Source organism: Alnus glutinosa, chromosome 4 (assembly GCF_958979055.1).
Source record: "Alnus glutinosa chromosome 4, dhAlnGlut1.1, whole genome shotgun sequence".
NCBI lineage: Eukaryota > Viridiplantae > Streptophyta > Magnoliopsida > Fagales > Betulaceae > Alnus > Alnus glutinosa.
The window spans coordinates 35,663,490-35,731,070 of record NC_084889.1 but is presented as its reverse complement, the minus strand read 5'-3'; the positions used below and the strand labels follow the sequence as shown (position 1 = coordinate 35,731,070).

General features: G+C 37.3%; 2 protein-coding genes and 1 long non-coding RNA gene across 5 annotated transcripts; all 3 read right to left on the bottom strand.

The window, feature by feature from the left end:
- Window positions 1-1,918: 1,918 nt before the first annotated feature.
- Window positions 1,919-4,354, bottom strand: LOC133866938 (uncharacterized). Its single transcript, XR_009899948.1, has 3 exons — window positions 4,159-4,354; window positions 4,018-4,082; window positions 1,919-2,238 (listed from the first exon to the last, which is right to left on the bottom strand). It is a non-coding gene; the product is annotated as an uncharacterized LOC133866938 (long non-coding RNA).
- Window positions 4,355-8,991: 4,637 nt separating this feature from the next.
- Window positions 8,992-18,907, bottom strand: LOC133866916 (chaperone protein ClpD, chloroplastic). The gene is made up of 12 exons (XM_062303574.1): window positions 18,138-18,907; window positions 17,436-17,599; window positions 17,112-17,341; window positions 16,879-16,987; window positions 16,665-16,795; window positions 14,216-14,317; window positions 13,848-14,129; window positions 13,667-13,764; window positions 13,263-13,557; window positions 10,089-10,322; window positions 9,624-9,857; window positions 8,992-9,438 (listed from the first exon to the last, which is right to left on the bottom strand). Exons 1-12 carry the CDS (start codon window positions 18,845-18,847, stop codon window positions 9,127-9,129), a joined length of 2,901 nt encoding a protein of 966 aa, XP_062159558.1. The 5' UTR covers window positions 18,848-18,907; the 3' UTR covers window positions 8,992-9,126.
- A 20,000-nt stretch (window positions 18,908-38,907) lies between these two features.
- Window positions 38,908-66,496, bottom strand: LOC133865629 (uncharacterized). Of its 3 annotated transcripts, none has more exons than XM_062302048.1 (12): window positions 65,027-66,487; window positions 64,587-64,721; window positions 64,313-64,457; window positions 62,989-63,291; window positions 62,256-62,517; window positions 56,603-56,769; window positions 56,368-56,478; window positions 48,679-48,730; window positions 47,719-47,825; window positions 47,496-47,624; window positions 46,447-46,524; window positions 38,908-39,706 (listed from the first exon to the last, which is right to left on the bottom strand). In XM_062302048.1, the coding sequence occupies exons 1-12, from the start codon at window positions 66,199-66,201 to the stop codon at window positions 39,173-39,175; spliced, it is 3,198 nt and encodes a 1,065-aa protein (XP_062158032.1). In that variant the 5' UTR covers window positions 66,202-66,487; the 3' UTR covers window positions 38,908-39,172. The 3 variants fall into 3 exon arrangements, with proteins under 3 accessions (XP_062158032.1, XP_062158031.1, XP_062158033.1); XM_062302047.1 differs by having other exon boundaries at window positions 46,447-46,536; window positions 65,027-66,483; XM_062302049.1 differs by lacking the exon at window positions 38,908-39,706 and adding an exon at window positions 40,099-40,665 and having other exon boundaries at window positions 46,447-46,536; window positions 65,027-66,496.
- Window positions 66,497-67,581: the final 1,085 nt, after the last annotated feature.

Sequence of the window (67,581 nt, the reverse complement as noted above, 5' to 3'; positions counted from 1 at the left end):
AGTTTATTTTAGTAATGGTCCTGTAAATCCAACCACTGAATCTACATAAGAAGCATCCTATGGTCTAAATCAAACCACCAGATCGATTAATCATAACCATTCAAAATTGAAAGGTCATGATTAGATCGCTCTGATACTTCATGCTAAGTGCCAAGTACGACATCAAAGCGCCCACTGCCACACGCACGTTCGGTGCTCTGCACCTTAATAGAGTATACATGTAAGTGCATACACTCAAGCATTACTTTAAATGCTTAAAATGTGTTTGACCTTATAAATGCCAACTAAACTTTCTCTTTTCCCCGTATGGGCAGAGGCAATCCTACAACTAGGGGTGGGGGGACGAATGTCCCCCCAAAATGTTTAAATTGTCCTTAAATTATACCTATTTTATAAATTTGTCCTCCCAAAATAATACTTTTGTCCCCCCAAAATAATATTTGCGTCCCCTTTTAATTTATTTTTGTTAGTTTTTCCCCCCAAAATAATATTTTTGTCCCCTTTTAGTTTTGCCCCCTCTTCCAACACAAAAAACCTCAAATACCCCATTCATTTAGTTTCCTTCCATATTGTAGTTGGCTTCTAACTAACAACTCAATTTGGTTTAGGACTCTGAAGATGTGAAAGAAAAATGTAAATGGTTTGGGTTCTTTGAGTGGTTATTCTTTGAGTGACTTCTAATTAACAATCAATTTTTTGAGGAGTTATTCTGTTGTCATTTGGGTTCACAATATTTGTTTTGGCATCACAAGTTAAATGGTTTAATCATTTATGATTGCACCATTGTTTGGCTCAACTCTTAGCATTGTTATTTGGGGGCTTTAAGGTATTGTAAGGAGAAAAAGGCCACACTCATAGGTATCGTTTCTATTGGACTCTATAAATTGTCTTTAGTTTTTTTTTTTCTAAGCTATTTTGCTAGTTGTTTATACTACTGTGTGTTTATGATGCCATGAGATTAAATATAAGACTCCATGCTTTTATTTTATATCAACTAGCTCATAACCCGCGCTATGCGCAGAATTCTTCATTATAATTTAATTTCAGAATTTAAACACATCTTCATCGTACTTTTTATTATAGGTTAAAAAAATGCTTGTAAAAAAAAAATATCACACCCAAAAAAAGTAAAGCTTTTTAAAATATTTGATCACATAGGTGTAGTTTATAACAAAAAGAACTATTAAAATATATATATAGCAAAAAGAAAATCTAAATTCCAAATATTACAGCATAAGTGCTGTAGTTTTTTCAATAGTTAATATGGTGATGTAATTTTTTTTACAGCACCTAAGCCAAATCCTACAAAATAAAACAAAAATTTTTACTCTACATTTAACGCAATCAAATAAATCCTCTCACATCACATTCAATGCTTAATCAAATAATTTTTTGCCTTATTTTGCTTTCAAAAAAAAAAAAAAAAATCATTAAACATTCAAATATATTCAAAAATGACCCTTAATTTTATTTTAATCATATAAATTAAAACATGTTAAAATCTTTGTTCACATATCAGTAGTTTAAAATGAAAACAAGTATAAAGAAAGATAAAATTATAAAATTATAAAATTATAAAATTATAAAATTATAAAATTATAAAAAAATAAAAATAAAAATAAAAATTAGCAGGAGTCTCTAAAATTATTGGTGTGATACATATTACATTTCAATACAAATAAAACTCATATAATTCTGAACATTCTAAAAAATTTATATATAGACTGAAAATCGAGTAAATCATACAAACGAAAAACAAAAATATTCCATAAATGTGACGACCCGTTTTTTTTTTTTTTTTTTTTGAAAACATACAAACGGATCTTCACAGTGGCACGACTATGTGTCGCTCAGCCAACATAACGTACACGTTCCATACATGTACCTGATAATCAGAGTTACATTTAACAGCAGAACATAGTAATCAATGTGCAGCGAAACACATATCATAAGCGGAAGTACATCTAATACACAACTGTTAATTACAACAAGAGCCATTTACAAATCTATCTATTTAAGGCTTATATAACATATTACACTAATTACATTCTAAAATATAGGCTCCACAAATACATGTGCCACGTAGGACACGAGCCATAGATAAAATACCCAAAATGTGGACTACCCATGCGTCCGTGTCTTATGACTGTTGCGTTGTGCTCCAATCATAGTATCCCATACGTTAGGTGGACGAGTCAATATCTATATCCGCAGAGCCTGCAACCAAAGCATCAATGTCTGCACGGTTGCGGGGGTTTGCCGCATCCGTACAGGTGGAATTATGAGCCCACCGCCTTAGCATACATAGATACACTAAGACCTCAGAGGTATACTATTCACTGAGTTTTCGCAAAGAACCAACTTTTCATTTTTAGTCGTGCGAACACTATAACAGCTACCAATTTTATAAACTTTTGTTTGAAAACCCCCATAGCTGATATAGCAAACACCGACTAATAGAAAACATTTAAATACTGTGGGTAGCTAGTATCATACGAAAAAGATTCGTTATAGAACACAATGACATTTAATCATGCAACCATCCGATACCAATATAAATAAATTCTTTTTCTATCAAGACTTTTATGCATACTAATACGTCTAGCAAAACTACATTTAAATCATGCATCCATCCGATACCAATATACATAAATTCTTTTTCTATCAAGACTTTTATGCATACTAATACGTCTAGCAAAACTACGTTTAAATCATGCAACCATCCGATACCAATATACATAAATTCTTTTTCTATCAAGACTTTTATGCATACTAATACGTCTAGCAAAACTACAATATACTTATCATGAAAACATCACACAATTTAAACAATGCTATGCATGCTCATGATAGTCTTTTTGTTCATTATGAGCCTCACGCTCTCTTCATTATTATGAGCCTCACGCTCTCTTCATTATTATGAGCCTCACGCTCTCTTCATTATTATGAGCCTCACGCTCTCTTCTTTATTATGAGCCTCACGCTCTCTTCTTTATTATGAGCCTCACGCTCTCTTCTTTATTATGGGCCTCATGCTTTATGCTTTACAATTCTAACTCTATACTCCTATTCTTTGCAAATCATGCTTTCTTCAAATACCATGAACCAATCAACATGAAATTTTCATTATTCTTCTTTGCATAATTAAATCCCAACTACAATACACTTTCAAATACTTCAATCAATTCAAAACCTTTCATTCATGCATCATTTCATAACATCATTGATATTTCAACATAATTGAAACTACTTGCAACATCCAAAACATACATGTTAACATATCGTTGGTTCAGTAGAAAATTATCTATCATTTGCATTTCTATAAAATACGAAAATATATCTTCTCTCAGTGAGTAGAATACTCACCTTGGCTGTGCGAATATTAACATGTATTACAATGCATTACTGTAAAAACAATACATTGCACATTATTGACAACTTCTAATATTAGACTCACATATAGCTCTTAAATTGCTCAAGAGCTAACCCATGGAAAACCCATAATATTTTAAGGGTTCCAAACGCTTACCCATAAATCCTAGACACTAAAACTCAAACAATATTAACTCAAAGTATTTACTAAGAGTTAGATATTAAAATAACTATTTAATTATTTACCTATAATTTCAATGTCTAACCCATAATTAATTCCACTAACTCATACATTATTTTCACAACCACTTTTATAATAATATTAGCCTTAAAATTATATTCATTAATTTCTAGATTATTTCTCACTAACATTTTCTCAATATTATTAACCCTAATATTATTTTCATAAATCTTTTTACATCAATTACTAACATATTAATACGATTTAATCATCTAGATTTTTAATCACTTAAAAGCCCCAAATTAGTTTAACCTATCAAATTAGGGTCTATAAACTTTAAATCATAATTTATAAACACTACCTCAAACACAATATTATTAACCCAATAGCTTTTACTAAGGGTTAATCACAATAAATAGCATTTTAACAAAATACCCGAAAACTAATGTCTATAGAAAACTTACCAAAAATTCGTCAAGCAAAGACCAAATGCTCGGGAAGCTCCTAGCAACTCCAAACTACCCAAAATCTAGAGAAAACGCCAAGTTAAACTCATCTCTATAAGATTTATAAAAATCTCCAAAAATGCTAGTTTAGCGATTTACCTCAAAACGATCGGTAGAAACGTAGATCGAGCTTCGTAGATCACGTTACCGAAGTCGGATCGAAGATCGGACCGTTGGATCTTCGTAGATCAAGGATTTTCTATAAAAATCCATAAGAGAAAAATAAGGAGGAGAGGCACTGCCTCTCCGAAAAAATAGAAAAGGCCATTTGGCCTTTTCTTCAGAAAAACAAGGCGCAGTGCGCCTTGTTGTTCATTTATTTTTATTTTTTTATTATTTTTTTTTTCTTTTTGTCTGGAAGGGCCAAGTGGCCCTTCCTTTAAGTGAAGGTGGGGCGCAGGTGGCGCCCCACACTTCATTTATATATATATATATATATATATATATATATATATATATATATATATATATATATATATATATATTTTAATTTTACTTTTAACTTTTCCTTTTTTTTTTCTTTTCTTATTTAATTTTATTAATTAATTTCTTTTATGTTTATTTTTCATTTCTAATTTATTTTCGATTATTTCAATTTTCTATTTTATTTGGACTTTAAAAATATTACTTTTTACATTTTAATAATACTAAAATTATTCTAACTATTCATTTACTCAAATTTTATACTCTAATTATTAAATAATGTCCCGGACATTACAATAAAGCATTCAAATGAACCAAAAAATAAGATAATTAATTTTAGTTTAATCCATATAAATTAAGACATGTTAAAATCTTTGTGCTCATATCAATAATTTATAACAAAAAAGAAGTATAAAGAAAAAAAAAATAGCAAGAATTAAACATTGTTTAATCTAATTACCAAAGCATTAATAAAAAATTAACATGAATCTATGATATTGTTAGTGTGATATCTATTATATTTAATACAAATAAAACTCAAGTACTTATAAACATTTAAAAAAATACTGAACAAACTAAACAAAATATTTTTTTACAAATACAAGATAAAACAAAATCTTTCATTAAACATTTAACGCAACCAAATAAATCATCACATCATGTTCAATGCTTAATATCTCTTTGATGTTTCAAAAATATTTTTATTCCTTTTATGCACAATAATCAATTAAATTTTTGCCTTGTTTTGCTTTCAGAAGCATAAAAATGTCTAAAAATAGAGTAAATCACATAAACGAATGAAATAATAATAATAATATTTCCGGAAAACGTAAGTCTTTATCTTAGTTTAATTTATATACATTAAAACATGTTTAAATCTTTATTCCCATAGGTATACATAGTTTAAAATGAAAAGCATATATAAAGAAACAAAAAATATTAAGAAGAACACATAGTTTAATCTAAATGTCAAAGCATTAATACAAAATTAATAGGAATCTTTGTGTGATACCTACTATATTTCAATACTAATAAAACGCAAATAATTTTGAACATTAGGAAAAACAAAAATACAAAGAAAAATAAACATTTTTTATGAAAACTTATTCTCATAGGTAGACATGGTTGAAAACGGAAAGTATAAAGAAAAAAAAAATTAACAGAAGAATATCTAGATTCTAATTATAAAAATGCATAAAAAAAAAAAAAAAAAAAAAAAAAAAAAAAAAAGTCCTTCAACCTCCACAAAACCAAAAATAAAAAAATAAAAATAAAAACAAAAATAAGAAGAAAGAAAGAAAGAAAGAAAACAAAGTCCTTCAAAATAAAAATAAAAAATAAAAAATTAATTATGTACTTCAACACTCTGTTCGATCTTCTCTTAAATGTCGCAATTGTATACTAATGATTTCACAATTCAAGATGTTTCAAACCCTATAGAGAAAAGTATAAATAACCAATCTAAGAGAGCAATATGACTTTTCAGCTCACTTGTACGGTTTCTTTAGAATTAATGCATACAATACCTATAAGGTCAATTATAAGTAGTTAATGTAGTACGTTCTTAATTTTAAATTTTGTCTCTTATAATTTTGGAGAGTCGTAAATTCTGAAACCATAATATTGTACATTAAAATTTTAAACTTAATGAAATCTCATATAAGAAAACTTTTTGAAATAAAATTTTGGAAAAAAAAAATTGACCACTTAGAATTAATGCATGTTTTTAATTTTACTTTTTTAAAAAAAATGTTACAGCTTAATGCGCCTATAATGACACTTAATGATATATTGTAAAAAATTCCTTATTTTGGTCTCATGAAGATTAACACCCATGATCTTTTTCATTAAAGCACAATAAATTTATTAAAATCATGACAAAACTAGTTCAACCTTTAAAATTCACTGGTTTTTTTTACTTAAAAAACTGGTTCAGTGTTTAAAAATTATGGGTTCACGCCACGTGTCATAATTCTCCATTGCATAAAAGAACATTGCATGAATACATAAATCACATAAAACTTTACTATTAAAATAACTATATTTTTAGTTTTAATCTATATAAATTAAAACATTTAAAATATTCTCATATGTGTAGTTTAAAATAGAAAGAAGTGTAGAGAAAAAAAAAATAGCAAGAGAAAAACTTGAATTTGATTAACAAAGCATTAATAATAGGATTAATAGTAGGAATCTATGATATTGTTAGTGTGATATGTACCTATTATGTTTCAATAAAAATAAAATCCATATAATTTTGAACATTAAAAAAAAAAAAAAAAAAAAAAAAAAAAAAAGCATCTTAAATTTAATGCTTAATTAACTCTTTAGTGTTTTAAAAGCATTTATATTCCTTTTGTGCACAATATTCAAATAAAATTTTGCCTTTTTTGGCTTTCAAAAGCATAATAACACTTCTAGAAAATAAGTAAAAATCATGAGAATCACATAAAAGAAAAACGAATATCCCATAAAATATTCAAATGAATTAAAACATAATAGCCTTATTTTTAGTTTAATTCATATAAATTAAAACATGTTAAAATCTTTGTTCCCATAGGTGTAGTTTAGAATGAAAATAAATATGAAGAAGAAAAATAGAAAAAAGAAAACCACGATTTTAATTATTAAAACATAAAATAGAAAATTAGCAGGAATTTTTTTTATTGTCAATGTGATACCTATTATATTTCAAACCGATATAATTCTGAACATTCGAAAAAGCAAATGAACAAAAAAAAAAAATCTCATAAACATTCAAATGAAGAATTGTTCAACCACAAATTTCACAAACAAAATGGAAACATATTTAGATTTCAACCAAAAATATAAAAATACTAAAGAGTCCTACTCATATCATTAATTGAGAGAGAGACTACTTGTATCATTAATAGAGAGAGAGATTAAATAGACCGGTTTAATTTTATTTAAAAGACCGGTTCAGTACTTAAAGGACCGGTTTAATCACTAAAAAGTATAGGTTTATGTCACGTGTCACTATTCTATATCATTCTAAGGAAGAACTCAGCTTTTATATATATATATATGAACATTTGAAAAAGCAAATGAAAAAAAAAAAAAAAAAAAAAAAAAAATCTCATAAACATTCAAATGAAGAATTGCTCAACCATAAATTTCACAAACAAAATGAAAACATATTTAGATTTCAATCAAAAATATAAAAATACTAAAGAGTCCTACTTATATCATTAATTGAGAGAGAGATGTTACTTGTATCATTAATAGAGAGAGAAAGAGAGAGAGAGATTAAATAGACCGGTTCAATTTTATTTAAAAGACTAGTTCAGTACTTAAAAGACCGGTTTAGTCACTAAAAAATATAAGTTTATGCCACGTGTCACTATTCTATGTCATTATAAGAAAGAACTCGGCTTTTATATATATATATATATGATATGCACAAACACAAATATAGAAAGATTTTATATATCTATATGCTTTCGTATTTATGTAAGTCCGTCTCCCCAATAAAAGAAAAAAAAAAAAAAAAAATCCATCCCCCCACACCCAAAATCCTGGTTCTACCCCTGCATGTAAAACTATCTTCATTAAATGCTCTTTAATACTTTCCTTTTAAAACATTCTCAAAATACAAAATAAATATATATATGTATTAATTTTGAAAATGCTTTTACTGGACCGATGCAACTGATATTGGTTGGAAGATATGATAGATTGTGGGGACAAGACTTGTTTGATCATAATACAGAAAAGGAATAAAATTGTAGTAAATAAAGTTTTCCTTTTGGGAAGAAATAAAAATGGCCGTTCTTAAAAGAAGAGTGTTTGAATAAGGATTTTAGCTACGCGAGCAAATGAGAAAAAGAAGTATTAGTAGGAGGATATTATTATATTTTGGAAAAACATGTAGTTCTGAGTTATGTATTAATATGTAATTCTATAATTTGATTTGTCCTGGGTTATACGAATTTGCGACATCATCATTTCCATTCACAGTCAACTCTGCCTGGCTTCCATTTTCATTCATGTAGCTCAATAAATTAATTACACCACCCATTTGTTGTTGATCCTGTGATGGTTCGCTATTAAATACTTTGAAATCAGATTGATTATTTGGCTCAACTGCTTTCAAGCTACACTTCCTAAAAATTCTCTCACATCAAAGTGTCACAATCCTATGCAATTTATTATTTAAAAAAATATGTCACCATTTCATATGTAGAGAAAGTTTAAGACGGATTCCAGTAAATGTTGGGTCATTCAATATGATGACAAAATAGGAAGAATAATTAATAAAATCACATGTAATGTTCATGTCATGCGTGGACCGTCTTATTTAACGAAGTTGACTGACGGAATAGGCGTTTTGGTAATAGTTTGATGCGGTCGAGTGGTGAGGATGTCAGCTCATATAGGGATATATTGACAATGGCCGGTAATTCATTGAAAAAAAAAAAAGCTAAGTAATTATTCTAATTTTTTACCTATAACGAACTCATTAAACATTTTCTTGAATATTACATCAAGTAACAGCAACAAAGTCAAATCATTATCTTTCTTAGCCAATAATTAATCATTTTATTGATTTACACCTGCATCAATATCACCAAAACTACAAACAACGCTTACACCTGTATGCCTATAGAATTACATCATGAATAATTACGAGATGGATGCTGAATCAGACAGTTGGGGACTCCTATCTGATAGATTTAATACAAATGGATTTCCAGAAGTATCCAAATCAATGACTGCAGTATCACCAGGCTTGCAATCTCCAGAAAGGATGGCTTCACTCAAGACATCCTCAATTATTAAATTAACAGCTCTCCTCAGAGACCGGGCACCATACATCTTGTCATAGCCTGGCTGGCACGCGAGATTCTTAACTGATTCAGATACCTCTAAACAAATTCCAAGAGACACGAGCCTTTGCTTCACCTCTTGCAGCATCAGATTAAAAATTTCGAGCATCTGGAATAAATGGACGACATGAACTTTTAACACTTGGAAGTTTAGTATCAATCAAACCAATCCAACAGCTTATCCAGATCATAGTCCTGATTTTCAAAAAATTGAACCTACAGACATAATGGACAAAAGACAACCCTCCAAGCACGAACAGCGCTGGAGCTAACAAACAATGAAAGGCCACAAACCTGAGCCTTTTCAAGGGGACGAAACACAACTACTTCATCTATCCTGTTGAGCAACTCCGGACAAAAATATGCCTTGAGTTCTTCCATTATCATTGCTTTCATTCCAACATATGAAGTTGACTTATCATCAGCAGTCAAGAAACCAAGGGAGCTCTGTCTACCTTTAGCAATGGCAATAGAACCTACATTCGAAGTCATCACCACCAATGCATTCTTAAATGATACTCTTCGTCCCTGTGAAACCAAGTTTTAAGAAAATAAGAGTCTGAATACTCAAAAGACTATCCAATCAGGAAAACCCTTGCACAAAACTTGATTAAAAAAATATTCCATTTTTTTTTCTTTTAATTTCATTGTGCAACCATAGTTATCTTTTTTCCTTCTATCAATCAGAGTCCACTGTCCAATCTTTCATTTCCACCATTTTCTTATAGTGTGTACTAGTGCATACCAGTAGGCACAAACCTGAGAATCAGTAAGGTGGCCATCTTCAAGCAATTGGAGGAGAATGTTTAGTATATCTGGATGGGCTTTCTCTATTTCATCAAGCAATACCACTGTGAAAGGTCGTCTTCTAATAGCTTCTGTAAGAGTGCCTCCCTCTCCATAGCCAACATAACCTGGGGGTGAGCCTATTAATTTGCTCACTGAATGCCGCTCCATATATTCACTCATATCCAATCTTATCATGGCTGCTTCCTGCAATAATGATGCCAGGGTTCGCAGAAATTAGACTAGGCATTTCAATGAGAGGTAGATTGGAATGCAAAACCACAATGGCATCATTTGAAAATCCCTAGATGGTTAAATTCTTAATCTAATTTAATGGTTGCTTCAGACCCCTTGTGAGATTGACATCACAGCACTACATTAAGTTTTGACCACGAAATCAACTCTGATCTCAAATATTTCCATTGTCAATTCCTCAATCTATTGCAGTCCCTCATCCCTTTCATCCATATTCCCATTGCTTCATTGTATGCAGTATTTAAATTAAATCAGAATCCTAGATGCTCTAGAAAAAGCAAGCTTAATACCCCCCCCCCCCCCCCCCCCCCCCCCCCCCCCCCCCCAAGGCTACTTTAGCTGTTATTGAGTCTAAATTTTAATATTTTTATTTGAGGAAGCTCTTGGTTTAGCGTTATTTGTAATTTTGCTATCGTATTTCTGTAATTTCTATATCCAAGTCAATCAATAATATGATTATAAGAAATTTATACTCTTTATGTTTGTTAGAGTGATAAGGGATTATTAGGTTCAATATCTAGGATAGAAACCGTAAACAACTCATCCGACCTTCAAAACATATCTTGCCTTTGAATCTCACCATCAACCCTTAAAATCCCTAGGACACAAATCCTAAACAGCACCTTTGACTAGTTTCCAAATCAATCAAACCCAGAACAGCTACAGTTCTCGGTTTACTAACAACAGCAACAAACCAAAGTGTAACAGGTCTACGGATAGGGTAGTTCAGAATTCCTAAATATTTACAGGTGTGTTACACAAAGCTAATATTCTTCCCTTCCTCACCTGTTTGAACCCCAAATCATACCCCCATCTAATTATACCACCTAAACCCCAAACCGTACATATTTCCTAGCCCCTTTTCCACCCACCAGCCTTTGTGAATCCCAAAAAAGTTAGTCCCATATTAGGAAGATGAATTGCCCACATTGAGTAGGTAGATTATAAAAGTGTTCATGAGCTAAGTCTCACATTAGTTCATTAATAAGACTCGGCCTTATAAATAATTAAATGATTCTAGAGAGCTTCAATTGCAACTTGATTAATCCTTTTGAAGTGATATCGTAAATGTGGCTAACTTCATGTGGAGCTGAGGCAATGCAAGCCAGGAGATTATGTGTAGCAACCCACCCCCAATGACACAATACTGCCCGCTTTTGGCTCTCCATATCAGACTTCCCAGGAGGTCACCCATCCTGGGATTGCTCTCGCAGCGGCTCGCTTAACTGCGGAGTTCTGATAGGTTCATTGTCATCACGGCTTTAAAACGCGTTATGTCATAAAGGGTGCATTTATACATATAAGCACATCCTCATTCCCAGGCGATGTGGGACGTCACATTATGCCACCCCAAAAATTTAGTCTCACATTGGGAAGACGAATTACCACATTGAAATGGTGTATTATAAAGATGTTCATGAGTGATAAGTCCCGAATTAGTTCTTTACTATTTGAAACTAGGCTATATAAGTGATTCTAGAGAGCTTCAATTGCAGTTTGACTAGTCATTTTGAAGTAATAGCGCAGACGTAGCTAGCACTTTTGCTGGGTCATTACTGTGACGTCCCACATCGCCTAGGAATGAGGATGTACTTATATGTATAAATGCACCATTTATGACACAACGCGTTTTAAAGCCGTGATGGTTATGAACTTATCATAACTCCGCAATTAAACGTGCTTCTGCGAGAGCAATCCCAAGATGGGTGACCTCCTGGGAAGTCTGGTATGGGGAGCCAAAAGCGGACAATATTGTGTCATTGAAGGTGGGTCGTTACAAATGGTATCAGAGTCATTACTCAGCCTGAGATGATGGGAGCGTGCACAAGCCCAATGAGGGACGCCAGCGGGGACGCTGGGTCCAAAGAGGGGGTGATTGTGACGTCCCACATCGCCTGGGAATGAGGATGTGCTTATATGTATAAATGCATCATTTATAACACAATGCGTTTTAAAGCCGTGATGATTATAAACTTATCAGAACTCCGCAGCTAAGCGTGCTTCTACGAGAGCAATCCCAGGATGGGTGACCTCCTGGGAAGTCTGGTATGGGGAGCCAAAAGCGGACAATATTGTATAATTGAGGGTGGGTCGTTACAATTACAGCCTTGATGCTCAAAATACCTGCTGCCAAAAGAAATCCTGTAGTTGTTTCTGATTCCAGCCCCTTAAAACCCTTCAAAATTCGATCTTTCCTAGCTTGATCTGAACCATAAATCGGATACTTCCTCTCCTCATCCTTTAGAACTTCAAATCCACAATGTTCTCCCTAAGATTTACCCTGATTAGACAAGCTAGGCAAAATTTCATTTGCTGCCGTACCACAACAGATTTGATGCTAAAGCCCTTTGTCCTGTAATATAAGTTTTTTAATTCAAAAAAAAAAAATGAAGAAGAAGAAGAAGATGATAATATGCAAATGAAGTAATGATAATAGCTAGTGTGGATCTTGTGTGCAATGCTCAATCTAAAATTGGAATAGGTAAAATAAAGATCTGTAGCTTTCTTTTTATACCGACTGCATTAAACTTTCAATTTAGAAGGGCATCTTTAGTTGCATTTTAAGGAAAAATATTGGAGTTGGTATGTGACTGTAAACTCCCACATCATATAAATGGTGAAAAAATAGGTGATTGATATACATGGTTGTCCCAAACCTCATGGCTTAAGCTCCTAGAATGAAATAGTGCCCAACTACATTAAAGTGAAAGTCATTCATTTCCTCTTTTTTCTTTTAGGCTTGGTGTTGGAATGAGAGGAGGATACACAATTCAAAGAAATCCGTTCACCTAGAGAGAGTGGAGTGATCTCAAAGAGATCTCTATATTAATATCAATCTCCTGAACAGAATATGTACGTGTGGGTGTAGATAGAGAGAGTTTGATGCCTTACTGATCCAAAATAGCATGTTGCCAAAGCTTTTGTTAATCCAGTTTTGCCAACCCCAGTTGGGCCACAAAAGAGCAACACTGCCATTGGTCTGTTGGGATCTTTCAGGCCAACTTGGAATCTCTTAAGAGCTCGAGAAATAGCGGCAACAGCCTCATCTTGACCAACAACTTGTCTCCTAAGTTTCTCATCAAGACCAACCAAAAGCATTCTTTCGTCAGCAGTAAGCTGCAGAACTTGAATCCCGGACCACAGTGAAACAACTGCTGCTATATCATCCGGTCCTACCACCATAGGTCTGAGACAAATCAAAGCAGGAAAGTTAGTTAAGTATCAAACTGATCCCTAGGGGAATGCAGCCTACTGTTTTCATACTTTATACATATTTTGGGGGCCAAATGTCATACTCATCGTCATCTAATGTGGAAGGCAAAGTGAATTTGGTAATGAGTTCAATAGTATCATCCATGCTAGAACCACCATCATCTTCCTTACTTGCCAGGACCTGCTTGCATTAGAGACAAAACTTGCGTTATCAGCACATCATCAGAATTTTTAAGCAATCTATTTGGTGGACACTGTCATTACCACTTCATGCATAGCCTTAACAGTTCTAATTTCTTGCCAGTAATCATCTGGGGACTTCGAAAGTATACGTGTTTGCTGTTCTTTCTTCCTCTTGAAGGCTTCAATACAAGCTCTACTTCCAGCCTCATCAATGAGATCAATAGCTTTATCAGGAAGATACCTATCAGATATATATTTGGCTGACAGATGCACAGCTGCATTTATGGCTTCCAGTGTAAATCTGCAGTTGTGATAAGCCTCATATTTTTCACGCAGACCCAACAATATTCTCACTGCATCATCCTAAAAGTATTTACAAATTTTATCGAGTTAGGTACCAACTGGCCCCTTAAATATCGTAAGATAAAAATACAAATATTGAAAACAACCTGGCTAGGCTCACCAATCCACACAGGCTGGAATCTTCTCGCTAATGCTTTATCCTTCTCAAAGTGCATCCTGTATTCATCTATAGTTGTGGATGCAATGCACTGCAGGCAATGGGATGTTAGTGCACCTTCAATATGACAGAACCAACAACATTTATTAAAAAAAAAAAAAAAAAAAAAATCCCTTGAACTTCTTTACACATTTTTTTTTGGATGAATCAAAGAATTTTATAAAAGCTCAACAATCTACACTCGCTAGTAAACACTAGCCCAGAATCACCTCAAGCAGAGGACACTACCCAGAACGACTTATACAGCCATTAGTACAGAAAAACAATAAACCTATAACAACTTTTGTAAATTCCAACTAATTACAAGCTTTATACATTTATCAAGTTTCTTAAATGGTCCCTTAGCAAAGTTTCAAATACGAACTTCCCACATAATCTGTTTAACAATAACCTCCTCAGTTTTCGAATTGCTGTTGTGCACCTAAGCATTTCTCTTTACACATTGTTCACGCTCATGACAACTTTAGAAGATATTATAAAGTTTTCCCAGTGTTCATTTGGAGTAATTAAAGAGGAGATATCTATCTCTCTGGCAGTGAAGGTATACTGGGAAAGGCAAGGATAACTAAATTACAATCTCAAGAGGAGAAGGAACTTGAGTTGAATGTTACCATTTTATCGAGTAATAACGAGTATTGTCAAGAAGAAAAATATGTTCGATGGGGTCATTTCACAATTTCGCTAGAGTCAATTATATTCAACAATCCTAAAAACCAGCAACTAGGGGTCAGCTATATATTAATCTTGATTTTTTTTTTAAAACTCTTGCTCTTTCATCCTGGGCAATATAATGTCTTTGATCAACACCTCTGCCTACGTCACTTTGACCTTCGTATTCTCCTTCAAGTGCATTTAAATTACACCTTCATGTTGGTACATTCAATAGACCTTCGCTGCACCTACTCAGACCATCATAACAATTATCCATCATATACATGCAACAAATTCTAACGGCCATCTTTTTAACAAACCTTCATCAAACAGAGCCTTCTTGAGTGACATCAGTTCTATTCATTTGAACCCTATGGGGATGCTGGTTAGACAATTGGTACAAAGGAAAATATTAAATTTATCTGATGAATTAAGCTCTTTATACGAAGGATTCCCTGGGTTAAGCTGCAACCCTAACTCCAGAGGCCAATTAAGGATACAGTGGCATCCCGATTGTCCGTGAGGAGCACTTATTAGTGACCGATCCCACCAATGGAATCTGGTGACCGATTATTGATCCTAACTTGACTATCTATAACTCTGGGGAAAAATATAAAAATGTCCCTCAACTAAAAGTTAATTTTAAAATAACTTCATAAATTTTTAAGTATGCTAAAATGACTCATCAAACTATCGAGGTGTGCCAAAAAATCACTTTTTCCGATAATACATTTATTCTCTTAAAAACTAAAATAAAAAATTAATAAAAAAAAAACTGTTTTTTTAAACTAAAAATAAAAAATAAAAAATAAAAAATAAAAAAGAAAGAAAGAAAGAAAAAACCAACGGGGCCACTTTTTAATTTGTTTAACTTTTTAGTTTTACATATTTTACATTTTTATTTACAGTGACACGTGTCATCATTTTATTGGTGATGATGTGGCAGACTAACGGAATCCATCAAGTATCTTGACGAAATTTAACTGGAGTGAGTGATTTTCATTTTTAGTATATCACAGGGACATTTGCATTCATTTTGATGCCACAGAAAATTAATTGTAAATCAGATAAACCACATGAACTATTTTTGCATTTCTCTTTTTTCTTTTACTAAAAGTGACACACGTCATCATTTTATTGGTGCTGACATGGACACTAATGGAATATATCTAGTTTTTTTACTGCAATGACTAAATTGTTATTTTAGCCTACCCGAATGACTTCTAAATTATTTTAATATTGCAGGAAGTGATTTGTAATTTAGGTCAATTACAGGGACTGATTTTGCATTAATCTAAAAAAATAGTTTTTTTTTTTTTGTATTAATCCACCCCCATAATTTTTTCTTTTAAAAAAAATAGTTTTTTTCATTAATTTTTGTATTTTAGTTTTTAAGAGAATAAGGGTATTATCGAAAAAAAAAAAAAAAAAAAAAAGTGGCCTTTTTAGCATACTTTGATAGTTTGATGGGTCACTTTAGCACACTTGAAAATTCATTAAACTATTTTAAAATCGGTTGTTAGTTAATGGGACTTTTTTTATATTTTTCTCTCTTCCAATAAGTGGCAACTTTCACAGCTATTTAACAAAAAATAATATAAATTCAATTTTAGAAGTCATGCTTCAATAATCATTTACAGATGGCATGCCTATATGTTAGACCTTCAGGGGCCACTAAAACATGACTAGATATGAGAAGAGCAAGATTATACGAGAAACAATCACACCTGTAATTGACCCTTCCCCAGTGACGGTTTCAATAGATTAGCAATGTCAAGACCAGACCCCTTATTTCCTCGTCCAACTGTTCCATACTCAACAAGTATGTGAACTTCATCAATAAAAAGAATGACATCACCTGCAAATGATAGCAAATCAAGACTGAGCAACAGTAAAAGCAGTTCTATTTCTAAATGGAACTCTAAGAATGTACGTGTCCACCTGCTTTCAGTACTTCGTTGATTAATGTAGTAACACGAGCCTCTAATTCTCCCCTCTCCTTGGCACCAGCCATTAATAGTGCTATATCCAAGGACATTAAGCGTTTTGTCTATGGAAACAACAATTAATAAACTCGATCATCAAATTAGTAACATAAAACATACATATATATATAAATGAAATGTAAGCAGATGCATCTGGATTAGTATGGAAGTAGAAGAATCATAGCACACCAAGAGAAAAAAGGGAACATCTGCATGTGCAATGCTAATTGCCAGTCCTTCAGCAATGGCTGTTTTTCCAACACCACTTTCACCAAGAAGAATGGGGTTATTTTTGGTTCTGCGGCAAAGTATCTGAATAACTCTTTGAAATTCAGTTTCTCTGCCAATAACAGGATCAATGAGCCCTCCACTAGCACGGGCAGTAAGATCCACACAGAACTTTTCTAAAGCACTTCTCTCTGAAAATTCAGTTGAGACACAAAATATTACTCCATCTCCCGCTATTGTAATCGAGAAACCAAAGAAACTGAGGACACTGACTTATATAATTACCTTTATGCTTTTCAGAGGATCTCGTAGCCGCAGTGGATTTTCTAGAAAATGATTTTTTACGTATTCCTTTAAATGCCAAAGAGGAGTCTCTAGCATCTTTGGCAAGCTCCCCCTGAAGTCTGGAGAGTGCCACAGCTGCCAACTGATTGACATTTGCCCCCAATCTGAAATTACATTTGATATAGCAGAATTAATATGAATGGAAAATTGGCACTACATTTTTTCCAAATTCTAGACCTTTGTATGTGCAAATAAAAATTCACTAATCACGACCATGCAACGAACTATCAACAAATTAATAAGGTTGCATGATCGTGATTAATAATAAGCAGTCGAGATACATTCGCTCTGAGTATTAACAAATGTCATTAAGTAGAAAAATGGTGAAAAAAAGACAGACCCACAAAAAAATACTAGTCACATATGCGCTATCACCTTAAAATTAAAGACTAATCAATTTGAAACTTCTCTAAAATCGCTTATAAAGTACAATTTCACCTAATAACTAAATATATAATGTGAAAATTAGCACCCATAACTATCTATATAAACCAATCAATCTACGTAAACTACTCTTCATCTCCAGGGGTGTTAGACATTAGAAGAGGCTTGCCACTAAATACAAAATATCGTACTACGTACGTAATGGGCCTTTGAGACCTAGCTTGCTCTCTGCAAAAGAGAAAGGGGGTGCGTACGTACCTCATGAGGACTCGAGCGGCACTGCCTTCATCAAGGGTGAAAAGTGCTATGGAGATGTGCTCTGGGGCAATGAAATGATGAGACATGGTCCTGGAGTAGTGGAGCGCAGCCTCAAAGACGCGCTTTGTGCTAATGGAAAAGGGGACAGCAGCACTATTACTACTACTGGTGGTATTAGTAGGAACATTTACATGATGGTGATGACGCCAAATGGTGAGAACAGTATCACGTGCCTTGTGGAGGCTGATGCCCGATCCGAGAAAGCCTTCGTGAAGAGAATGGTAGTGATGCTCCTCATCCTCGGCGATTAAACCCAGCAAGAGATGCTGGGGAAATACCATATCCTTGCCAAGTGCTTTTGCTTCTCTTTGGGAATAGATTACGGCCTTAATTGCTCGTTCCGTGAATCGCTCCAAGCCCCCAGCACCCGCTGAGACCACGGAAAAACGCCTTCTTCCCCTCCGAGTACTAGTATTAGCACTAGTAATATTACTAAGAGCAGAGGAAGGCAGAGAGCGAAATGAGAAGCAGACCGGAAGGACCTTGAGGTGCCCATGGGCATGAGACTCGAGAACACCACTAATACTGACTCTATTTACATTGGAAGAAGAATAATGATGATGATGATGAGAAAATTGAAGCGGGAGGGAGAAATGATGACGGGTACGGGTGAAGGATCTCAGTGGCGAGCATATTGAAGACACTTGCATTCTTCTTCTTCTTAGGATCACAGATGTTCAGAAGAATAGAGGAGACAAAAGCAAGAGCAATGAGGGGGTTACGGTTCATGTATATTAATCTTTCTTGTTATTTATTTTGTCTACTTGGAGTTTGGACTCGAGAGAAAGGAAGCACAGAGGTACAAGAAAGGTATGGAGTAGAGTAGGACGACACGTCAATCAAAGGGACCCCCAAAAAGCCAACTGCCAAAGCCACTTTATTTCTCTTCCTTGTGGGGAAGGGCTCGGTTATGCGTTTTCAAGGAGTAAAATAGAGGAAATTGTATATGCTTGGCCGAAAATAGTTCTGAAGTAAGAAAATAACCTAGGACTCGGCACTAGGGTTGGTAAAACAAGTTACCGTGTCAGGTTCTGGTCGAACCGGTTGACCCTCCAACCCATTTAAGCCAACCCGACAAGATTAGCTAAACAGGTTGAGGCACGAAATTCGAACACGACACGTTTATAAGCTGGATTACATGACACGATTAACTCGTTTAATTAATGGGTCATGACGGGTTGACACAACCCAACATTCTAAGAAATCAGTCAGAGAAGAGAAAAAAGTAAATACATGCCGAGGACTTTGGCTAGGGTTTCAATATAGCAGTCGATCATCTGCTGCTTGGTGGCGCTCTTGCCGTTGGGCTTGTAAATGACAATGAGCCAGTACTCATAGTCGCAACCGAGGAAGAATGGGTCCATCTCAGTGGGGGGCTAGTCACTGAAGTTGGACCTAGAGTTGAGGGGCGAGTAGGCCGAGCCACTGGACCTCATCTCATTCCGGCTAGGGTTGGAAAGGAGAAATGGAATGAGATGAGCGTATGACGACTAGGGTTTCACTTTCCCTGTTTCCCACTTTCCGATTTTTCTTTTGTTCTTTCGATTCTTTTTTTTTTTAGAGTTAAATACTCCTCTGGTACCTGAGTTTTGAAAACTTTATTTTTTAGTCCCTGAGTTTCAATTTGTATCACAGATAATACCTCAGTTTTGGAAAATGACCGAATTAGTACCTCGATTAACTTCTCCATCCAAAAACTAATGACCCGCCATGTTACTGACATTTAGCACCATTAGAAAGTTGACACATGTCCAATCAGATACGTCAGCATCCACTTAATTTTCAAATCACCCAAACACCTCCACATCACACACCCACATCATTTGTTTATTTTGGGGGGAAAATATTTTCTGCAATTGAAAAAACTTAAAAATGAAACTGAAATATTCAAATATTTCAAACAAAAAATTGAAAGTAGAAGAGAATCATCGTTCTTTTCAAAAAGAAATCAAAAAGAAGTTGCCGAAGAGAAGAGGACAGAAGAACTCTAATCCCTAAACTCCCTCCCGAACTCACTCCCATCGAATCCACAGAACCGATCGACTCACTCCTGAACTCTCTCTTGATTTCTCTCCCAGACTCTCTCCCAAACATGATCAGACGAAGCCGGCCAGTGTTTTTAAGTTGTAGACTTGTCGATTTCCTCCATAAGTTTCCCGGAGGTGAACGAAAGTTGGATGACTTGCCTAGCTCAGACATAACCATCTCCAGAGATGGCTTCTTGTCGTACACGAGATTTCAAAGGGAATGAAGTTTCTCGTGGTGTAGAGAAGGTCAGTTCTTAGACCCAAAAAATTTCTAAAATTTGTAATTTTTTAATTTTTCTAAACTTCTTTTGGTTTAAAAAAAAAATGATTTGTTTGAAGATTTAGACAATTTTTTGTTTGTTATGTGTTTTGTATTGTTCGTTCCTTGAAGTCATCATCCGGATCATCCTCAGTGAGCCGTGTTGACATATCCTATTTCTGTTTCTACGATTTATCCGCACCATTGAAGACCTCGTGGACTACGGAAAACCTTGGAAGAAGATTTTAGGGTTGTACCACTTACAACTCAAGAGTAAGCATTTTGTTATAATTATAGATAGTTTGAGTGAGTTTTTGTTGACTGAATGCTATACTTCAGCATTCAGATAAAAGCTACATGCAAATTTTTCAAATGGCTAGACAAGCCAACTTGTGCAAGGGGTGTGGAGGTCTTAAATGAGATTACCAAGAAGCTTAAAGAAGTGGAGGATGCAAATGGTACTTTGGTAGCAAGGATTAAAGATTTAGAGAATGAAAATGTCAGTTGCATGGAAAGGGTTAGGCAATCACAGAAGGGAATGATAAACAAATGAAAATCATTAGGTGTCTAGAGATGGAAAATGACAACTATAGGGCAAGAGAGAAATTTTTTATGTATGCTTTGTTCTTGTCATGGTTTACCATTTTGTTGATTGCTTGTGTTGCACTTATGAAATGAAATGTAGTTTGAAATGAAATGTAGTTTGAGATATGAATTGTAGATTATGTAGTTTTGATATGTATTTTGTATATGTATGGGAAGTATGTAAGTTTTATGGATGGAGCTGCTGATTTGAATGGATTCCCGTGTATCACATTTGATACCTAACTTTTGTCAAATTATCACAATAGTTACTTAGTGTTTTGAAACGTATCACAAATGGTACCTCAATATGTTTTAGTATTCCATTATTTCCTAAATGCAATAATTTGTCAACAAATGTACATTCGTGCTCAAATTTTGGTCACTTCATACATGTCCCAATAGGGTACCTTAATATATTTTTAATATGTTATGTCAAAAAAATATCACTTCATGCACAAATTTGTCAACCTTGGCCCCTTCATCTTCTGATTTTTGGTTACCCCAATTTGTTCCATTAATTTCTAAATGGTATCGTAGTCGGTACCTCGGTTTTTAATTTATATCATAGGTAGTACCTCAGTTTTGCATATATATCACATATAGGATCTTAATATGTTTTTAATATGGTATGTCAAAAAATATCCCTTCATGCACAAATTTGTCAACCTTTGCCCCTTTATTCACTGATTTTCAATTACCCCAATTTGTTCCATTACTTTCTAAATGGTATCACAGCTGGTAACTCAGTTTTTAATTTATATCATAGGCAGTAACTCAGTTTTCCATATATATTACAGATGGTATCTTAGTATGTTTTTTAATATGGTATGTCAAAAAATATCCCCCCATGCACAAATTTGTCAACCCTTGTCAACCTTTCATTCACTAATTTCGGTTACCTCAGTTTGTTCCATTATTTCCTAAATGGTATCACATGTAGTACCTCAGTTTTTGATATGTATCACAAATGATACTTAAGTTTTGGTAGTTGTATCATAAGTAGTACCCCCCGCCTGTATTTTGGGTATGACCTGCCTGTATTTTGGGTGTAACCTGCTTGTACATCCAATAATCAAACATGTTTAAATATGTACATCAACAACCGGTACACACAAATTTGTCAACCCTTGTCAACCTTTCATTCACTGATTTTCGGTTACCTCAATTTGTTCCATTATTTCCTAAATGGTATCACATGTGGTACCTCAATTTTTGATATGTATCACAAATGATACTTAAGTTTTGGTAGTTGCATCATAAGTAGTACCCCCCGCCTATATTTTGGGTATGACTTGCCTGTATTTTGGGTGTGACCTGCCTGTACATCCAATAATCAAACAAAATGTGCACATCAACAAATAGTGCACATGTGCACATCACATGATCATCAACCTGTGCCTTGATTTCAAATAACCTGCTTCACAAATAGGTGCAAATAGGTACATCAACAACCAGTACACACGCAGCAACACAACATACATTCACAAAATGTGCATCGACCAAAATGTGCACATCAACAAAATGTGCACATGTATACATCAACACAACAAGTATGTACATCAACAACCCAAATACACTCATCAACACAAAATGTGACTTGTCTTTGTTTTGTACATCAATCTATTTCAATTGGTTGTGATCCACCTTGCTACAACCCAACCAAGAGATAGGTCAATCAACATGTATTCAAATAACTATTAACCAGCCCACTTAAGGTAACAAAAAAAAATAGTAAGTGGCTAACCTTTGGTTGCCTCTTGTATACGGAAGACATTCTCATTTCTCTTAATCTTCGATGTATGCTTGTTCCTTGAGGTATTCTTCGTCTTCAAGGTGTCCTTGTCGGTTGACGTGATGAACCTGATGGGGCAAATGGGCCTGCACCTGATGGACCTGATGAGGCAGATGGGCCTACACCTGATGGACCTGCAGGGGCAGATGGGCCTGCATCTGGTGTGCCTGCATCTGATGGCCCTACATCAAATGTGCTTCCCTGCCGCATATTCGCCAAACACATCAGTTACAGAAATATAGTCATTCAACCACTATACAGAAATATAGTCATTCAACTAGAAATATCTACCTTCGGTTTCTTAGACTGTTTGGGATACTTCTTCTTATTCGGGTTGTCGGGTTTGCGGCAACTCCTAGCATTGTGCCCTTTTTCACCACAATTTCCACACCGCACATCGTAGCCCTTGCGACTCACTTTAATGCTCTCATTTGGCTGCTCATCAACTTCTCTTTTCCTCTGTTTTTTGGGCCTCCAGCGCTGTTTCCTTGGATGCGGTGGTTCTGTAGGTTCCACACCCTCATCAACAAGGCACTCATCCGAGCTAGGCATAGGATTAATCCCGGAGGCATAGGACTTTCTGTATGTATCCATCATGTACCAATGGCTGACATAAGTCTTGGGTTTTCCTTTATCAAGGTATATCGCACAAACTGCATGTGGACAAGGAATACCATTAAGTTGCCACCTCCCACAGCCACATGTTCTTCGTTGAAGATCCACCACCCGTCGAGCCTCATGGGCACTATCAACCTCAAACTGCATCTGATTGCTCCAGCGGCAAATATAGTTTTTCGCCTCTAACTTGTTTCTCTCCAACTTCTTCACAATCTTCGAACAAATTACGTTCGGTGTCATTACTGCCCCAGCATTTTTCTGACTGAACTGATTCATAATTTGCCGCCGTATAGTCTCGAAACAAGTTAGTATCGGCTGGCCTCTTGCTTCCAACACCTAAGCATTGAAGCTCTCGACGATGTTATTTAGCAAGATGTCACTCCAGCTGGTGGTTCGGAATGTGTGCCTTGACCACATTTTTGGGTCAACCCCCTCAAGGTACTTGACAGCTTTTTTGTACATACCTCCAATGACAAAGAGGTAGTACTTAAATTGAACTTCATTGGGTGCCCTAGCTGCACCCCACAACACGTCCTTGAACTCCTTCCCCTTCCATCCCTTCCTCTTCATGTTTGCATACAAGTGCCTGACACAATAACGATGCTCGAGACCGGGCATTAGATCCTCTAGAGCATCAATTAGCCCCTGTGTAAGCAAAAAATAAATGTCAAACAAATGTTATTAAAATAAAAATGACCATATGATAATTGAATTAGATATTACCTTCTGTCGGTCCGACATGAATGACCACATATGCTCCCACGGATAACCAATATCCTCCAATAGTTGGACCAAGAACCATGTCCATGTATCCCTGTTTTTAGTCTCGCATACCGCATATGCAATAGGGTATATGTCATAATTACCGTCACGACCGATGGCGGCATGCAACTACCCACCCCATTTGGTTTTAATGAAACAGGCATCAACACATATCATCAACCTGCATCCTGCCAAGAATCCTTCTTTACACACCGCCAAAGAAACATACATCCTCTGGAAGAACACTCTATCCCTTTGGATGTAAGCCGAGCTACCAAGATTCCACTTCTGCGGTGCACTGCAATACTCTCGAGTGTGACAATATTGTGAACCATCTCTTCCGTCGAGGATATTAATTGTCATCTTCTGTGCATGATGGCAACTCAACAATGTCATCTGCACATTGTAATCTCGGTGTCTCATTTCCCTCAACGCCTTAGTCTTAAAGTTTCTTTGGTCTCAAAAAATCTCTACATATTGATTTGCAGCCCGCCTTATAGTTGCCTTCTTATTGTAGTAATCGCTGCCACAGTTATACTCATCATAGAGAGTCTTGATCTGAAAATACTTTCTACACGGAGTCCAGGAAGCATGTATTTTTTAGTGATATAACGATTTGCAGTGGGCGGTTACCCGTTTTTTGTCGTTGTGCACATACTTGTAATCGAAGTTATTTTGCACTGCGAATAATTGCAATGCTTCCTTAAATTCTTTCAGGTTCGTAAACCTCAACCCTACACTCAACTTCACTTTCTGACTCCAGTCTTGCCTTTTCTTCCACTCGAGATATCTTTTCTTACGCTTTACAGTTGACCCTTCACTGTCTTCTTCGCCACTGTCTAGACTGTCGAAGTACTCACTGTCATATGAATCCATGTCCAGGTCATTTGCTACATCGACTCCTGTCCGCTTTGGAATCTCTATCCCAAGTCTGAAACCATGTATTTATATCATCCTTGGGCTCACGTAGGACATCATTTTCTTCTCTACAAACATGTCCTCCTCCTCGCCGTCTATCAACTCAATGTCCTACTCCTCCTCCGCATCCCTCTGTTTCCTTGACGGCTCATCCCTCTGTTTCCTTGGCCTCTCGGGTTGCTGTTTCCTTGGTTGCTGGTGTGGCTGCTTCACTGCTTGCTGTTAAGGTTCTGGGGTGGCTCCTATGACAAATTCTCCTCCGTATAGTTTATCTCAACTTCTGTTGGAGACTGGGTCAAAAGCAAAACAGAATCTACCACTTCAATAGGAACAGGTTCTTCATAATCCATAAAAACGTGCAGCTTCTTCCTACCACTATTCAATAGCCCTTTTTTCAGAGTAATGAAATCACCATCTTTGGTAAGATCATGTATCTGCTCATTGGTCTCATCATCAAACTTGTAATACATTTTGGGTATGTTGTTGTATTCATATTCCAGGTAGCACTCCAAAATGTTGGTCAAATCTCCCAAGTTGAATTGGGATGTATCTATACCGGCAATTGTCAAAATGTCTCCACCAAGATAGGCCATCCTGTGTCCAGATAGTGACCCATGATGGTAAACAAGTAGCTCAAATGTTGGATCTGACATATTCTGCACCCTGTGAATTAAACAAAAAAGAATATCAAACTCTAGCAATAACAACTATAAAATTAACTACCAAAGAGATGGGCAAAGAAAGTATGTAAAATTAAATTGGAAGACTACATCTGCATATAAAATATTAACAGTTTAAAACCATCCCCCCAATTGTAATGACAAGGGACACCAATACCATCTGATGTATGCAAATTGTTGCAGTAGTTATATGTAGCATTTTTTTGGGTATCATTAGCTATGTGAATAGATAAAGCAAGTTGTCTGACATACTATGTAATGCGCCTCCCTTAATCTCTACAACTTTCAAAATTATATTTTAATTTCAGAATATAGTAACTAGAACTATGTAAAGGATTATGCTCATTTATACTTTTGGCTTTTTAAGGATGGTTCGTTGTTAATAACAAGTTCATTGAGAACTGCCTAGCATCAGTCAACAAGCAGAGACAACCATGGCTAATCTTTCTTGCACACAGGGTACAGGGTTATGACTCTAACAATCTCACAAAATTTTAGGGACATCTTGACTTGTATTGATGATAGTTCTACTGCTCTAATATTCCCCATAAATTATGCTTAAGTGTTTCATGTGTTGGCAAATCTGTGGACCAAAATATGTGCAATAATGTAATTATTACAGGTTGTGTAATCTTTTCCGGTTTAATGTTCTATTAATGTGTATCTCTAGTTTTTACCAAGTTGAGCATGTTTTGATGTGCACAGTTGATGAACATTTTATGGATTAGATCATTTATCATGTCTTGACACTTAGTTGCAGGGTGAAACTAATCCAATAATAGTGCTTTTTGTACTTTATTGTTCCATTTTGCCCAGTTGGGACCCTCTCTCTGGATGTGCAACCACAAACACAGTAAACAGATAAAGACAAAGACATGCAATAAAGTAATACATTTCAAAATGCAATGTGCTGGACAACAGCCCAACCAAACTAGTTGTTGGTTTTCTTTACCCAACAAAAGACAAAAACGAGCGATGATGGTCAGGCCCTACCCAACCTTTTTCCACCCACAACAACCGAAAGTTTCGAATTTTATAACCTCATCACTTTGCCCAACAATCGACAAGCATTTGTTCCAAAAACCAAAACAAAGATTCAACCGACAATCACAATACACAACCCATATATATAGCACAAAACAAACTTCTAACAAGTCCTCTAAAATACAAAAATGGGCAAAATACCTCGAAATGAGCCGCTTTTGATGAGCGAAATCCCCTTTCTTCTACGTCCGGGTGTGAAATCAACGAGAAGACCGCAAGCTACGGAGCACCAGCCGACCAATTCTATGGAGTCGATGGGAGAGAGTTCGGGAGGGAGTTGGCCAATTCTGTGGAGTCAATGGGAGCGAGTTCGGGAGGGAGTTTAGGGATTAGGATTCTTCTTCTCTTCAGCAATTTCTTTTTTATTCCTTTTTGAAATGAACGATGATTCTCTTCTACTTTCAATTTTTTGTTTGAAATATTTGAATATTTCAGTTTCAGTTTTAAGTTTCTTAAATTGCAGAAAATATTTTCCCTCAAAATAAATAAATGACGTGGGTGTGTAATGTGGAGGTATTTGGATGATTTGGAAATTAAGTGGATGCTGACGTGTCTGACTGGACAAGTGTCAACTTTCTAGTGGTGCTAAGTGTCATTGACGTGGTGGGCCATTAGTTTTTGAATGGAAAAGTTAACCGAGGTACTAATTCAGTCATTTTCCAAAACTGAGGTATCATCTGTGATGCAAATTGAAACTCAGGGACTAAAAAATAAAGTTTTCAAAACTCAGGGACTAAAAAGGTGTTTAACCCTTTTTTTTTAATATAAATAAACGAGTTGACCAGACATGACTCGTTTATAAACATGTCATAAATGTGTGACCCGTTTATGACACGAACCCGTTTAACCTAAACCCAAACTCTATAACTTTGTGTCGTGTTCGTGTCAGATTCGTTAGTCGTGTCAAAAATTGCCAACCCTACTCAGCACTGAATGTGAATAACATATCCACCAATATCAAACTAACCTTATGAGGCTTCACAACTCTACTCCCACCATCTCCGCCCACGTCCCTGTCGACCTCTTCTCTACCTTATCTCCTTTTTCTCCGCATGCATTGCCCAAAGTGGTAGATATATGCAAGGACAGAACCAGTATCTCTTATCAGGAGAGTTCAAAGTATGAATGAGTGGTCAAGTCTAATTTTGAAAAATGAAAATTGACTTCTAATAAAAAGCAAGTGTGTGTGTGTGCACAATGTGTTAACAAAATAATGCAGAAATAAAATAACACAAGATTTTTGTTAACGAAGTGGAAACTCAAGATGAGAAAAACCACTTCGGGGCAGCCAAACCCAGGATATCCACTATTCAGAAGACAAGACTTGATACAAAGTAGTAACACTCACATACCCCTGATGCAGTGGTCGTACCTTGCTCTCTAACGTGTAACCCAACACAAACGCCTCCCAACCAAGTCTCCTACCTGAAGGGGTCTTCAATGGAATCATTTACCTTAGGGCCAACCCCTAAGATAGACTTCAGATTAAGCGCAGCAACGACTTCAGAGAGATCAACTCAGCTCAATAAACTCACAATATAGCTCTCTAAGTACTAATGGAATTCAATACCGAATTCTTGCAGTTCAAATGAGCGTCTGGCTTGATAAAACTGGGGGCCATCCGGATGGTAGTCATGGGCCGCCCGGACGGACAACTGTGCGGTCAATTGTCCGAGAATTTCGCTGAAATTCCTTCCTGTTTGAGAGCCGCATCCGAACGGTGTTGCCCTGTCGTCCGGACGGTCCAACGTTCGCTGCAAGTAACTTTCATGAAGAGGCTTCGCGCGTCCGGACCGGGAGGATGGTCGTCCGAACTGCTGATCTGATGCACGCAATTTCCATATCTGATGCTCGCGCGTCCGGACGTTTGGATTTGAATTGCGATACTTGCCTTATGGATGAGCGCGTCCGAACGGGAATCCATGTCGTCTGGACAGTTGCAACGATCTTCTCATATCTGTGTTTTGGAAAGAAATTCTGAAGCTTTGTCGAGCACTGAGTGTCTTCCGGACGGGCTGCTGAATCGTCCGGACGGATGCAAGCTGGAATAGTTCGAAGCTTCTCGACACAAGGGAAGGTCCGGACGAGAATCCACGTCGTCCAGACGGATGATGCTTTAGTCTAATGTGCGTCCAGACGGTATGACACGTTGTCTGGACGGCTCGCAGGAAACCGAATTTTCTGACTTGCAAACTGTGCAGAATCTTCTGGAAGCACTTCTGAATAGCGGAATCTCTGTTAAAAAGCATCTTTACAAAAAAGTGATTTTGTCCAACAGAATGTGGCCAATTACAAACTAACAAATTTTGATAGGAACCAAGCCTAATTTTTAGACCGAAAAAATATATATTTGACTATAAATAAATATTTTTAAAAAATTATAACTATAAACATAGAAATATTTTTAACTATATATAAATACTTGACTATAAATATATAAATATTTTAACTATATATTCAAAATGACGAGGGAGAGAAAGGTCATGGCCCTCCTACTCTAATTTCACCTCCTCCATCTCTGTGTCGCTCACATCCATTTCCCATTGCACATGGATCTCACGCCACACCATATTCTTCGCACATCTCCCAACCAAACGGTAGATATAGTAGTAAAAAGTGATTGACATGATATAAAGTAATAAGGAAAAATTACACTTTACCCCCCTCATATATCCACCATATGGCGATTTGGCGCCCAATGTACAAAAGTTGGTAGATGACCCCCCCAAACTAGCCAACTTGTGGCAATACATACCATCCATCCACTTACCCATCAATTTGGATGGAAAGTTGGTCACGTTCATTGACGCGACCATTTTAAACAAAAATCGTTCCAAAATTGCCCCTGTAAAATTAAACGTGTGTGCCAAGGAGATTAGACCAACAAAGCCGAGTCAACCCCTCCGCCTCCACGTATTGCAGCCTCATCCTCTCTCGCTCCAAGTCCCAACCGCATTTCCTTCACCGTCGTGCCCAACCACACAGTCCACAACACCTTCTCAGGCTATGCACTCTCCTAGACGCACCACGTCGAGACAGTCCAAGATTCTTTGGAAGAGAAGCGAAGCTTCACTCTCAAGCTCCCCAAGCGCCACCGCCAGGCACTACTCTTGCCTTATCTCCCCAAGCGTATGTGGTCGGAAACACATTATCTTCTATTCCTTACTTGCTTATCATCTCCTTAGTTCCTGGAGCAATAGCTTATTACCTTGTTCAAAAGAATTTCCAACACTTTGCCTACTTCGCACAGCTACTCTTTGCATGCATTATCTTGGTCGAAAGCCTAATGATGATCGTCGCGAGTATAGCGCCAGATTTTCTCATGGGTATCATCACCGGTGCCAGAATACAAGGTGTGATGATACTGGGTGGAGATTTCTTCCGGCTACCGGACGATCTTCCTAAGACTTTTTGGAGATACCCATTGCATTATGTGATGTCCCAAATATTATCTACCATTTTAAGAATAAAATTTAATGGATAAATGACAAAAATTAATTTGACGACTGGAAAATACAATAGGACACGCAAAGAATAATTTATGGTCCAAAGAAATAAGTTATTTAAGAGGAAAATATGAGAAAAGGAATTGGAAATGGAATAAATGAGAAAATAATGCAAAAATGTATAAACATACATGGCGCGTCCGGACACTATATTGTGGGCGTCCAGACGGCCCTTCATGGGCGCACGTCCGCAAGTGGACGGGCGTCCGGACGGGAGACAATGCCCGTCCAGACGGTGCCTGTCATGCGTGAGGCCGTCGCCTCCTTTTTCGCGTGTCCAGATGGCTTGTAATGCCCGTCCGGACGGGGTCCGTTTTAAAGAGGGCAAAACGCCCTTTTGTTCTCCGCAACTCCGAATTTCTCTCTTATTTCTATACGGTTTTTCACCTAAAAACCGTGATATCTTGAAATCCAGCCGTCCAATCTTAGATCCGACTTTGATAACGTAATCCTCGAAACCCGATCTATGTTTTGACCGAACTTTTTGAGGTAAATTGCCAAACTCTCATTTTTGGAGATTTTTTATAAATCTTTTATAAATGAGTTTAACTTGGTATTTTCTCTAGACTTTGTGTGGTTTGGAGTTGCTAGGAGCTTCCTGAGCATTTGGTCTTGGCGTGACGAATTTTTGGTAAGTTTTTCATAGACCCTAGTTTTTGGGTATTTTGTTAAAGTGTTATTTTATTGTGATTAACCCTAAGTAATGCTTATAGGTTAGCAATATTGTAGTTATTAAAGTGATTAGAAATTATGGATACATATTTAGGAATTTTAGGGTTTTACGGGTAAATTAGCAATGTGACTTTTGAGCGATTCAAAATGCTACCTAGTGTGATTATTTGGTTAGAATACTAAATAATGCAATGTATTATATTTTTAGCGGCACTTTATGGTTGAGCTTAGAGTTGTTTGGAATTGGGAGTACCAGCAATCTGAGGTGAGTATTCTACTCACTGAGAAAATATATTTTTATATATATTATAAATTTGTAAAATGTATATTGTTTTATGAATCCGAACCGACCATATGATGAAATATATGTTTTGGATAATTTGAAGAGTTTGATTATGTTCAATTATATCTATGATGTTTAAGAACTGATGCATGAGTGAAGTGTGTTGAATTGATTTAAAGTGCTTGAGTGTGCGTTGCGGTTGGGATTTAAATTATGCAAATTGTTTGAGAACATGTCATGTTGAAACTGTTTATGTTTTATGAAGAAACTATGATTTTAATGATTTCAAAGTGTTTGATGAAATGTTGGATTTGTTTAGTTTTAAGAGAACATAATTTAGCAACTGCATGATTTTATAGCATGATACAGTAGTGAAACATATACTGGTCAAGCACAGAGCATAGAGCATGTAGTATAGAGCATACATACAGCAGCAATACAACAGTAACAGAACACAATAAACAGCAGTAAACACAGTTAAACCGCAGTTATCAGCATCGTGGGGGACCTAAGCCCCAGTAGACCCAGTTTCATGCATAGCATATATAGCATTGTTTTATGAGTGTGATATTTTTATGCTATGAGTAGTTTTACTAGACGTATTGGTATGCATAAGTGTCTTAAATGAAAAGAGCTTATGTATATTTCTATCAGATGATTGCATGTGTTTAAGAAACATTGAACTTGAATGTACAAGGACTCATGATTGCCCAGGTGCGAGTAATGGCGTGTTTATGAGTAAAAAAGTTGACTGTTACTGTTCTTCAGGAAAGATGTGTTAGCATAATAGAGTTTTACTCTAGTGCTCACATGATCTATTGACATTCAAGGCATGGAACTGAAATACGATTAGAGATGGTGTTGCGAGTATTATGTTGATGGATGATAACCTAGTATGGAAGAGTAAGATGCCATGTTTTATTGCTTAAGACTTATGTGTAGAGTGATATCTGTGATGAAGTGATCTTGTGCACATATGTCTGAGCCACCATTCAAAAGTATTATTATAAAGGGGTCCATATGTAGAAACTTCCAAGAAGGGATGACTAGAACTTCTACATATGTTCATAGCTATATAGTATGTTTTGAATGTTTTCTGGATTGTCAGTGTTTACTGTATTAGCTATTGGTAAATTGTGATTGATATAGTGCTCACATGACTAAAAATAAAATAAAGGTTGGTTCTTTGTGAAAACTCAATTAGTTTAATATCACTGAGGTCTTAGTATGTTTTATACTGAGACGGTGGACTCATTCATTCACCTATGCGGATGTGGATACCACTACAACCGTGTAGATGATATCCCTATAATTGTAGTTACTCCTGATGCGGATGATGATTCGGTAGCGTTTTATTTGGGTTACTACGATTGAAGCCCGTAGCGACAGTCGAAGTGGGATGGACTATGGTGTCCTTATTTTGAGTACTTTTGTATATAGCTTGTCACGTATGTATCATGTATTCTTTTGTAGAAGTCATTCTTTTGTAATAGTTATATGTTGTTAAGCCTTAAACAGTTAGACTTGTGTTATGGCTCACTTTTATATGGACAACATATTTATTTATAGTTATGTTTTTCCGCTATGTTTGATGGTATTATGATGTATTTCGCTGTAGATGTAACTCTGTATATCATATGCATGTTATAGGGCATGTGCCATATTGTTGGTTGAATAACACGTAGTCGTGCCACTACGATGACTCATTTTACATTTATATTTAAAAATAAATAAAAAAGGGTCGTCACACACTATATTCCATTCCATGAGTATGCAAACCAAGGATTATACAGCCGCCCAACGGCTACTACAACACAACAGACGACTTACCACATGTCCACCTCATGCAAACACGTCCATGACCACCTACACTCACAGAAAGGACTGCTCCGCCTACATCTACAGCCGCGCCGCTCAATACTATACAGACTTAGACTTCTCTCAGGTTATGAACTATGACAAAAAGCCCGTCATTGCTGACCTCCCTCCCTATCTAGCTAATGACACAAAAGTTAGGAAATTACCATATTGCTGCAAAAACGGCACCATCTTGCCAAAAGTAATGGATGAGAGCAAAGCAAGGTCAATTTTCCAATTACAAGTGTATAAGCTTTCACCTGACACGAACCGAACTGCTCTCAATCCACCACAGAAATGGAGTATCAATGGTGTTCTTAATCCAGTGTCATTCCCTGCAACCCGTGCGCCTGCAGTTGTGAAGAGTCAGATACCTGCAATCAGAATGCTCGCGCAATGCTTCTCCCTCCGGAAGCGCTTCTCATGCCTTTTGTAAACAGAACACAGAAAGCAAAAGCCTAGGCAAAACTCAAACACTTTCCTATACCAAACCCATTGCCTTGTCCGGATAACTGTGGGGTTAGCATCAATTGGCATATTGATAGCCAATAAGTTTTTGTTGCTCAGAAGTCTGGTGCTCTGATATCAGTGCTTGGAGCAAGTTGAAAGCCATTAAGTTTTCTTAGAGATGACCTTTCTCAATGGTATGAAGGCTGGCTCACCAGTAATGTTGCTTTTCTCTACCTATTAATAGTCCTCTGTTCAACCCTGTTCTACGCAACCGAAACATAGACCCCTTGCTTCATGTTTTCTTCATGGCATTGAATTCCACGTTGGCCCAAAAATTCCAAAACATAGTCGCAGAGGTTCCATTCGCCGGAGAAGAGGTTGGTGGAGCATTGCTTGACAACATTGATCCACAAGATGATTTGATGATGCAGACTGCAATTTAGTGTGAAAGGATGAGCCGCCGCTGAGCTTTGTAGCAACACATGCATAGAGGTGCCAAAAAGCAAGCGGCGGCCTCCCAAACAATTCTCTCTCTATATTTTAGTTTGTTTCAGTGTTCAGAGTTTTAGGTTAGAAGAGGGAAGAAGACGACTTCTCAAAACGATACATTTCCATCCAAACTATATGCATGTGAACGACTACTGAAACAATGCGTTTAATAGGTGGGCAATTTTGGAATGATCTTTGTTTAAATGGTCACGTGCAACTTTCCTTCCAAACTGACCGGTAAGAGCATTCTTAGCAGCTTCCCTTCCTTTCCCATCTATTTTCCCTACATGTAGGGAACAAAATTACTTTTTGCTTCCCTATGAAAAAATACTCCACAGCAGCTTCTCTTTACCATTCCCTATATCATTAAAATATTAATTGTTACTTTTTTATTTTGTTTTTTTATTCATTTCTTTTTCTTCTCTCTCGTTCTCTCGTCTTCTCCATCACACACAATGCCGCCATCCCTTCCGTCACGCAAGCTGCAGAATGGAGAGCGAGGAGGACACCGAGACGGAGGAGACGGAGATCGTCACGTGGCCGGTGTGGGTGAACCCGAATTTCTCGAAAAGGATCATGGGGCGGGTGTCGGAGGTGATGGCCAGGTTTTTGATCTCAGTGGAGTTATGGGAGAGGAGGAGGAAGCAGAAGGGCAGTTTCGTCATTTTGGTGGTTGGTGTGGAGAGACTGGAGAGGAAATTGGCGTGGTGAAGGGGGCGAAGGGGGAAGATCGAGTGGGAGCGAAGGATGCGAGGCAATGATAAATTGATGATGAGGGTCAAGGGGAAAAGATCGGACTGGATACGATGGATACAATGGGAGATTCGGACGAACGCTGGAATCGGCGCAGGGGATATCGTTTGGTGGGTCAGTGTCACACTCGGCGGTGGTGATTGCGACGACGTCGTTGGCTGTGGTTATCGGGCTGTTGGTCGTATTGGTGTGGAGGAGATCGTGGGATCGAAGTGGTGACAAGGAGGTGAAGCCGGTGGTGGTGCCCAAGCTGTCGGAATGGATAGAGGCACAAGATAAAGAGGAGCAGAGATGGCGATCGAAGAGAGAGGAGCGGTGATGTGCAGAGAGAGAGAGAGGAAGAACAGATGCTTGGGATTTGCAGAGAGAGAGGAAGAACAGATCGTGGGCAAGAGGAGAGAGGTTTTTTTTTTTATGAATAAACAAATGCTTGGGATTGCTACAGTGCTTCCCAATGCATTGGGAAGTACTGTAGCAATCCCAGGGAACATATAAGGGAAGGGAAGCTGCTGTAGGATTGTTTTTTTGACTTTTTTAAAATTTTTCCTAAAATGTAGGGAAGGGAACCCATGTAGGGAAGCTGCTAGTAATGCTCTAAGTGAACGGATGGTATGTATTGCCACAAGTTGACTAGTTGAGGGGGTCATCTATCAACTTTTGTTCATTGGGCACCAAATCACCATATGGTGGATATATTAGGGAGAAATTACAAAAAAGTTTTGAAATTCTTTTACAGAAAAGTAAAAAAAATTTGTTTTGTAGTAAATTTTTTTATTTGAATAAGTAGTAAAAAAAAAAATGATTGATGTATTATAAAAAGTGAAAAAAAAAAAAAAAAAAAAAAAAAAAAAAAAGAAGGGGGGGGGTGTGGTGGGGCGGGGAGAGCAAATGGTTGCCAAACTCAGCCATAAGTTTTAGGCTTGATTTCCTCTCTTACAAGCCTCTCCATAAGTGCTGTGGAGCCGCCACTTGTTTTTTTCTTCTTTTTTTTTAATTAAAAATTTAAGGAAATTAAAAACTTCTTCTTTAAATTTTTAGATTTCTTTTTGAAAAAAAAAATATTTTTTATTAATTTTTTTATTTTAGTTTTTAAGAGAATAATAGTATTATCGGAAGAAGAGAATAATAGTGCTTCTGGTTCTTGATTCTCTGATTAGCCGAAATCAGTCAGCCTTTATCCCTGGCCGAAATATTTCAGAGAATGTTCTTTTGGCTCAAGAAATTGTTAGAGACTATCATAAGAAGGGCGGTAAACCTAGATGCACAATGAAAATAGACTTGATGAAAGCCTATGATTCAGTGAATTGGGATTTCATAATCCATTGCCTTGCATGTTTTGGATTTCCAGAGAGATTTATTAACTGGATCAAAGTTTGTATTTCTTCTCCCAGATTTTCAATTTCTCTTAATGGTTCTCTTACTGGCTATTTTAAGGGTGCTAAAGGTTTGAGACAAGGGGATCCTATTTCCCCTTATTTGTTTGTCATTGCCATGGAGGTGTTTACTAGGATTTTGGGTGAATACACTAAAGAAGGGACTGGGTTTAAGTATCATTTTCGTTGTTCAAAGTTGAAACTTACCCACCTTTGCTTTGCCGATGATCTTCTTATTTTTTCTGATGCAAATTTGCCTTCTATCTCTATCATTCAAGAAGCTCTTGTGGAGTTTGAGAAGTTGTCTGGGCTTAGAGCCAACCCGTCTAAAAGTTCTTTTTTTTGTTCGGGTTTATCCTCTAGAATGAAAATCTCCTTGCTGGACAGATTACAGATGCAAGAAGGGCATTTACCTGTCAGATATTTAGGGGTCCCTTTGATTTCTACTAAGCTTTCTGCTGCAGATTGTAAGCTGTTGATAGATAAAATTACTAATCGCATAGGTTCTTGGACTTCAAAGAACCTTTCTTTTGCAGGAAGGTTGCAATTGTTATCTTCTATTCTGTACAGTATTCAAGTCTTTTGGACTGGGATTTTCATTCTCCCAAAGCAAGTAATCAAGGAAATAAACCAGAAATTTAATAGATTTCTGTGGAATGGAAAGGATAGTACTTCTGCAAAGGCCAAAGTTGCATGGAGTGAAGTTTGTTATCCGAAGAAAAAGGGTGGGTTAGGTCTGAAGAATTTGGAAGTTTGGAACATATCCTCCATGTTGAGACATGTCTGGACGTTATTTGCTTGTGCAGGATCTATTTGGGTTGCTTGGATTCAAGCTTATATGCTGAAAGGGAGGAGTTTTTGGAGTGTGAGCATTCCCCAAAGTTGCTCTTGGTGTTGGAGAAAGATTCTTAAACTTAGGGGTATTGCTAAGAATTTTATTAAATTTGAAGTAGGTGATGGAAAGATGATTCATCTTTGGCAGGACAACTAGTATCCTCTTGGAGTGTTGTATGAGAGGTTTGGCTCCCGTGTTATCTATGATGCTCATAGTCGGTTGGATTCTAGACTTGATTCTGTTTTAAGTAATGGCATTTGGTGTTGGAAGCCTGCTCGGTCAGAGGAGCTTGTTGATATACAGAGTCGTCTTCCTGAAGTTCAGCTTGGTTCTGTTGATAAACCGATATGGACGATTGCTCGTAAGGGTTCCTATGTAAGTGCTGACACTTGGGATTTTTTGAGGGATAAGAAATATGAGGTTGATTGGTGGCATGTTGTTTGGTTCCCTTTTGCAATTCCAAAACATGCTTTTATCATGTGGCTGGCTGTACAGAATAGATTAAGTACGGGTGATCGGCTGTTGGCTTGGGGTTTTCAAGGTGATGCACAATGTGTGTTCTGCAGGAATGGTGTTGAGACCCGAGATCATATTTTTTTCATGTGTAGCTTCAGTGCTCGTATATGGAAAATTGTATGCAAAGGTGTAATGACTTGGCTCCTTCTCTTGATTGGCAGAGGGTGTTGAATGACGGTTGTAGAACTTGGAAGAAGAAGACGATGGCAGGAGTTCTTTGTCGTTTGGTATTGAGCTCTGTTGTCTATAATATCTAGAAAGCCAGGAATGCTATTAAGTATCAAAATGCTCCTAAATCTGAAGAGCAAATACTCAAGCAGATTTTTTGGGAAGTTAGATCAAGAATTTCTGAAAGAGAAAAGTTTAAGAAAAATAGAGAGAATGTTAAATTTTGTCATTTCTGGAATGTAGATGTCTCTATTCTTGTATAATCCTAGTTGTAAGACTTTTGGTTGTTTTGGTTCTGCAGTAGTTTTCTGCTGTGTTTGTTGTTCTGTTTGTTTCTTGTTGGTTTGTTGTTTGTAACTCTGGTTCTTAGTTGTTAATAATATTGATTACTTATTCATAAATAAATAAATAAATAAAAAATGACATTTTTAGCACACCTTGGTAGTTTGATAGGTCATTTTCACAAACTTGAATTAATTCATGTGACTATTTTAAAATCGATTATAAGTTGAGGAGGCTTTTTTATATTTTTTCCTTAATAAAATCCATAATATATATATATATATATATATATATATATATATATATATATATATATATATATATATATATATATATATATATATATATATATATATAACATCTGGGTAAAAGAGAAGTTTAACTTTTTTTTCTTAGCGTAAAACTCCTCTTTACCCAGATGTTGGCTTTATTTTCTAACAGAAAAGTAATTTTATCTAAAAGATGAGATTTTTGAAAATCGTTATCTAAAAAGTAATTATGCTAAAAATATATTCTCTTAGAGAATGCAAACATGCTATAGAAAAGAAATCTTTTTTCTACAATTAAATAAATAAAAAGGCTAAAAACTATAATCTAAACGGAAGTGTAGGATTCATTGTTTTGGACATATATACAATGCTCCATAACTAATATCGAAAAGATATATACAATTCACAAAAGCCCAATATCCAGAGGATATATACACCCAATGATAGGTACTCCGATGAGAAGTTACATGAGATGAGATTTGATAGCTCATTTTGAGTAAGAGAAACCACAATTCTTCACTTAAGATAGAAGAGCACCACAATACTCCACTCAGCGTTGGAGAAGACCACAATTTCACTCATTCATTCTCCAATCTCATTAATAAACAAATATTCTTTAAATAGAAATACAAGTAGATAAAGCCTAAAGTGATAACACATGAAGTTCTAATATTCAAATTCAAATAAACTCTAATCCTAAATCCTAATATTAAATAATCTAATCCTAATATTAAACCTATCAAATCACAATCTTATCCCTATCACTATCACCCAACTATAGAGCATACGTCACTGACACTTAGGTGAAGAGTCAAACCCTTCCTTCCTGATAGGTGTTCAAGAAGTCTGTGAAGAGTCAACCTGGCTCCACAACATCTCCGCATAAGCCTTCTCCTCTTCCTTCTCCTCTGCAATATAATTGGTTGCCTCAATTGCTTCCTCTTCTTCATCTGGAATCTCTTCCATCATCTCTTCTGTAGCAGCTATTTCTACATATTTTTGTCTCTCTTGCTCAGTAAGTTCAGCTAACGCCTCCCTCATAGCCTGCCCTGTTGCTGGCCTATCTTTAGGCCCATATTTTGGAGCAGGCACAACAAAAGGCAAAACAACATCATCCAAGCTTGAACAATTTTTGTCAGTGCTACCCTTTGTCTCTGTTGGGGGAAAGATGAATATGATCCCAAGTTCGTAGTTGCATATGTGAAGCCTCCTACCCAACGGAGAGTTCCCTTTCTCAAATCCATTACCCTGACAACCAAATGGATTGGAAATTGGTCGTCCCCAGGCAGCTGCACTGAAATTATGTGACCCACAATAAACCCAACCAAAGGAAGGTGAATCCATCTTAGACTGGAAACGTCTCCGCGCTACCTGCATACAACGACATTATCTTGCGGGTTTTATATACACGTGTCTGAGCATTGACTGATTTCAACAAGGATGACCACAATATTGGGAACAGATACAACACTTGGACATAAAATAAAATGCAAAAGTTCAAGTTAAAAATACAGCTTGCAGTTACAACCGGACAAATAATCGGCTGAAAAAGATGAATTCTTTCCGCACTTCATGTCATTGTACTGGCAGCAGTGTCTGACATGCAGGTGCTTTGTTATTCTTCATCATTTACACATTAATCAAACCATTGCATAATCTTAAGCAGAGACTGACTGCTTATAAGCATCTGATTTGATGTTGTAAATTAAATATGAGGACAAAATAAAGAAGAATGGCAATATTATGACATCGGAAAGTGTGAGTGATGAAGTCAGAGCCGCACAAGCAAATTGAGGGCTCCAGCAATTTATTGGAATTGCAAGGGACTGCAATTCAAAGGATCCGGGCGTTCATTCAAAATGTACTGCTTGGAATGAGCCATGTCAGAAATAAAATAATGAAAAAAAAAAAAAAAAAAAAGCAAAATAAATTAATTAGTGTTCAAAGCACCCCTTAAGGTGGTCGGCCACCCTTGAGGACCACTTCATCACCCTCAAGGGAGTGGTTGGCCTACTTGTGTGGCTGACCACTCCCTCCTTTTTCACTCACCATCACCATCTCCTCTTCCGCCACAGCCATCTCTGTCTTGAACTAACGACTCTCGATCATTAGATTCTTGGGGTAGGCCGACCACTCCCTCCTTTTTCACTCACCGTCACCATCTCCTCTTCTGCCACAATGATCTCTGTCTTGAACTGACGACTCTCAATCATTAGATTCTTGTTCTTCCATGGTTGCCCTCGTTGTCACTTCTTCTCTCCTTTGCTAACGACATTGATTGAAACATTTGGCTTGGCTTTACGCTCCACCCTTGGCTCAATCCTCCAATTCTTGAACAGCAGCAACAGAAAAACACAGTTTTCTATAAACTACTTTCGTTACCATGTTTTCTGTATAGTGTGGCTCTGATACCACTTGTAGGGAATATGATTGCAAAAAACATGTTTGTGCTATGAAATAAAAAAATTCTCATGCCAAGATCACACTTTGAGAAGAACACGTAAAGAACTATGATGTTTAAAATTAAACTGCGAAACATGAACACTTACTTGAAGATCACGGCCACTCCTTGACTTTTGGGCAAAAAAATTCTTGCTCCTCCAAAGAACACGTGTAGTCTCATGGACTATAAAACCTTAAGATCTTCTTACCAATAACTAAGAGTATGGGCTCTCAACATGCTTTTCAACACTTTAAACTTATTCTCGAGAGTTAACTAAAGAATATCAGTTCTTAGTAAAAAGGGTTAAAAAATAGATATGTGTCCTTGTATCATTAAAAAAATTAAAAATAAAATTAAAAAACTAGAAAACTAAAAATATTAAAAACATTAAAAAAAAAAAAAAGGCGTGGCAGGGCCACCCTTATGGCTGGTTTAGGGGTCGCCGAACCACCCCCAAATAGCAAAATGGGGGTGGCCTTGGTCTAGGGGCGGTTTCAACTGAAACCACTCCCAACAACTGATATGGGGGTGGCCGGGCATCGAGGGTGGTTCGGCAACCCCACAAAGCCAGGAAAAAAAAAATCATCTTAGGGTTTGGCCTTTGGGACCACCCCAGACCGATCGTAGGGGGTGGCCGATACAACCCCCAGACTGGCCATGGGGGTGGAGCCACCCCTCTTCTTCTTTTCAAAAAGTTTTTTATTATTTTTTTTAAAATGTATTTAATTTTTTTAGTTTTCTAGTTCTTTTTTTTCTTCTTTTTTTTTTAATGAGGCATAGGGACACGTGTCTATTTTAAAGGGTATTGACGTGGACTTCCGTTAATTTTTGGATGGAAGTTGGATGGAGGTACCATCTACGATACAAAAGAAAACCTAGATGGGGAAAAATAAAGTTGTTAAACCACAGGAGGTAAAAAGGTATTTAACCCTAATAAAAATTAACAAACTATTGCAATTAGTTATTTTGCAAGAGTTGCATGCTTATCTATTTATAAGTTTCGAATACTAGGAGAGGTGGAAAAACTTACCAATGTGGGACAAGTAGTAGTGGAATCACTACTCCTAGTAGGACTAGTAATAATGGATGACTAGGGCTTGGAAAACCCTAGCCTCCACTCCACTCAAAAGTTGACGTATGGGGCCATGGAATTGCTCCCTAGCCCATGCGTCTACCACATTGGTATTGAGCTTGGGTTTCATCCCAAGATCAGTGTCTCTTTCTTGCATATTCTGCACAATTTCTCTCTACCCTCTATTTTAATAAATAAAACAAACAGCCCAATAAATAAGAAAGCTTGACTTTGTTAAATTACATCACTTTGATGAGGGACCCAAAAGGAAAAATAAAATTAGCTTAATATGCATGCGCTCCACTTATCTCTATAACTGTCATCATGATCTTGTTTAATTGCATTCAATTCTACTAAAAAAATGTAATTGAACTCTATACTTATTTTTTATTAAATCAATTAATCCCTTAAATACTCAATATTGACTCTTTATTCCTCCATGAAATCTTCTGTAACAAAATTAAAGCCAAAGATACTGCCACTTAATTATTTGCATCTTTATCCTTGAGTCACTAATTTTATCTATTATTCTCGTACTTGTGAAAGACTTATCACATGTACATAGTATTTTGGTACTCCTTCCCAAAATGCTCTGGCCAAAGACTGAGAATAATCTAATTAATAAAATCTATCTCAAGAAAAAATTTCTTATCCTTTAAATAAAAGATTTGAGTTTCTTCCTGAGAAAAGCTTTCACATAATGCTACATGTGACCACCTAACATACCGAGAATGTTGACCATAATAAAGGTCTCCCTTAAAAATACATCAAAGTGATCTCCACTTCACATATGAGTACACAATACTCTCAGGATTTAAAATCAATTTCATAAAAAGCCTCGGGAGTTACAGTCTTTCCCATTGGCAGTATTTTGTGAAAAAACAACTCCCATGGTCCGTTTCATGCATAACACCTACACATCAACCTGAAGCCTCCAATTTCGCTTGATCAAGGTAAATCATCAAGATTCGATGTGTAACAGTCTTCACAAATGGAATGCCCAATTCCATTACCGATTGCGAACTATTCAAAGTTTAAGACTACAAGGTTTATGAACTAAAATCTTGTGTGATAACCCTGTTACTCAAACCATAGATCATATGCAATGTAATCAAATGACCTTTCACATGCTTATACATAATCATAATAAGCATGCAAAAGATCATATGCCATATGCTCAAATAAATAAATTAGTAAATAACAACTTTTATTTATTACAAACTTGAATGTTAATTGTACATTGAGATTTATGGCTCAATCCCCAACAGATGTGTGGAGGATACTCCCATTGGGCTTAATGTGGAGCACATGGAAAGCAGAATGCAAGATGTTTTGAAAATTGTGAGAGGACAAAGAAAGAGCTCAAGAACATCTTGGTTAAATCATGTTTTAGTTGGACAGGGCCATATAATATTTCTCATTTTTCTAACTTCTGATTTTGTCGATTTTTGTTCTTCTTCTAGTATTTAAAGGGATCTCTCTTTGTATACATCATGTCTACTAGGGTTGCGCCCCTCTCCGCTTATCAATGAAACGAGTTATTTATCGACAAAAAATCCCTAAAACCGCCAACCACAAAGAAAACGCCACGCACAAAGGAGTCTTAACTCACCATATACTCTTCTTCCAAGGAAATGGGGGTCCATTAGTACCAGTTAACACTAGATAATACGACTTCACTTAAACCTGCTCCTTTTGGAATGACTCCAACATATTCTATCAACATCTCCTTGTTTTACTCGGAATGAATACATCTCAAAAAATGAGAAGACCATATCCAGCTCCCAATCTTGTACCGGTCTAGAAAAAATAACATTCCAATGTATATTCCCCTCTTGTAATTGCATATTATCCGCCACCCACGCATCCTTGCTACATGCAATATTGAACAAACCCGAATAAGATATCTTCAATGGTACATCCCCACACCACACATCATGCCAAAAACATACCTTTGACCCATCACTCACCTTATCAGAAGCACCCAATGGCAATCCCAAATACTTCATGTAAAGAAGATACTCCATAACCAAGAATACGGGCCAACCCTTCTACATCTCCCGTGTCAGCTACAAGAATGATTTCTGGCTTTAGTTTGAATACATATCTATCAGTCCTACATCCACAAAAAAATCTGATTCTATATCCATCTTTATCAACCTAGAGCCCCATTCCTTGAGCCCCATTCCAGCACAAGCTTTAAGAACCCTTAATAAAGTACGCATATTTGGAAATGCTTCTGACCTTTTCATTTGCCCAAACAAGTTTAAAGCCCAATCATGGGACTCATGAAGAAAGCTGCAATAACAGCAGTCCATGAAACAATATCAGGTTGTGCAATTTTGTTAAAAGCAGCAATTGCACCTTTGATATCTCCTGTTTTTGCATACATGTCAACAAGCGCATTTGCTGAGAATGGATCTACATCATACCCAAGCTTTATCAAATACGCATGAATTTCCTTCCTAGACCACCATTCCCCAAACCCAAGAAAGCATAAAGAATACTAGACAAATAAAACTGAATGGGTCTTATTCCATTCAAAACAATTTTGACCACCATCCCCCAACACAAAAGAGCAAGCATTCAGATTTCCCTTGTGACTCAAGAAGCTTGGGCTTTTTTTTTTTTTTATAAGCAATCCAATCTCATAAAGAAGTGCAGAGAGACGTAACCCAAGTACGCAGAAAATATACAAGAGAAACACCCAATTAAGAAAAAGTACATATATCAAGAAAAAAAAAAAAGAACAATTATAAGCAGCAACGCAATTATAAAGAGACTTGAACACAAAAGCTTTTAAGTTTGTCACCGTTCTCTCACAATCTTCTAAGTTTCTAGCATTGAATTCTCTCCAAATACACCATATTAAGCGCACACACAGAGAGAGAGAGAGAGAGAGAGAGAGAGAGAGAGAGAGTGAGGCAGATTAGGCATTGAGAGAGAGGGAGAAATAGAGGGAGTGTCAGCTGGGGCCGTTAAACAAGAGAGTTAGGGCACGGGTGCATTTTTCTTCTACTCTGTGTGTGTGTGTGTGTGTGTGAGAGAGAGAGAGAGAGAGAGAGAGGTTTTTTCCACGTGGCATTGACGTGCCTTTACATGTTTGTGTCGCAGAGATGAGAATATAAGAGCATCTCCAGCAATAGTAGCTAAAATATTAGAGAAAAAGTGTAACTCTCTATTTTAGCTACTGTTTTTTCTATACATACTCCAATAGATTCTCTATTCTATTCTCTATTTGCTTTTAAATATTATTTCTCATTCTTTTTTAATTATATTCTATTTCTCATACTTTCATTTGGAAGAGAGGGATGGTGAGAAACTATTTTTTATTTGGACATTGTGCTACAATGAATAGCAAGAAGTTGCTACTCACTGTAGCACCATATGTATTTTAGCTCACCTCTAGCTAATCTATTGGAGGTGAAAAATGGGCAATCTTAGCTAAATTTAGCTACTATTGGCATGTCATGGATTGGAGTAAATGACATGTCCTTTTATTCACATGTGAAAATTTAGTTTGTCTGATGTAGAAGTTGACAAAATGGAACATTTTCTGTTAAGAGGTGGACAAAATTTAACGAAATGACTTATTTGGCACAGGGGAAAAACTTCTATAGTTGTCAAAATTAAAAACTTGGGCTCTTATTTGTCACATGGGTAAAACTCAAGCCCTTATGGGACAATTTCCCTTCAGAATATTCAAACTTTATTTACAGAATAATGCTAAAAGCTCTTAGGTTACACTCCTAAAATAAACATCCTATATAAATACAAGATGACCTATTCAAAGCATCAATTTTCATGATAATGCAACAGCAACAACAAACAAAAAAAATTAAAAACAAGGGTAATTACACTTAACCCCCCTCAACTACCACTCATACACGATGCCTTCATGAAATACCACGTCACACTCAACCTCCTTCAACTACCAATCGCTGGCAAAAAAAAACCTCCCTTCAGTTAACCAAGATCGATAAAAAGGGACGGAAAAAAGTACACGTCACATGCATGATGCATGTGCTCTTGTTCTATGAAATCACGAAAAATGCCCTCAAGTAAAAAAATAAATAAATAATAAAAATAATAAAAACTTAAAAATAAAAATAAAAAATTTGAAGAGGGGGTGGTCGTCAAACCACCCCCAAGCACATGTTTCGGGAATGGTTTGGCCACTCCCAAGCAGGTTTTGCATTTAAAAAAAAATCAGGGGTTTTTTTTCATTATTTTTTTAACTTTGAGAGTATATAAGTAAATTTAGTCCTCATTTCAAGTCCAAAAAAATCATGTGTATCGCACATGATCAATATTCCATCCCTTCTTACGATATTGGTTAACGGAAGGGGGATTTGCCGATTGGTACTCAAGTGTAATAGGTGGTAGTCCGTAGGGGCAACGTGTAAGTGAGAATAGTTGAGAGGGGTTAAGTGTAATTAACCCTGAAAACAAATAGGACAGGACAAAGCCTCTAGGATATCTCTCGTCTTGGCCTTTGTTCGTTGTATCACATCACTTTGTGGTGAATAAAGAGACTGGCTTCATGAGATTATTCATACAAGAAAAATTCAATTAAAAATAGGAAAATATTCTTACCTTGACATGCATTGGATGCCCTCCTCTACTGTAAGGATGAGGAATGGCGTCATGAAGTATGTCTACAGTCCTCAACCTCTGCCATGTTCTCTGAGTAGAAAATTATTAATAAATAAATAAACTCAGATGAAATATCTGATTGATTACAAAACAAGACATTTGTCAGTCATGCGATCTCCACATATGTTTACAAACCTAAAATAATAGGAAGATCATAATAATCAATCATATTTTATACATTTAATAGATGCTTCCTTTAAAAAGTAGATTCTAATATATACGAGGTGTCTGCATCTTTTTTGCATTCCAGGTCAAAAGTTTCAAATTTCAATGTTCTGAAAGCTAAATTTAACCCTCAATTGAAAGTTCTCAAGAACATTTGAACATTCAAACAGAAGCACAAAATTTAATTTTCTTCAAATTATAAGGGGTAGAAAAAAGAACAAAAATAAAAACAGAACCCATAACTACTTTTTCAACCTTAAGAAACTTGAAAACAATATGAATGATAGTTTCTTTATTACATTGTTTGGAAATGGTGTTTTATCTTTAGCTGGAAAAAATCATCAAAGTATGCATGTAGAGTATATGCTAGAACACATGCTGTATGGTCACTCTTATTTTACATATCAAATTACATGTAACATACTAATGTAGCAAATGTTACATATTATTAATAACAAAAGATATCCCAACCAAATGAACAGTTGATTCTACTTACAGTTGTGGTTTAGAAAAGGTGGTCATTAGCGTATAGATGCATAAACATAAGGGGGAAGAATCTTGTGAATTTTAATTCATGCTTTTAAGGGTGAAATTGTATATTCAGTTGTAAAAAGGGAGTGTATTAGACTTGAGAGAGAAAGTACAAGCCATGCTCTACCTTTGCCTCTCTTTTCCTAGGATCTCATCCATCTTGCAGCTGCCAACGCCACTAATTGCAGCCATACCAGCTCATTTACCAACCATGACTTAACCCCAACCCATTTAATACCCTACTTACGAGGAGGATATAAAAATATCAAATACATCATTAAAGGCTATCATACCTCTGAGAAGCAAAGAATGCGTTTTGAAGGCAAGATTCCATTGCATGCATTCTTAACTCTTTCAATAGTGGGGAAAATGATCCTAATGGATGGACTTTTTAATTCTTGGCTAGCATTCCAGCAGCCCCACTGTCAAGAGCATAAGTTAACAGATCAAACCAATGTTAAACATCCTTATATTGTTCAAGCATATCTATAGCAAATCATAAAACTATTATGTGACCTCTGGATCAGACTCTTCGGACTCAAAGGATTGCAATGATCGCTTTCCTGAAGCTGTTGAGAATGTAGCTAGAAATTGTGGATTGACTGACCCAATTGAGGATGAACCTTAAGAACAAACATGTGCAAAGAAAAAACAGTTAGAAATGTCACATCTTCCTAAAATGTTGGCATATATATTAGGAACTTTTACAAGTACCACCATTGGACTTAAATGTGGATGTCAATTTAGTCCGTAAAATTCCAGTAAGAATAATTAACCTTTAGACACATAAATCAATCCTTGTCTTAGAATTTTCCAATAAACTTTTTTATAAATTTAATCGTGTGACATGCACATGATTTCTAGCACATAACTGTAATTTCTAATGACGTTATTACCCTTCATTATTCATATACGATTAAAAGGGAAAAAAAATTACTGAAACCAAGCAAACCTTGCACTCCACCAATCTTTGAAGCTTCTCCATGTCCCTATATATCGTCACCCTGTAAACATAGTTCCAAAACTCTCTTCCCCAACCCCATTGGGTCTCAGAGACAGGACCTCATCAACTACCTTGGATATCTGCAACATTTTCTTCAAGTTTTGCAAGATCGTTCAAGAATTTGGGGATGGAATATAGGGATTTGATTTCGTTGAATTTGTCAGGGGATTTTTTCTTTATTTTTGAATTTTTATGGCTTGGAGATAAGGCAATGCAAGTGCTACGTTTTTCCTAGGAAGGAGAGAGAGAGAGAGAGAGAGAGAGAGAGAGAGAGATGAAATGAACACAAAGGAGCAGCCATAAATTAGGATTTTAGTGATCGTGCTTTAAAAGGATAGTTTAAGGCTTCTTAAAAAAATTATATGGATAATGAAGAATAATAATGTCATTTAAATTGATATCCACATTAAAATGAAAAAAATAATATTTGTATAAAACCCCATATTAATTAAGATTATAAAACATAAACTTACCATAAATGAAATCGGACTCCAATGATTCAGGCCATCTATATTGAGATAAGACCTAGTCAGGACAAACCAATTAGAAGATAAATATTAGGGTACTGACAATAATGTAACTATATAGAGGTTCACCAAACAGAACTGGTCAATGCAAACAACTTAGCCAAGCAAATTGCATGGCTCATTTTAATTATTCATGATAATTGATAAACAAATCAAAAAACTACAGGAACGTCAGGTAATGTTTTTTAGATTACTTTTTATTTCTTGAAAACACAACCCGAAAACTTCTTTTTTGAAGTGTTCTAGCAGTCTCTTTCTGTTAGCTCTTCTCCTAGATGTGTTTTCCCTCTAAGAAGTTTTTTTTCCAAGCAGTATGTTTTTTTTTTCAATGCTTGCCCAGCCGCAGTAGGTTGGCTGACCTCTCACCTAACCAACGCAGTAGCTGGGTAACTTTAGTCACACCCAGATGTGGTGGCTGGGTTATTGAGCCACCATGGCTAGGCCATGCCCAGCCACCACAGCTCGGCATGACCCAACCACCGCAGCTGAGCATGACTCAACCGCAATGGTTGAGTTACCCAGCCACAGTGCTCGGGGTACCAAGCCACCATGGTTGGGCACGTCAAGCTACGATTGCTGGATTACCCAAATACCACAACTGAGCATGACCCAACCGTGGTGACTGGGCTCCCATCCAACCTTTGCAATGGCTAGGTAGTCCGACCACATCCAATAGCGGTGGCTGGATAACCAAGCAAAATCTAGCCGCGGTGGCTAGGTTACCAAGCCACCATGGTTGGGCCATGCCCAACTGTTGAGGGTGGCTTACCCTGCCACTATAGTTCGGAGTAGCTAGGGCAAATCTTTTTAAATAATCCCCTTATTCTCTTCTCTCTTTTTTTCTTTTTTCTTTTTTTGATAAGTAAAAGTATATTTCACAAAAAGTGCAAAGGGGCGCAACCCAAGTACATAGAAAGTATACATGAAACCCCTAATTCAAAGAAAAAAGAGAGCACATATCTAGAAAATCAAAATAAGAACACTCAGACATAGACTGTATCTTCACTCTCCCCATAAACAAAGTTTGTATCACCAACTTCTTCAAGTTAATCAAACCAGTCTCACAATCTTCAAAACTACGTGCATTCCGTTCCTTCCATAAACACCAAATCAAACACAACGGAGCCATTCGCCAAATTGGCATCAACAACCGGTTGCCCTTTTGCCACCTCCAGCTCCCCAACATCGGTCGGCATTACCCACACAACACCAAACATCTGCAAGATTGTATTCCACAATTTTGTAGCAACCATGCAATGCAGGAACAAATTATCAATGGACTCTCCACAAGACTTACACATATAGCACCACTCTATCACAATAATATTCTTCTGGCGTAAATTATCCAAAGTTAAAATTTTTCTTAAAGTCGCCGACCACACAAAGAAGACCACTCTCAGAGGAACCTTAACTTTCCAAATACTCTTCCAAGGAAAAGAAAACTGTATAGGACTATATAATACCTCATAATAAGACTTCACTTCAAATGATTTCCTTTGTGTTGGAATCCAACAAATTTTATCCTCTCCTTCACCCTTTACTTAAAGAGAATACGACATCTCAAAAAATCTAGAAACCACTTCCACTTGTTGCTTCATTGTGAGGTAGCCCGGGCCCTCTGGAGCTACGTTCTTAATTTATTTGGGGTTGAGTGGGTTATGCCACAATCGGTGTTGGAGTTATTGATTAGTTGGGGGGCGGCAATTGGGAGTCGGCATGCGAAAGAGGTTTGGCGGTTAGCTCTTCTATGCTTGCTGTGGTGTATTTGGAGGGAGCGGAATGCTCGTCTATTTGAAGATGTAGAGACACCTATGGTGGAGCTACGGAAGCGGTTGCTCAACACTTTATATTCTTGGATAGCACCACATCATAGTTTGAGTGTCTTTACTTTTGTAGATTTTTTAAATTTACTTTCTGTTCGACCCGTTTAAGGGCTCTCTTGTATACTTCCCGTGTATAAGGGTTGCGCCCCTTAGCGCTTTTCAATAAATTGCTATTACTTATCAAAAAAAAAAATATTAGAATCCTTATACTTAGCACCCAAAGGAAGACCCAAATACTTTATAAGCCACCTCAAAAAAAAAATACTTTATACGCAGCGACGCCACACCGCACCCTCCTCAACATCCCCTACCTCACCTACAGGAACAATCTCAAATTTAGACAAGTTGATTTTCAGCCCCGAAACCACTTCAAAACATAGCAGCAAACATAGCAAATCTCAGAATTGTTCAAAATTAGGGTCACAGAAGAACTTTATAAAGGATGTAATGTCAAAATAGGGTAACACATTACCAAGGGGTCTTGTAAAAGATTGGATGTATATGCCAAAAATGGTTTTTCACCATTAATGCAAACACTTTTTCAGTTTTCAAAGACACTTTCCAAATAATTTACCAGAAAGGTTTTTTTTTTTTTTTTAAATCCAAGTTGACTCTGATTAGATCCTTACCGCAAGCACCAAGTAAGTAAGCTACCTTATGTAATGAAAAAAAAAACAAGGAACAAGTTTTCAACCCCAATAACCAAAACTACTTTTTGAATTCAGAAATAGAAAACACTTTTGAACACAAATACCTCAACACTCAATGTCATGTCGTCTACAAGACCTTCCATGCACCCATGGGCTACATCGGCGTCCTTTGGCTTCGCCGAGTCCGTCTCATTGCTCCAGTAGATCTCCATCGTCAACCAAATCACCCTTGCCTTCCCTCACCACTAAGTCTTCGATTTACCGGGTATTCGACAGCAGTAAACAGCTGAGTTGGTCGAATTAGGCTAGACGCAAAAACAACCTTTTCCTTCTAACTCTCCAACTCAACTACTCTCAACTCCACTTAATTTGTTCCCTTCGGCACTATTTGACATACACCCATTGATTTGTTCAACCATATCGATCTTCAAACTCAAAGCCAGAGGAGGAATACTCAATTCCATACCATCAGCAAAACCAATTGTACGCCCAAAATCTTCAACGGCTCCCTCTGTTGCAAAAACATCCTTCGCGAATTCTTCAAACATACCGATCTTCGAACTCGGGGCTAATGGAGGAATACTCAATGCAGTCTTGTTCCTTGCCGTCAACAGGACTACTTGTATGCCAAGTCTGTCTCCTTGCTCCGGTAGATCTCTACCGTCGAACCAATCAACCCCGCCTTCGCTCTCCACAAGGCTTTGGTTTATTGAGTGTTTGATGGTAGTAAACAGTTAAGTTGGCCAATTAACGCTCGACGTACTCAACCTTTTCTTCTAACTCCCCAGCTCGACTGCTCTCAACTCCACTTAATTTGTTCCCTTTGGCACTAACATAGACCCATTGGTTTGTTCAACCATAAAAAATTCTTGACCAATGCACTAAATGAAGCCTATTAGCCCAAAAAAAAAAAAAATGCACCCCATAAAAAATCCTTCTAGAATTTTCAAGCCTATTAGCCACGCCCACTGAAATAAGGAAAAAAGACAAAGGGGAATCTTCACTTACCCCTCTAAATTGTCACCCCTTTTGCAATGTCCCCCCAAAGTTTAATTTCTCTCAATTAAGTGTATCAAACTTTTATATTTTTGCAATATCCTCCCTCCGTTAACATTTTCGGTTAAATCCTAACAGAGGGATGTGAAATTCCCAAAATGTCCTATTTTTTCTTAAAATTAGGAAAAGCTTCACTTATAACCTTGATTTTTCATCACTTTTGCAAAAAGGTACCCAAACTTTAAAAAGTGTCAATTTAGAGTATCCATCTTTCAAAAAATTTCAATCTCAATCCTCCATTAGGATTTTCTGTTAAATCCTGTTAAAATTCTCAAACACCTCTCCCTTTTTTTAGGGAAAAAAAAAAATTTGTAAGAATTTAAGTGTTGATCAAAATTTAACGAAATTTGCAAAAATACTCATGCCTGAATCTTTGAAAAAAAAAATTATGTAAGAAAAAAAATACCGGTATTTTGAAAATTTTGATAGGATTTAACCAAAAATTCTAACGAATGGTTGAAATAAAAAATTAAAAAAAAAATTGAAATATGGATACCCTAAACTAACAATTTTTAAAGTTTTGGTACATTTTTGAAAAACTGATGAAAGATCAGAAATTATAAGTGAAGTTTTCCCTAAAAAAATAAAAAATAAAAAACATTTGGATAGGTCCCAAGTGACCCGTGGGTTACCTCATGACCCGTTGGGTTACCTCGTGACACACGATGGGTATGGTGACCTATGACCCATTGTGGGTCAAGTTTTTTCTGTTTTATATATATATATATATATATATATATATATATATATATATATATATATATATATATATATATATATATATATATATATATATATATATATATATATATATATATATATATATATATATATATATAAGTTGTCATCGGAGTAGGGAGTCAAATGTCAGGAAGAAGGCTGCTGGGATTTGGGAGATGTTGTCCCAGGAGTTTGCATGGACGGTGTCTGAGGAGCATGGCGAGAGGATCAGGGCTATTACGGATGAAATGATTAAGCGTCAGAAAACTAAGGGCAAAAAGGAGCTGTTGAATCTGCAAAGCTCCATTAATATGGCGATTCTAAAACTTCTTCTAGGCGTAGGAAAGGCAACACCCATGTGATGTAGGGTTGTATGCCTTGGGGGTTTTTGTGGTTTGTTTCTCGGGTCCTTGGGTTTACTTTTCTTGTTGTTTTGGTTGTTTGTTGGGTTTTCGGACTAGCTTTGGTTCTCCTTTGTATACCACGTGTACTTAAGAGCGTCTTACGCTTCTTTTCTCAATAAAACTTTAATTACCTATCAAAATATATATATATATATATATATATATATATATATATAAAATTTTTTATTTGTAAATAAAGGTAAATTTGAAATTTTATAAAAATTTGAGGGGTATAAAAGTCATTTTACTCATAACGTTTGATTTAACCCCAAGCCCTAACGGAGGGGGATATTGCAAAAATGTAAAAGTTCAATACACTAAATTGAGATAAATTAAACTTTGGGGGACATTGCAAAAGGAGTGACAATTTTTTTGATAAGTAAAAATTCATTAAGAAGCGCAGAGGGGCGCAACCCTAGTACACAGGAAGTATACAAAGGAGCCCCTAATTAGAGGACCGAAACGAACAAGAAAGTAAAAAATCAGCGTACGGCATACTACTCACGCTATACGCCGACACCCAAAGATATAACATATTAAGCACATTTCTACAAAGAGCCCCAACCTAAACCTCCACATCCTCAAAAAGCCTAGAATTTCTCTCACGCCACAAGCCCCACAAAACACAAAGAGGAACCTGCTTCCAAATACGGTGAACAGGACCACGACCCAGCAAAATTCCCCAAGCACTTAATAAATCCAAGACACTACTAGGCATAACCCACTCCACCCCAAACAAACTATAAAAGAAACTCCAAACAACCCGAGCCACGTCACAATGGAAAAGAAGGTGATCAACGGATTCCCCATGCTTTTTACACATAACACACCACTCAACCACCACAATGCCACGCCTTCGAAGGTTGTCATGAGTTAAAATCTTTCATAAAGCTGTTGTCCATACAAAGAACGCAACCCGCTTCGGAGCTTTAACACGCCATATACCCTTCCAAGGAAAAGAAACCGCCTCATGACAGGCTAAAGCTTTATAGTAGGTCTTCACTTCAAAATTCCTCCTCTTGGAAAGAATCCACACCGCCCTGTCAACGTCCCCATGCCGAACCCGAGTAGAGTATAATTGATCAAAGAAGGACATTACCATCTCCAACTCCCAATCCTGAGCATTGCGCGTAAAGAGAACATTCCAATGGGCCACACCTCCTACCATAGACAAATTATCCACCACCCAAGCGTCAGGAGAACGCGCAATAGTATACAGAGTTGAAAAACAGCGCTTGAGAGGCCTGTCCCCACACCATAAATCATGCCAGAAGCGAATATGGGACCCATCACCCACCTCAATTCAGAGGGGGTTAGTAAAGTTTCCCCAAAGACAAATAATAAGTAGGCAGATTTGAAAGAGTACTTTTTATCAAAGTCAATTTACCTCCCTTAGATAAATAAAAACCTCTTCCAACCAGCCAAATGACACTCTAAATCACGACCAAAGTTAAATGGACTTTGGATTGAATGGTGGGCTGAATGGCCCAAATCAAAGTCTGGCCCAACTCGCCCAAACACAAATAAGGATATGAATCGACTAAGAGTATCCTTGTCCCAAATAAGGAATAGGGTACACCCATCAAGAAACGTGGGTCTTATTCTTCAAAACTCGCCAAAAATTCATCAACGATGCTCAGACCTCGCAGATGGCCACCGCTACAGCAACAATAGAAGCAACTGAGGGTCAAAACACCATGAACCAAATACCAACTTGTCACCGAGATGAACCGCAACTACCACACATAACATCGGCTATCAGTAACGTATCCAGGCTTCACGTCTGCCACAAAAACAACCAAGAACCAATACCAAACCTCCCTAAGCTACTTTTCTTATTTAGGGTAATACATACATTAAAGCAGCCACGACTCTAGTTATGCTGTCTACAGTGATACCACCAACAACAACGTGGCCAGTGGCATGAAAACAAAATCACACCAACAATGTCATCGAATCCATCTACCCCCATCACGGGCATTAAGCCCAAAATAAAATCAGAATTCATTTGTCTTCCTTATGTAATCACAAAACCCAGAGAGGACCAACCAGAAAGGAAGAGAGAAAGAAAAAGGAAAAGGTGTGTGTGTGTGTGAGAGAGAGAGAGAGAGAGAGAGAGAGAGAGAGAGAGAGAATTAGGAAAACTAAGAGGGATTAAACCCTAGGCTCTGTGATAACATGGAAATCAATTTGCATGAAAAAATATGAAGAGAAACAGAAGGCTCATTCAACATACGTAGCCTACCTCACACATTTTATTATATAGGTTTCATAATCAAATAGAACAAAAATCCTGACAAACTCTTCTAACAATAAACAAAGTCAATATATATTGAGGTAGCTTAGTCTCATTAAATTTCACACCAATTTGGCTACAAGAATCATAATTCTAAAGTTTTTTTAAAAAAAAAAGAAAAAGAAAAAAAGCGCGAAAGTAAATTGCTTTGTTTACAGCTGACACAACTACAATCAAACAACAAAGCTTCTGGAAAGGCCAATATGGTGAGGGAGGAAAAAGGAGGAGAAACTTCACATATAGAAGAAATTCATCTCTAAGATTTGTTGGCCAAACTTTGCATTGACTCATGTCTAAAATCGTCAAAATTATTTCCTATATGTGTCACTGAAAACTGATATTCAGCGAGAAAAAAACTTTTTATGAATACATTTGTAAGCACATATTTCTAACAAAGATGTTAAATACACATCCAAGAGCAACTAAAGAATCCATGAATAGAAATTCTTCAAACTTCTCATAACCAATTCATGCATTGAAATCAGTAAAGTTTCTTTAGAGTGACATTTTAATGGTGCAACTGCATAACCACAGATTTGCCATCATAAGCATAAACATCAGTTAAAAAGAAATGGGAGAGTGGCTACAAGGCACGGCATCTAACCAGTAATTTGATTAAAAGATGAAAAGAAAAAGATTAGCTGGACAATGTCAAGGTGAAGTTCTTCAAACTTCATTACCATTACCTCTTGCAGTCGCCATAGGCCTGAATTACTTTGAACTGAAGCAATTAGAGAGCAAAATGCAACAACATGTTTAGGTTGCATCATTTTTGAAATATCATGAAAATGAGGCCCCTGCACAAGTCAACACCTTGTCTTTAAAATGCCTACTCCAAAAACAGAGCATACCGTCATTTTATATAAAGCTGCAAGTTGTGTCCCCTAAAAACATGTCCAACAAATGGCAGAAATAACATACCTGTGACACATATAATATCAATGGTACATTCATGCCATTTCCACCAAAAGCAGCTGCAAGTGCTTCTTTAGGACAAACACATCCAAAGAATCTAAAGAATCCAATATCCCACAGCGGAGAAACCCATTTTGCAACAATTCTAGGCAGAAAGCCAAGTTGGACAAAATCTAATCCAAGAAACAAAACAGAAATATCAGAGCTCAATAAACAGTTGAAACATATAAAGTAATTCTCAAAGTACCAATTCTATAGGAATGTCTACTTAAATTTAATTATTATTATTTTTATAGGTAATCAGAGAAATTTTATAAAAAGCATAGGCGCCCCTGAGCATACAGAAAGTATCCAAAAGGACACAAAAAAAAAAGAAAAAAACAAAGAAAAACAAGAACAAACGCATGCAAAGACCCAACCACAATAGAAACCCCAAAACACCCCAGCAAAAGCCAGACCACAAACCATAAGCAACATTACATCACAACAAGAGCCCTCTTGCTTTTGCCCCGGCCAGAACCAAGACTCCTAGCATCAAAATTGATATCACACTCAAGGTTCTTTAGTTCACTTTCCCCTTTAACCTTAGGAGTGGAAATTGGGACCTCAAGACGCTGCCTCTCAACTACTTGAGCCATGACATCCAAAAAACCCTTCACGTTCCCCTCAAAGGAAATCCCCACAGCTTGAAGGCACAGCGTAGCGTCGAACTCTGCCCCAAAAGAACCTACAGCCTCTTCAGAATCACCTCCCCTCAAGGATTCTTCCACCTCAATTGCCAGGGGATCAAAGCCAGCAATTTCATACCCACTGAAGAAGGAACCCACGCTGAAAAAAGCTAATCAGAGGCTTCCTAACTGCCACGGTCTCAATTGGTGGCGAAGAATGAACGCCCCGGCGAAAAAGGAGAGGCGATGGTCGCCACCATAGACTCATCTATCAAAATCTCATTTAGTTGCGCATCCTTCCGCCTCCGAGAATACCTCAACACCGACTTAGATTCTGAAGAATAGATAGGCGCCCCAGACTTTGACATCACAAGAAGCTAGAGACGAAGCCGTTCACCCAACGATGCCGCCCCCGAGGAATCTCTAGAAAATGCTGACCCACAGCCTGCCTGCTTTCCAAGCCTGGGGAACTTCTACCTGTCTTGGAACCACCTCCGGTGAAGCTTGTTGTGAAGATCTCCAAAAACAGTGAATCAAGGACCTTGAGGAATCACAATCAGCATCTTGAACCAAAACCAAGTCATGCAAAACCACCAACAACGGAAACTGAAGGCACCGGAGAAGACACAGGCTGCCGGACGTCACTGCCCGTAGCCAAAGACACTGAAGACGTTAAAACAGAGTCCACACCCGGCTTAAACAGAGACCCATAACCTATCAAGCCCACAGCCAGCACAAAACCACCAACAATGGAATCTAAAGACACCGGAGAAGGCATAGGCTACCGGGCGCTAGAGAACGCAACTTGGGACGAGAAACCAAACCCCATAATAAGCAAACCCAACCAGGGGTGGCGAAGCAGTCGCCGAAGAAGCCATCAGTGAACCAGACGATCGACCAAGAGGCCTAGCCAACACCAGCCCAGACTCGACCGCCTGACCTACAAGGCCCCCGAAAGCATACAAGGACAAAGCAAACTCACCGAAAGAACTACGTCCTCTTCATCATTCTCTGAAGTCTCCGACCAATGAAGACCACCTTGGGCGACCGCCGACAACATTTCCGGCCGATGAAGACTCTCCGCAGACTCAAAACCCGCTACCGGGTCCGAAACATGACCCATAAGCGCAGAGCCCTCATTTAGATTTGGGCTTAGTCATGAACCAACTTAGTTGAAAGCCTTTAAGACTTTGGCCCAACACGAAACCAACAAACTGACCCAACAACCCGGCCCACTACTGACAAGAAGCTTCCTCCGCGTACGCAAATTCAAACGAGCCCTTGTCTACCTCGCACAGCCTGATGCAGAGCCTGACGTGCCTCAATCAAAGAGACCACGTTCGGGAAGCTTCTTACCCAGCGGACATAGGGGCGTTGCCTTGACCATCGGACCAAGTGGAAACTTTTTTTTTAATAAGTAATGATAGTATTATTGAAAGCGTAAGGCGCCCCTACGTACACTAGAAGTATACAACAGGAAACACCTAACTAGAAAGCGAAAAAGAAGTAAGAAATTCAGCAAAGCTGATAGATAAAGGGTACAAATAAGCCATCGACCAGACATACAAAGTATGAAGAAACAACTCTAGCACCTCCTCAAGGGAGCTTTCTAGATTCTCAAAACACCTAAGGTTTCTTTCTCTCCAAATACACCAAAAAAGGCAACTAGGCACCATCTTCCAAGAAGTAGCGCTCCCTGATCTCCCAGACTTCCACCAACAAGCAACTAAGTCAAGCACACTCCTAGGCATGACCCATGCAATCCCAAAGCATGAGAAAATGTTGTTCCATAGAGCTGAAGCCAAATCGCAATGCAGAAGAATATGGTCCACTGATTCCCCATCCCGCTTGCAAAGACAGCATCTATCCACAATAATTAAGTTCCTCTTCCTAAGATTGTCCAAGGTCAAAATTCTGCCTAGAGCTGCAGACCAAGTGAAGAAAGCTGCCCTCGGGGGAGCCTGAGACCGCCACACACACTTCCATGGGAACCGAGTACCTCCCGCACACATCATAGAACCAAAAAAAGACTTCACCCTGAACACACCTTTCTTGGATGGGACCCACTTAAGACAATCTGCCCTCTCCATATTCACCGTGGTGGAGCCCAGCATCTGGAAAAAAGAGGCAAAAACATCGACTTCCCAATCATGAGCCTCTCTAATAAAGCTCACGTTCCATTGAATGGACCCGCCCAAACTCTCCAAATTATCAGCCACTGACGCATCCTTCACCCGAGCAATGCCAAAGAGATCAGGGAACACTTCTTTCAGAATCGAATCTCCGCACCACAAGTCATGCCAAAATCTGATCCTACTCCCTTCCCCCACCTCAAATCTAAGAAGTTTGGAGAATTTCTCCCAACCTTTCCTTATAAACTTCCACAACCCTACTCCAAACGCCCCAGCAACCTCTCGGGAGCACCACCCACCCCACAAACTTCCATACTTTGAGTCCACCGCGACTCTCCACCAAGCATCCCTATCCATGCCATATCGCCATAACCATTTGCCTAGCAATGCGCGATTAAACTGAACCAACTTCCTAATGCCAAGCCCCCCATTCGAAATTGGAGTACAAACCTTCTCCCAACTCACCAAGTGGTATTTAAACGTTTCACCCATGCCACCCGAAAGAAAATCTCGTTGCAACTTCTCAATGCGAGAAGCAACACTCACCGGAATAGGGAACAGAGACATGTAGTACGTAGGTAAGTTAGAGAGCGTACTCTTGATAAGGGTCACTCTCCCTCCCTTAGAGAGGTATAACCTTTTCCAACTAGCCAACCGTTTTCAACCTTCTCAATAACTCCATCCCAAATACGAGTAGACTTGTAAGGAGCCCCCAATGGAAGACCCAAATACATCACAGGCAAATAAGCAACTTCACACTCTAAAATGCCAGCTAACCTACCCACATTATCGACATTCCCCACTGGAATAATGCTGGATTTGGCCAAATTAACCTTAAGCCCCGAGACAGCCTCGAATAAGAGCAAGAGAACTCGCAAAGACCGAATCTTTGAGGAGCTAGCATCACAGAAAATCAATGTGTCATCAGCGAACAAAAGATGGGAAAAAGAAGCATCACCCACTCTGAAACCATCCAACACACCCCCACTCACTGCCGCAGTAATCATGCAACTCAGCGCCTCCATAACAAACACAAACAAAAGGGGAGACAAAGGGTCTCCTTGCCTTAGGCCTCGAGAGCTGCTGAAAAAGCCGTATGGTGAGCCATTAACAAGCACCGAGAACTTAGCAGAAGAAATGCACCGAGCTATCCACGAACACCATTTGCCCCCAAAGCCGCATCTCCTCAACATATACAACAGAAAATCCCAATTAACGTGATCATAAGCTTTTTCTAAATCCATTTTGCAAGTGGAAACTTCTCCAACACAAAGCAGTCCAACGCCAATCTCATATCCTCAGAGTCTTCAAACCGCACCACCGGGAGGAAATCAAGATCGCACATCTCCGACAACGGAACCCACATCTTGACAGGACGGATTGTCTCCGACCACTCCTCCTCGGCGAACAATGATAGAACACCACCAACAATGGGCCAAGCCCCACCCGAGCGCCCTGAAAGGGAATCCTTCAAGAGCTTCTTCCCAATCTTCTTCTCCGTCGAGGATAGCACACCAGCGAGATGAGACCTAGACGCGGCTTCAAAAAAAGCCAGCACCTCACACAACTCAGCAACCACTCTATTCCAGCTCCACCCTCCTTGTCCCTTCGGAAACAAGATGAACCCTCTCTGGCCACCCACTGCATAGACTGCCAGCTCCATGAAGCGACCAACCGTATTACAACCTCTTCAAACAATCCAAGCCTTTGAATCTTCCCAAAAGGATTTGACAAAATCCTCGACCCCCTGAGACTGCAAAGCCTCCTTCACCACTGCGACAACCCAAGTAGTACACTGCAAACCTAAGAGCACAACCCCTGAGAAGCCTTTCCTCCTCTCCTCCATTCTAAGCACAGACTTACCTTCCTCCATCGAGAAGAGGAAAGTTTTGGCCTCCACGAAGAACCGCCTCTCCATAGCCATTCTCTAGAGAGCAAAACAAAACGGAACCCTAGTGGGGCTCGCATTCACGCGCTACCAAGAGAGAGAGAGAGAAGTCTTAAATTTAATAATAAGTCAACATTATAATGTACATCCTCCAATTCCCTGCCTTAAATGTGAATGGCATATTATATTGATATATGACATCCAATACACCTATTGTGTAACAAATAACTTTTTCTTATCATTATAACTTGAAAAAATAAGTAGAAGAGGGGACACCATAGTAAACAGCAAGCACACATGAGTGTCCCACCGCCGTCTTTTCTCTATCTTGGAGGAAGGGAAAATCAGCACCTTATCAAAAGCATGAAGAAAATCTAAAAGGAGAGAGAGAGAGAAGAAGAAGAAGAAGAATCACATCAGGCAGACTGCGAGCCCAAGTAAAGTTCTCAAGAACATAATCTTAATCCTATTTAAAAAATAAATAGAAAACCCTCAAAAGCGTGACTTTTACGATCATCCAAATGCACCACGTAAACCATAGGGGCCCTTGTCCCGAAGCAACACGGCACTTTCTTCTCCCTAACTCCCCCTCTTGCACATTCCAGAAGTTGCAATCATACCAAACAAATGACGCAAAAAGATGATCAACCAACTCCCCCTCATGCTTACACATGTAGCACACCCATTCCATAATAATTTTTCCTTTTTCTGTTGATTAGATTGTAAGCTGCTGCAAAACTTTTTGAAGCTCCAGTCCAACCAAAAGAAGATGCCACCTGGAAAGGAACTCCACACAGCCAAATGTCATTCCAACATAAACCATTCCCTTTCAAATTTCCAACTCAGAGAAAAATTTTACCTCAAAGTTCTTAGTGCTAGACCCAAGAACACGTCTTTCCTACACCATTACCATTCTGTAACATTATAACTATATCATAGACATGTATCTAAAAAAGCATTGTAAATATTACCTCCCTCAGAGAACTCGTCCGGGTTGGGAACAAGAACACTCACAGCATTTGCATCTGCAGGCACATTTTTGTTTCTTCTTAAAACAATCTCTGACATCCCATATGCTCTTTCACAAGATTTACCAAGAAAAGCAGCCAGTTTCTTAAGCTGTGCACCATTTGAGTCAGCGGCAGTTTGAAAAAGGTGACTTAAACCAACAACAGATGCTTCAATTGAACCAAGGAACTTCACACCAAATGACCACGATGCCCAATGATTAGCCTGTCGCAAGAGTTAAATGACACAATTAAAACCCATCTTATCAGGCAACCTTCAAACCCACAATTGTCAAGTCTCTCCAATTAATATCAACAGAATGCTCCAGTGATAAATTGAAAAGCCCCTTTTAAGAAAAGCACATTTACAAAATAAAACGATGACATGCTTCTGATTTAAAAACCAATAGAATGACAAAAAAAACACACACACACACACACACACAAGCTTTAGCACAATTTGATTCTAGGGTTGAGGTTGGAAGTTCAACTTCCAAGAAGACGCTGATATAAAATAAACATCAATTTAGCCCATGGTTGAGCTAGATTTTGGGAGCAATCTTCTAATCCAACAAACCAACAAAGAAATACTTATCTATATATAAGGAAACTGTTAAGGAAATGGCAACAACTGCAAAATCAGCTTTTCACACCTCATAAACGCAGGCCCAATCTTAGCATAAATGCAAACACTCACAGGTAAGAATTGTGTGCCTTCAATCATAGAGGGAGCTCTGTAAGAATGAATCCCAGGTCCTGAAGCAATTAGATATCCGTCAGCCCCTCCAAAGTCATACTTTGTCAACTCGATAATCCAATGGGCCTGATTGGGTACATCAGTGACAAGCAATGCTATAAATCTGGCCAGCTGAGCTGCAAAATCAGATTTTGAATCTTTACTTATATCCCTGTCATGGATTTGGGTAAAAAGGGATGAATAATCAGGTGAGCTTCTACGAGGGAAATCTTGCCACCAAATAGTATTTGTCACTTGGTTCCACTGCAAAGACGTAACAGACAATGAGTGACACTATACAAAAGAAAAAATATAGAGAAATATAAAATTTAACAGTTTATAATCTCAATAAATCTAAATCAAAAAAAAAAAATAACACAAGAAAATAGCAGAAACATATCTATTTTTCCATTATCAAAAGCTTTCTTTCAACTTGGACAAAACAGATCACACATTCCATTGAATTTCTAGAACACTGCAAACAAACATGGCACATATACACTATAAATTGTCGGATTTTAGCCATTTGAATTTTCTTATGTTTCTTGTCTTACCGATTTTTCTTTTAATGCATAGCATGACAACTATTGAGTTCACCCAAAAGACTTAGAGTTTTATTAGGAAAAAAGAGCCTAATGCAACAAAAACAATAATGTTGTATGATTTAATATATACAATGTTCCTATCCACTTCACTTCATCTCTAGTTTTTCTTTCATTCTCCTGGAACATTTGTTTTTAATATACCTATCAAAAAATAAATAAAAACATATGTTTTTAATACATTGCAAACTTAAATTAAAAACACATGCAGGTGCTTGTCAATTTGACCCTTTCTGACCCCTTCTAGTCTACTTGATACAATCAATCATGCAGAGGCCATCAGGGTCACAATCTTAAAAGACTACGCATCAAAGTCACAATCTTACAAGATATATACTCACATGGATCCTATCAATCAGCAAAACAGACTAACATATACGAAACAAAAATAATAAGCAAATCCAGTAGAACTTTCTATTGGGCCAGATAATGGGGTTACAAAACCCTCTCCAAAAGAAGTCTGAGGCAACAAATTTTCAAAATATTGAGACCCTTGAACTACAACTGATAATTCACTAATAGTTGTCCAGCATACACAAAGATATTCATATTCTATATCATATTTGTTAAGCACCCACACAGCCCTTGGTGTATAGTACGGCCCTACATCGGACATAGCAAAGTTCAAATTCAATGAACACCTCAGAAAACATAAATAACAAAATCTTCAGCTTAGTAATCACCTGTTTTGCCACTAAATTAGCAGAAGTAATGATAACACGAATACTATTTTCTCTTTGAGAAACAAGCAATTTGGGATGATGGCAAGCAATGCCTTGTTTCTTGCTGTCTTTACCAAAAGCTACAGCCTCAGGGAATGGGGGATACCTATTCAAACAAATGGACTAAATTACAGAAGTTTTCATTATTAAAAGACATAATTTGGTGTGTGCTCCAAATCATCCAAGCACACATCTTTCCTCTTAAAAGAATGAAGGTCAGGAATATAACACTTACACTACAACTAAGTTTGGAAAATCTGGGTATGGCACAGAGGATCTTTTATCAGGTCCTGAACTCCAACATCTCTCAGTGTTATGACAAGCAAGTGTAACTGGCAGATGGAAGGGAATCTTACAATATGATAAAAACCTATGATAAAACTTCACTTAGAATTGGGAACAAGAAACAGCAAAATTGTAGAAGTTAACATATTAGATATTGTTATTGAAAAAAAAAAAAAAGAGCAAAAAAGCTTTTAACAGCAAGAAATAAATAATCCAAATAAAAAAGACATATTTGTTCTCATAGTTTTTTACTAGATGTATAGGCGTGAAAACAATAACACACACACACACACATATACATATAAGTAAAAAAGTAAAGGGCGTGGGGGGCTAGACAAGATAATTTCATAAAAGAAAAGGCAAACAATGGAAAGATATTTGTTACTCTACCATAAGATATCGCTTGTAAAAGTCGCAATAAATAATCGTGAGATGCTTTCTACGGGATGCAGAAGTTCCGGCAAGGAAACAACAGCACGATGGCTAAATGAACATTGGTTCATAATTTCTAGGCGATTCAAGTAAAAACTCTTTCCAGGTGGTGGACAAATATTGCCACAAGTTTTGTTCCGAATGACACCATCAAAATGAGGAGGATTCTCCTTGCCCGCATAATTCAATGACGAAATCTTAGCATTCTCAGAAGGAATTCCAAAATATTCTTTATGACAAAAACGGTCTCCTCGTACAGAAACATTCTCAGTATGATGATTGCCGTCTGCCTTTACAGCCACAACTTTGTCACCGGGATGCTCCACAGTTGGACTCGATTGTACAGAAAAAGGACAACGTCGAATGTAAGATATGGGATCATCACTTTGCAATATGTTTCTGCACCAAGTTGAAAGAGAGTTTGCTCTTCCAACAAGGTCATCCCATTTTGTTCTAGAAAAGGCAGAACTATTAGCCATCAAAGCGAAAATACTTTTGTTGACCTTGCCACTTGACACGGGTCCCTGGGAGTGTCCTTGGGAGGTAATTGGTGGTGGAATATCATTGCACCCTTGCAAAAGCACCTCCTCCTCAAAAATAATCCTTTGAATAAGAAAGCCTATGGGAAGCCGAGAACCACAAAGACATTGATCATTTGCGCAAACAAGCAGGACCTCATCTCCTGCAGACAACTCCGTAACTAAGCCCTTTCTAATCCTAACCCCATTGACAAAAACGCCATTCAGAGAAGCCTCGACTCTAGCCTCTGGATTCCTACGTTGATTAGCAAGACAACAACTACCACTACTACTAGTAATAGGAGTAAACGAAAAGGCTCCGTCCAGAAGATAGAGTTTACGGAGGGAAGCATCAAAGAGGATCTGGCAGTGTTGCTTACTGACGCGGCGATCATCAAAGACCAATTGGCAGAGGCGAGCGCTGCGACCGATGGTGTAAGGTTGATCCGGCTCAAGACGGATGGTTGTGGCGATTAGAGGGACATCCAGATGTTGGAAATCAACCAATGCCGCTACTACCTTTCTTGATGTCTTCTTCTTGGAAGGAGTCGAAATGCAAGAACAGGCTCTCTTCTTACTACTATTCTTGACATCGTTCAAATCTAAATGTTCCATAACAACAGATAGTAGCCCCAAATTCCAATATAATCACAAGAAAAGAGGACACTGAAGGATAAGTAAGAAATAACAAAAACAATCTAAATGAATCTCGGAACAAAAAGAAACAATCATCTAGTTCACCCAGTAGAAAAAAGAATCAGTTAAAAATATCGAAGCAAGAAAGTACACCACGCCGAGAAAAAATTTCAAAGAATTAATTGGCAAAAGGGATGAAAGGAAAAAGCTCCCCTCCAGAAAAAAAAAAAAAAAAAAAAAAAAAAAAAAAAGTTTTGAAATAATCAAATTGACAAGGAGAGGGAAGAAAAAAAATCCGTCCCCGGAAAGATTTTCCGTTGAAAACCCTGGGATGGTTCTTTTTCCAGTTCTCCCTCCTCATTTTGACCTGGCCTGTAGTCATGGGCCGGGAGGGCGCGACAGGGCCTGTCCTCATTTTGACGGACTTGCACACACATTTAGGCCCGATGAGCTTGAGCCTAAAATTTTCCACCGGGTTCATGCTAGGTGTGGCCTGCCCCGAAAACAAGCCTCAAGTGTTCTTCCTAGGGATGTAATCGAGTCGAGTTTAAAAATTTTAAAACTGGCTCGTTTACGAGTCGAGCCTAAATAGTCGAGTTCGAATTCGAGCTGAGCTATAAATTGCATGTTCAAGCTTGGCTCGTTTAAAACTCGGGCGAGCTCAAGCTTGAGTTTGTTGAAAATGACATTCGAGCCGAACCGGGTTACTTGACAAGCTCAGCTCAATTAGAATTTAAAGTAGACTATTAAATTTCTCAATGAGTGATCAAAGCAAAATTCAAGCATTAGTTTATAAACAACATCTATGCATTTATTAATAACATAAATATATAATATGTAACTATATAAAACATATTATAAAATATAGTACATAATTATAGTTTATAAGTAACAAATTAACAATATGTTATTATGTATAACTAGAGAGTGTAAATTATGGTATATGTATAATGTGAACAAATAATAAGTCTAATATATTCTATATAACTAAGTAACTATAATATAAGTATAATATATAACTATTATTAACCATGTGTGATGCGATATATGTATTTATATATACATATACTTATATGCTAACTATTTAATATTGTTATATTGTTATATACTAACTATTAATAACTTAATACACTAATTTAACATGCTAAATATTGCTATCAAAGTATAATAATTAATATGTAATACTATATATATATATATATATATATATATATATATATATATTATACTGTATTTACTATTTTTACTAATATATATGTAAGATATGAACAAGCTAACGAGTCGGACTAACGAGCTTGGTGAGCGATTCGGTCGAGCTTTAAACGAGCTGAGCTCGCGAACCCTTATCGAGTTTTCTCG

Bases quoted from the DNA above. Each gene is read 5' to 3' on its own strand.
- LOC133865629 (XM_062302047.1), bottom strand. From the start codon at position 66,201: ATGGAACATTTAGATTTGAACGATGTCAAGAATAGTAGTAAGAAGAGA. The intron at 64,458-64,586 runs GTAAGTGTTATA...TTGTTTGAATAG, and splicing joins TTTCCAAACTTAGTTGTAGT to GTATCCCCCATTCCCTGAGG. The intron at 47,625-47,718 runs GTCACATAATAG...TGCTCTTGACAG, and splicing joins CCGAAGAGTCTGATCCAGAG to TGGGGCTGCTGGAATGCTAG.
- LOC133866916 (XM_062303574.1), bottom strand. From the start codon at position 18,847: ATGCAAGTGTCTTCAATATGCTCGCCACTGAGATCCTTCACCCGTACC. The intron at 14,318-16,664 runs GTGTGATTGTTT...CATTGCCTGCAG, and splicing joins TGGGGAAGGGTCAATTACAG to TGCATTGCATCCACAACTAT. The intron at 14,130-14,215 runs GTTGTTTTCAAT...AAATACTTTTAG, and splicing joins GGATTGGTGAGCCTAGCCAG to GATGATGCAGTGAGAATATT.